This window comes from Elaeis guineensis, chromosome 12 (assembly GCF_000442705.2).
Source record: "Elaeis guineensis isolate ETL-2024a chromosome 12, EG11, whole genome shotgun sequence".
NCBI lineage: Eukaryota > Viridiplantae > Streptophyta > Magnoliopsida > Arecales > Arecaceae > Elaeis > Elaeis guineensis.
The window spans coordinates 8,865,276-8,936,090 of NC_026004.2; the positions used below are offsets into that span (position 1 = coordinate 8,865,276).

Below are 70,815 nucleotides of genomic sequence, written 5' to 3' on the forward strand. Positions count from 1 at the left end.
ACTCCTACGGGAGTCGGACTTCGCACTTGACTTTAATTGCAGGAAGACTCCGCCCGGACTCCTACGGGAGTCGGGCTCCGTCCACAACTCCAACTGCTGGTAAGCTCCGCCCGGACTCCTACGGGAGCCGGGCTCCGTCCCCAACTTCAACTGCTGGTAAGCTCCGTCCGGACTCCTATGGGAGCCGGGCTCCGTCACCAACTTCAACTGCTGGTAAGCTCCGTCCGGACTCCTACGGGAGCCGGACTTCGCATTTGACTTTAATTGCAGGAAGACTCCGCCCGGACTCCTACGGAAGCTGGGCTCCGTCCACAACTCCAACTGCTGGTAAGCTCCGCCCGGACTCCTACGGGAGCCGGGCTCCGTCCCCAACTTCAACTACTGGTAAGCTCCGTCCGGACTCCTACGGGAGCCGGACTTCGCCCCTGACTTTAATTGCAGGAAGACTCCGCCCAGATTCCAACGGGAGCCGGGCTCCGTCCTCAACTCCAACGGCTGCAGGCAGACTTCTCCCGGACTCCTACGGGAGCCGGGCTCCGTCACCAACTTCAACTGCTGGTAAGCTCCGTCCGGACTCCTGCAGGAGCCGGACTTCGCCCTTGACTTTAATTGCAGGAAGACTCCGTCCGGATTACTACGGGAGCCGGGCTCCATCCTCAACTCCAACGGCTGCAGGCAGACTTCGTCCGGACTCCTACGGGAGCCGGACTCCGTCCACGACTTCAACTGCAAGTAGACTTCGCCCGGACTCCTACGGGAGCCGGGCTCCATCCTCGACTTCAACTGCAAGTGGACTCCGCCCGGACTCCTACGGGAGCCGGGCTCTGTCCCCAACTTAAACCGCGAGGGAGACTCCGCCCGGACTCCTACGGGAGCCGGGCTCCGTCCCTAACTTCAACCGCAAGGAAGACTCCGCCCGGACTCCTACGGGGGTCGGGCTCCGTCACCAACTTCAACTGCTGGTAAGCTCCGTCCGGACTACTACGGGAGCCGGACTTCGCACTTGACTTTAATTGCAGGAAGACTCCGCCTGGACTCCTATGGGAGTCGGGCTCCATCCACAACTCCAACTGCTGGTAAGCTCCGCCCGGACTCCTACAGGTGTCGGGCTCCGTCACCAACTTCAACTGTTGGTAAGCTCCGTCCGGACTCCTACGGGAGCCGGACTTCGCACTTGATTTTAATTGCAGGAAGACTCCGTCCGGACTCCTACGGGAGCCGGGCTCCGTCCACAACTCCAACTGCTGGTAAGCTCCGCCCGGACTCCTACGGGAGTCGGACTCCGTTCCCAACTTCAACTGCTGGTAAGCTCCGTCCGAACTCCTACGGGAGCCGGACTTCGCCCCTTACTTTAATTGCAGGAAGACTCCGCCCGGATTCCTACGGGAGCCGGGCTCCGTCCTCAACTCCAACGGCTGCAGGCAGACTTTGCCCGGACTCCTACGGGAGCCGGGCTCCGTCACCAACTTCAACTGCTGGTAAGCTCCGTCCGGACTCCTACGGGAGCCGGACTTCGCCCCTGACTTTAATTGCAGGAAGACTCCGTCCGGATTCCTACGGGAGCCGGGCTTCGTCCTCAAGTCCAACAGTTGCAGGCAGACTTCGTCTGGACTCCTACGGGAGCCAGACTCCGCCCACGACATCAAATGCAAGTAGACTCCGCCCGGACTCCTACGGGAGCCGGGCTCCGTCCACGACTTCAACTGCAAGTAGACTCCGCCGCCCGGACTCCTACGAGAGTCGGACTCCGTCCACGACTTCAACTGCAAGTAGACTCCGCCCGGACTCCTACGGGAGCCGGGCTCCGTCCCCGACTTCAACTGCAAGTGGACTCCGTCCAGACTCCTACGGGAGCCGGGCTCTGTCCCCAACTTCAACCGCGAGGAAGACTCCGCCCGGACTCCTACGGGAGCCGGGCTCCGTCCCCAACTTCAACCGCAGGGAAGACTCCGCCTGGACTCCTGCGGGGGTCGGGCTCCGTCACCAACTTCAACTGCTGGTAAGTTTCGTCCGGACTCCTACGGGAGCCGGACTTCGCACTTGACTTTAATTGCAGGAAGACTCCGTCCGGACTTCTACGGAAGCCGGGCTCCGTCCACAACTCCAACTGCTGGTAAGCTCCGTCCGGACTCCTACGGGAGCCGGGCTCCGTCACCAACTTCAACTGCTGGTAAGCTCCGTCCGGACTCCTACGGGAGCCGGACTTCGCACTTGACTTTAATTGCAGGAAGACTCCGCCCGGACTCTTACGGGAGCCGGGCTCCGTCCACAACTCCAACTGCTGGTAGGCTCCGCCCGGACTCCTACGGGAGCCGAGCTCCGTCCCCAACTTCAACTGCTGGTAAGCTCCGTCCGGACTCCTACGGGAGCCGGACTTCGCCCCTGACTTTAATTGCAGGAAGACTCCGCCTGGATTCCTACGAAAGTCGGGCTCCGTCCTCAACTCCAACGGCTGCAGGCAGACTTCGCCCGGACTCCTACGGGAGCCGGGCTCCGTCACCAACTTCAACTGCTGGTAAGCTCCGTCCGGACTCCTACGGGAGCCGGACTTCGCCCCTGACTTTAATTGCAGGAAGACTCCGTCCGGATTCCTATGGGAGCCGGGCTCCGTCCTCAACTCCAACGGCTGCAGGCAGACTTCGCCCGGACTCCTACGGGAGCCGGACTCCGCCCACGACTCCAACAGCAAGGGAACTCCACCCAGACCCCTATGGGAGCCGGACTCCACCCCCGGCTGTGACTGAAGGAAGACTCCATCCGAACTCCTGCGAAAGCCGGATTCCGAGCTTCTCTCGGACAGATGGCTAACTACCTCTCTCTGCCAGACACTTCAGCCGGACTTCAACCGGCAGACCTTCACCCCCCGGCGCGCCGCAGTAACAGCCGCGATTCTGCTCCATTCCCTGCGGCAGATTCCACGCGGCTCCATAACTCCACGACCCCGCTCCACCTCCTGCGACGGATTCCACGTGGCTCCATCACTCCCTGGTAGGCCGTAATAATGGCCACGGTCCTGCTCCACTTCCTGCGACGGATACCGCGCGATTCTTCTATCCTCTGGCAAGTCGCGACAACGGACGCCGCTCCGCTCCTCGTGGCAGACTCCACATGGCACGCCCCGGTAATAGCCACGGGTCCACCCCACTACTCTCCGCAACAAACTTTTTCTGACTATGGGCGGCCCACTGCCAGACGGTTACAGGCATCACCATCAGTTTGTTGCCCCCTCCGCCTATAAAAGGGGGAACCCCAGATACGTTATTCTATAAGCTCTCGTTTTTACTTAGAAACTCTGCTAAAATTTTCGTTCGAGCACTCCATTCTTGTTGAGGCAGAGAACTGACTTGAGCGTCGGAGGGTCTTGCCGGAGCAACCCCACCTCCGGTTTAGACTTCTTTTGCAGGTCCTGGCGGCGACCGCGACTCCGGCTTCTCTGGCGTAAGCGGATTCTTGCACCAACACATGCTATTTCAGTATAGCTTTCTACTTCGTCTGATGGTGGAAATTTGTAATGGTTATAAAGAAACTGCATTCCAAATCTCTTATCAGAATGATGTAGCAAGTTTGCTTCATCATTAAATTTTTCAGCATAAGAAAAATTCTACCAAGCATAAAATAACCATATAGATACTTATTTTCCATGTTGCTGGATCTGTCGCTAGGAAAGCTCCACTTGTAGTCAAGTCAGCATAGCGGAAGGGATTCCTTATTTATGGTCGTAGACTATCCAATCCCCTGTAAGTTGCATCTAATGTGTGTTGAAATATGGGCAGTGTGAGAGACTCCGCAGGTTATGATCAGCTTGACATTAGAGCAGAACTTAACAAGTATGGTTACCACCAAAAACAAAAAAACAAGTACGATTTGGTCAAGAGTTGGATGAGCAGTACGTGATATGTATAGTTTTGTACAGATCAAACTACTATACATCTGAGGCCTTGTGTAAGTAATTAGCGTTGCAATTTGGGCGGTTTACCTGCGGCAAAAGTATGCCATATGAGCCTTTAAACTGTCCTGTTCAGAATGGTTCATTCAATAACCCTCGGCTGAGATGAGAAAATCTACCATCACTACCTACTGACATTTTAGAAGAACGAAAAGAAATGCTGGACCAATTTCAGCATCAGGTTTTACTAGGGCTCCAGAGAACTCATAACACAAGAGGGCCCAAGGGAAATATTCCTACAAACATGACCATAAATTAGGCTCCTATTCAAAACAAATGATAAGATGATAATGATGATTTGAATAATGGATTTGTGCTGGCTGACTTGCAAGGCAGCTGGTACAAGCAACAGAAGTTTGGTGCTACTGGCACAAGGAAGCAACTTCAAACGTAGGAGAGAAGGTATAGCAGTCGGATCGGATTGGATACGATACAGGTCTAAAATTGCCAACCCGAGTCAAACCAGTCCATTAAACAATTAAAAAATCAGATCTGAAGCTGATTGTTTTGTTTAATAGATAACTCAGCCTAGGTTAAATCAAGTTAAATGGGTTAAACATTACCACCCCTATCGACGGGAATGTGGAGGGCATTTCATTCCAGAGGTTTAGCAGATATTCTGTATAGTTAAGCTCGAGTTTGTGTTCGTATCCAAAGATAAGGATCCCAACTCAACACCATAGAATGCCGAGTTTATTATGGCCTGCGGAATCTGGTCACCACACAACATAAAGGTCCATCACCCGGATTGGTTTGACCGCCCTACGTGTAGGCCATCATTCATTATTGGAAGTCATTCAACACGCTCACAGAATCCTATTTCTTGAAGAAGTTGACAAGAAGTCACATTGGATGCTCGGATTTTACAGTATCTGTTAACAATAGCGGTGATCAGGCTGATGAGCGAAAGCAACGAACAGTTTCCATAACTGTATGGCACAAAGATGTTTAGAATAGACATAATAGTGCTAATTCTCTGCAGCCATAATGCACTTCGTTACAACATTTGACAGCATTTAAACACATCTTAAGTGAAAACAGAGGGATTTGTAGTTGCCGTACTCACTTGGACTTCAAGCACCTCAAGCCGACGCTCTAAGATGTCCAGTTTCTCATTTAGAGCTGCTAATTTGCTCTTTGTTGTAGCCTCTGAGAAACGAAACCATTAGAGTTAATGAGAAACATCAGATAAAAATATATAAACCTTAATATAAGATGAACGAAACAGAAAAAGAAGCATTTGATTCATTAAATTTAAAGGGTTAAACCCTTCCAACAGGACTTCAGTTCCATTCAAGCTGTAAATGTTAAAACCTCTGCTTCTACTCCAAACCCAATTCTCTATCATTAACCTCGGCTGCATGAAATCTACCAATTACAGCCACAAAAGCCATAAACTATTGAATCATTGCTGATATTGATAATAAGCTGGCATATCCCACTTATGTCTTCTCTAAATGGCTACGGAACCATGTTACATTAAGAATATGGGATGTTGTAGGGAGAGGAGGCAGATGTAGACTCTCTTAATAAGTTCGAGATACAAGCATGAAAATAAACTAACCCCCTTAAATTGGATTTGATACAGGAGTCGAGAGAGAGGAGAGATATCAACTATGCTATTAGAAATATATGTTATTTAAAAGAATGACAGCATTCCTTTAATTCCCTTGCAAACAAGACATGACATAACATAATACATGCCTAACCATACAAGAAGAAAACAATGGGTCCAATCACTATCTTTCCACAATTAAAATTGATATCGTTGTTGTTCTAGTCGTGTGAAGAAAAACAAAGTCAATGCAAGGAATTCAGCTTGTACTCCAAACAGGCCTAGCTTCAAAGGGAAATGAGACAGGGACTTCTTTTGGATAATACATGTTCTTTTATTCAAGTTTCCATGAAACACTGCTTTCAGAAATAAAAAAAGTTTCCATGAAACACATGGTATCCTAAAATCAGCTAATTTTTCAATAAAACAGAGTGATTTCTGAGCTCAGCCTGAGCTGGTCAGTAACAGAACTGCTGCAGCCACTAACTGATCTTAAACCATCTACTTGGTACATATGGACATTTCTTTGCCCCCCAGCCATCAGCACTGCTTTCTCTTAGTAGGAGGGATCGTATCCATAATTTGGATAATGATCCTTTTCTTTTAACGTTGTATCCTTGCATTTCGCCTGTCCATGGAATTTATCATATGGTCATGGATGAATCAGGTAAGTATCATTATGAAGGATGGAATTAAAAAGTTATATAGAGTACATTATTAGACAATAAAGGTTGAGTCATGGGACACTTTCTCATACATTAAGAAGCATCAATTATATGCATCTGATGGTCTCTATTTACCCTTTACACACCTCTCGAAGTAAAATACCAACATGAATGTCAAATATAGTGATACCCGCTAAGAAACCACAAGCAGATTGTTATTAGACCCTATGACCAAAGGTCATCAAGTCTACCTTAACTCTTGACCTTAATTGATCAAAAGACAAAATAAAATTATAACAAGGTACCAATTAGTACGCTGTGATTCAGCCCAGACCAGGAATGGCTTCACATCGGTAAATGTAAAGTCCATAACATATTGCACAAAAAACCCCTAACGTATTTCTTTCTACTTATACTTTGATTTGAAAAATATAACTTTAACTATATCTCTAATTTATGCTATAGGAAGCTCAAAGTATCTCATCAAGTTTTCCGTTGAATGTGCAAAAACCCAAACTTACGAGTCTATTTCAACACTCCATATCAAACTTCTCGATTGTCATTAGAGGGATTTTTAAAAAAAAAAAAAACAAAAAACAAAAATAACAGTCCCTAATAAAGCTTTAAACACTGCTGAAGGGTATATTTAGCAGTCTTTAAGTTCTTTTTTCTTTGAAGAGCTACCCGGAATCAATTCCAGTCATTTTGGGCCACTGGACCAAAAACTTTCCACCTATCGTCCCAATTCATCACGTATATCATCTTTCCTATCTTGCTCTCGCAAATCCCTGGCTTCTGTCTAGTCTCAGCAAAGGGCTTCACCGGGCCATCTAATTAAAGCATTCTTTTTCACGAATTTATTTCTTAGATTCATCCCTACAGGAAACCCGGCAATCAAGGGTTCGTGTCTAGAGCTGTCTCTAATTTTACAAGAAAGTCGATAAACCCGCGAATACAAGCTCGATTACGAAGCAGTTCGTCAAGATCTTTTCAGATCTCAAAATTTTACCTCTTGAATTGAATGCAACAGCGAGTTTAACGGATGCGATAAAAGCAAATATCAGAAGATACTGGATATTAAGAGGCCATAGAGCTAAAATTACTTGATCCGAGCGTGGGAAGGGAGAGAGAGAGAGGAATACCGAATTGGAGGAGGAATTCGAAGAGGCGGCGGACGTTGAGGGAGATATTGGAGATGAACTCGCGGTTCTCCCAGTCAGCTTGGACGGCGATCCCCACGTTGACCGCATTTGTGATTCCCCCGGCCCTCGACATTTCCCCTTCTTCCGCTCCCTCACCTACTCTTCGCCTTTCTCTTCTCCTCCTCGGAGAAAATAAGATGACAATGCTCCAGCGATTGATTAGGAATTATGACAGTTGACTGCTAAAGAAATATGGATTCTTTTTCCCCCCGGTAACAAAGAAATAGGGATTCTTTTTTTCTTTTTTCTTTTCTAAAGGAAGAAAAAGGGATTCTTTGATGGACTGTCTTGGAACTAGATTGCTTTAAGCGAAAGATTTTTGGTTTTTTATCTTATAGTATTTTAGAGAGAACCTACGAAAGCAAAAAGTTTGTTACAAAAAAAAAAAAAAAAAAAAAAAACGGTAACGAAAATATATTTTTATATTTTTTTTGAGAAAACAAAATAGCACTGGAAGGTTGGATCCACCTTACTTATCAGCTACATGGCAGGACGAATACCATCGCTTGCCTCAAGATTTGAACGGATGGATTTTTTTTTTTTTTTAACAACGGTTTTCAAAAAGATACCACAGCTCATGCAATAGACTCAAAATGAATATAGTTCCATGCTTTCTCCAGCAAAACCATTCTAGAATAACTTGAAAACATAGAAATAAAATTTAAAAATAAATCACCTAGCATTCATTAATTATTTAAAAATTCCAATTTGTGTTTCGGTATGCTGATAATGCGCATAGTGACCGTGAAATCATTATAAGGTTGTTATACGGAAATTAGAAAGAAAAGCTTAGTAGCAAACCCTCCATGATTAATGGATTATATTAAGATTTAAATTTTTTGTTTCTAGGGAAATGGAATTTTTTAGCACAATATTTTTTACTTCATTGATTATATTAGGTTTGAATATCATCTTTCCGCACGGTAATCATCAAACCATTTGGGATCATAACATAAAACACTAAGGATTTATTTAGTTTGCTGGAAGAAAAAAAAGGGAAAAATGTGATCAATAGAAATTGTAGAAGCTCCTCTTGTTTGATTAAAATTTAAAAAAAAAAAATTAAAAAATAATATTTTTATGAGAATAAGATTTTTATGTTTCATGAAAAAAATTCATACATAAAATAAATTTTTTGCTTTCTTGGGGTTTTTTTTTTTTTTTTTTTTTTACAAATATGCCTTAAAGCCGGGAGTAGTATGGGATAAGATTTTTTTAATAAAAAATATAATAAATATTTTATATAATTTTTATAAAAAATTATATGTTCAACCAAATATAAGTTATTCTAAAATATATCACTTTTTCAGATATCGTATTTTCTAAAAATCAACTTTTCAAAAAAAAAATTTCAATGAGAGAATTCTTCTCAAGAATCAAATAAGTCTTAAAAACAAAATTTATAAATAGCTCCAAACTCCATCCAAGTCGTTAATTATTTTAAAATCTAATTTTTATATCTTCATATATGGGTCATATATTTACTGACCAGAAAACCATTTTGAGGTTGTTACATGAAAGCCTAAAATGAAATTGGATCATGGATCACCCTGTGCTACATGAATTAGGACTGATATTTCATGTTTTCCATATGGTTGGCAAAGAATTATTTTCTTGTCTCTATATAAAATATGCTTTTCATATATCATGTTGCTCTTTAGCTCATTAATTATAATATAACCGAAATTTCATCTTCCCATGTATTGACCATAGAACTATTTTCAGATCACTATGTACTATATGAAAATTAAAAAATTTAAAAATTGATCCATTTGTGGTTTATTAACTATTCTAAAAGCTAAAAAATCATGTATTTTTGTGTACCATGATACATACAATGACCATAAAACCATTTCAAGGTGACCACATGAAAATGCAAAATTAAATTTTGATTGTTGCTCGCTCTTTGCATCATGGATTATATCAACATTTAAATCAAGTTGCTCTTTAGTTCCAAACGTAATATAGATTTCAAATTTTATTTCCCATATGCAATGCCAAAGGTGCTTCAAAAAAGTTCCGAGCACAAAATTAAGCACATCAAGCAGCAGCCAAGTGATGTTGACAGCAACGAATGTCCACTAGAACTTTGCTTGTTTTTGTTTCTACTTTTTCTTTTTATTTTAAAATCCAAGAAAAAATTGAATCAGACTAAACAAATATATGTGATGATACGATGTTTTTTAAATTATTTGTAGCTCTAACAGCTTTTGGCAACAAATATTTATTGCTTGGCCCCCCCGAAAAAAAAAGTGAAGAGAAAAAGGAACGGCGGAAGTTCCCAGCAAGCTACCTCAAACATCGTGTCCATGTGGTCTTTCACTTATTTGTTACGAAACAAATTTAACCAATCTTAAACCACAGAGAGCAACCCAGGAAGACTTGGAAGATGAAGAAATGGGAAAATGGGATAACAACGTGAAGTTGCCTCCATTTGGGTTTAACAGCTGATTTATGCTCTTGAAATTGCAATAGGCTAATTTAAGGCGTGTAATCTTCAAACCTCGCGCTACAATTTCCACACACTAATGTAACAGACATGCTCCTTAAATTTACGTAACTGACAAATGGTAGTTGAAAGGCAAGTTTCTCCATCCCTGAATTGTACAAAAGCAGGAGAGGTGAAACCGTTTTATTAAATGAAAAAATGAACAAAAGAAGACATTAAAAAGACGATGAAGGTAACGATGAAAAAAATGAAAGAATGAACAGGCAAATACCAAGACAACACAACGTAGAGCAATAGCTATTTTAGTTGCAATGAATATTATATTTTGATCCCAACTTTTTTCGACAGGCAAAAGTTTGTACCAAAAACAGCACCCCTTTTCCAAGAATGGCTGTTTTTAGCTTTGACAGGACATGCATCATCTTCATTGTTAACGTAGTTTGAAATATGCATGTTTTATCTAAGAATTCATTAAGCAGAGGCAGTGATCGGTAGTAAGCCATTGTGTCTAAGCAACGGTTCTGGTGAAGGTTCGCGCCCTCGGAATTCAACAAAAACCTGCACCAATACAACAAAAAGAAAAGACTCAGAATTCAAAATTTATTTATGCAAACAACATCAGCATTGAACCCGAAACACAGTGCACTCTTGTAGGTCTCCACAGAAACTAAGAACGCTTGTATAAAATAATTGTGAGAACAAGAGACCAAGACCAATCAATGCTTGGCCCAGCCACAGGTCTTTGATGGCAAGCAGCAGCAGTAAAAGTTTGAGGGATGCATGACAGGCACAAAAAAGCATCACGGCACCAGTATTAAATGCAGCATTTTCTAGACATCACCACTACAAAGATCGATTGAAAAGGAAATTGAGGCATCGGAGCCTGAGATTTGAACCAAGAAAAGATGGTTATGAAGCCAGTCTGGAAATCGATGTACCAGATTATTAGCTGGGTGAATGGTTGAATTCACTCACATATGCCACTACAAAGGCCAACCTACAGCAAGGCAGGGCTCTGTACTTTTGGCCCCTCACATGGAGAATTACGGGCCCAAATTTACTAGTATTCTCAGCAAAGAGTAAACAATACTAGGATAAGTCTGCTACTCAATTTGTCTCACCTCTAGTGGCGATTTTCCACCTCCAAGTGCAAGAATGGTTTGGCGAAATCTGTGACCAGTTTCCCTGATAGCCTGCCACAAGAAAGGTCCCACATCAGCTGAAATCAAACTTCATGAACAATATATTCAACTGCAGATGCTGGTCCGATCTACCAAACGATTGCTTGCAACTAATTTTAAGAACGAGCACAGATAATATGGAGAAGAAACATGCAGGCAAATGCCTATGTGCGCATGTCCATTACTCCGCGCACACGTGCACACAGAGAGAGAGAGAGAGGGGGGGGGGGGGTGGGTGCAGGAGATTACCAATATCTATTAGCTAAGCATTACACTAAGGAAAAAGAAAAGAGAAAGAAAGGAACATCTTGTTTATACACAATCCACATTATCTTCTATGCTCTCTGTGGCATGGGAACTTTGTGAATTAGGGTAGTTTAAGTAATTTTTATTTAAATTTCAATGTAATTTTAGGATTTTTTTTTTTTTGCTACACTTCTATATATTTTGAAGTCCTATTTTAATTAGGATTCATGTCTAGGAATCCTATTTTAATTAGAAGTCATGTAGGTCGGATAGGGAATTTTCTAAAAATCAGTAGGATTGCATTTCAGGGTCGTTTTGGTACCTTTCAATGTGGCGTTCAAGATGAATCAGAATTTTGCAATTTTTTGAAAGCACATATTTTCTTTTATTATAGAGAGGTCTAAATTTGCATAAGACAGAAATAAGAAAACAAAATAAAAGGGGAAGGTGGAGACTGCTTTACTCAATCAGATTTACATGAAAATATTATAAATTTGCTGTTCCTTTTGTTCCTCATGTTGTGTAATTATGTTGAACAGGAACGAGCCTTACCAACCCTTCTCGCCTCCATATTAGGTTTTGAGTTACATGACTCTTCCATGACTAAAATTGCAAAGTGTTGGTACTTTGGTGTTGCATTTCCATCAAATCAAAAGGACATAGATATCACTGATGGGAAAATGGAGAGAAGAAGCTTTTACTTGAATAGCTATCATTCTGTTTCCATCAAATCTTCTTAAAACCTTCCATTATCTCTTGAATGTTTACGCTTGAAGTCAAGGTGCTTGGATTAGTTTTGATCTATCTTTGCAACATTATCTTATTTGATGATTTGCATAAAGCCGTATATCCATACACAGTAAATTTGCATGCATATGAGTAGCAGATCCTCGGATGCCACCCAGTTATGTTCCCAGGCTCCTAGCAGGGGCAAATTGTGGACAGACCCTAACCTTTGTTTCTTTCTTTTTTTTTTTTTTTTTTAACACATAATGGCTTCCCCCAGGCTCAAACCTGTGCCATTGCACTTGTCAGCACAAGCCTTTACCATTACACTAGGCAATGACCCCTCATGTGCACCTAGTACAAATTGTTAATGTGTCCTTCTAGTTTGTTGTCCTCTATCCTCAAAGACATTTGATTTTCAGACTTTTTGAATCATCAGCAGCACTTGTTAATAGAAGCGTACTAGAGCGACAATCCACAACATTCACCAGCAACAAACAGAATAACAGCGATTTGTTCATAAACTTAGAATATGCATACCTTTGGATAGGCAATTTGACCTTTCATCAATCACTATTAAAGAAATTTTGATCCATCAAGTGAATTTGCTTGAGACCTAATAGTGTACTATTGAATTCCTTTGTAGTTCTCTTAAAAGGCAACATTTTTCGCCACATCTGTGAGTAGACCCACTTAAAGGTTTCTATAGAATAGATAATCAGATATAACTTGGTTTAAATGGGTCTATATTCCTTCCATCCCAGTTGTAAGGAGTAGCATGAACCTTATCATTTCGGATAGATGATGTATGTCTTAGACAAGATAAACTGTAGTCATACCATATCACTGTCCAACCCAGCATCCTCAAATGCAGAGAAAGCATCTGCTGACAACACCTCTGCCCACTGCATGGTAAATATATATAAAATTGAGCACCCAAAAAGTATGATGAGACAAGAGAGAATATACATGTATGTCAGAAAAGGAGATGAAGAGCTGATGTGATTTACCTTGTAACTATAGTATCCAGCTGCATATCCACCTATAAGCAGACAAAGTAGCAGCAGCATAAAGAGCTGAAACAAGAAATATATAACATAAATGCATAACAGAGACAGGACTCTGAACCTGCAAATATATGGTTGAAACTGCAAAGAAATCTGTCTTCTGGCAGAGAAGGGATAACTTGTGTTCTTTGTGCAACTCTTTTATCAATATCATATACAGATTCAGGCCCATCTGGATTATACTTTGTATGCAGTTCCAAATCTATGCTAGCAAATCTTATCTGCAGAAGTTAACAGAGATTAATTAGAGAAAAAATAAAAATAATCATCTATGCATATCTGAGGGAATAGAAGAGATTATGTATCAGTTTTCATTATCAAAATCCATCTAAAACAAACTATCCAACCAGGTCAAGGTAGTGGTGCAACTGATTTATAACATGGATGGCCCACATACTACTAAAAGGGAGTGAGGCTGCATGATTGTGCTAAACAAGCAAACTTCATTGAAACAGGTCTTAATATCTGTCCCAGTAAACAAGGCCTTGTTCAGTCTTCAAAAGAAATTAAAGATCTTCCTTAAAGCTGTGAAAGTCTGCTTTGGATGAAGTACCAGTTTACAAGATGGCTGGAGAATTTTATAGAAATGTAGCAGTCATGCATAGATAGTTTTGGTAACTTAAGAGTATGACTAGAGGACCTATGCTTCAGAAGGCTACCACGTACTCACTCAAGAGTTGGTCAAAGACACGCAACCAAAGGAAACTAAGAAAACAGCACCAACCAACACAGATGGTGGCCCTCCCATCATTATGAGGAAACCAGGGGTCGTAATCACAGGACATGATTGCACTCAAACTGCTGTTTACTAGGGCCAGGTGATCCCCTTTTATGCTAGTGTTTAGTTGTCTGGAAAATGTTGACAAAGCAAGTGTTATATACTGTGCTCCAGAAACTTGAAATGTTACAAACTACATTCGCCCATGTGGGCAACCCCATGCTCCTGCTCACCCTCTCAATTACCAAGACCACTTTGAAATGTTGAGAACATGATCACTTGCCCAAAAAAAATAATAAGTTGGTCTATCATTAGTCAAAGAATGACAAGATGCAAAACACTAACAGGAAGGACATGCATACAGCAATAATGTTTATCTTAAAATCACACAAGTGATGCAGCAAATGAAAAATAAAACACATCCACGAATTAACAAACATATGCAAGAATGAAGTAAAATGCATAACCTGACAACACTAACCTGACGAAGACTCAGAGAGCCAGCACGGAATGTTTTTGCAGCAAGAAGCTTCAAATAAACTTCTTCTGGAAGGGTTTCACCAGTTTCATAATGTTTTGCAATGCTCATTAGAGTATCCCTGCCACAACCATAAGACCATCACAAGGTGCAGCTAGAAATGCTTTTTCTTGGGGGTGGATGTTGTTGATTTTCTCATGAACCAATCCATGCAACCTTTTCTTCATTCAAATGCATGAATATATGATGATGTCACACATTTATATGTGTTTATTAAGAGTCATAAGGATCAAGTGCACCAACTTAAAGAAAAAGTTCAACCTGACTGCTAGAAGTTATGACAGTATAAGATAAATAATGGGATGTCTTAGATATTTTCTGCTTCCCTTCAATTCAAACAATTCATACAGCACAATGTGTCCGTGTGTGTATTGAAAAATACATAAAACAAGAAAAATGTCTATATACCAAGCCGAATGAATAACTACGTGTGCACGTCTATTTTTAAAATTTGCTGCTAAAAGAAACATTTTTAATGACGATGTGTAGGTTCTCAAAGGAACCAGGACAAAATAGATAACTAAAATATATGGATCGCTCTATTAATCTCATTTCCAGTTTTCCATTCCAAAATGGATCAGCCTGCATCGACTCCATTCCATCATGTTCCATACAGACACTTGAGGTTCCATTTTAAATGAACAAATATAACCATAAAGCTTCATCTAAGACCAAAATGTGCATAATCAAAGAGTTAAGTAGTGTTTGTACTACCCTGTGTTGATTATACCAAACTGTAGAAGATACAAGTGCTGATATGCCCCTTCATCTCTCTCCATACCAATAAATGTGCATCAACTCATTAGCGTTACACTGACATCAAGAGGTGTACCATGTGTTGCTATAGCATTGCACCGTACTAGTTTGCATTGCACCGATAAGCTACTAGTAAGGGCACCGGTACTGATACTGTCTTTTTTTTTTTTTGATAATAATCATGCTGATACCTTAACCTTGCACATATTAGTTCCGGCTTTGCTACACACAAACACCCAGGGTTGGGGGAAGGAAGAGCATATTTTATAACATGCACATGCATTTGTACACATAATAGAATCAACTTTTGACAACTCACCAAGATGGGGCGTGCTCAAGTGTGGTGGAGGAAGAGAGTTTTTATAATCAGTGAAAAACTTGAAACTTTGCCACTAGCAAACTACGTGTATAGCTTGCCACTACCAAATTTGCCAAATCTAAGACAATTGTTACTGACAAACTTAACACCTAGCTACCTTGCCACTACTAAACTATGCATATACAACAATCCATTCAATGTCATGTGCACGACAATGCAAATTACCTATACCACTAAACCTTGGTTCCGAGTTCAGATGGCATAACCCCTTGCCACTTTAGGCAAGTGGTGAGGGTTCAATTCAAAAGGGCATCAACCCTCACTTTGACCCCTGATTATACTAAGCCCAATTCCATGAGCAGTGGTCTACTTGTGGGCGTGGGCTCCAGCCTGGGTGGGGCACAAGTTGGTGCAAGGTAATGGGTGGGGAGTAGCCTCTACCAGTCTCTAGAGGGAAAAAGAAAAGAAAAAAAAAAACAGTTGAACAACCTACCAAACCAACTATCTGTATTAGGCCATTATCTAGAATGATGCAAATGACTATTTTGTTCAGAATTTATGGAAATACTTGTTTAGCATTGTTACCTCTGGTAGCACCAGTTTTCCATGAACTGAGAAGGTAACTCAACAGCATCCCATTCTATACCCCGAATCCCAGCAACTAGGCCTTCATCTTGTTTGGTAAGCATATGCTGAAGTGCATGACCAAATTCATGGAACACAGTCTCAACCTACATCAAAGAACCAATTGGCATAGTATTTAGCACTTCAGACCAGCATGATCCAATAAGAGCATACATCTGCTTAAAAGCCCAACTGATAAGCTAAATGGATGCATATATTCACTCTATCCCAGCAAAAAATGAGAAACAGGAGTGGCTTGAAATTTCTCCTATGCATGATAGATCACTTACAAATTGACCAATTATCATTGAGTGGGACAATTACCTCACGGAATGTCATTAAGCTGGGTTTGTCACCTACTGGCGGTGTTTGATTGCACACCATGTGGGCAACAGGCAACCTAACAGGAGCCCCATCATGTGCAAGTACATGACTACGAGCCACTACCTCATCCATCCAAGCTCCACCACGCTTTTCAGAAGGCCTAGAATAAGGATCCAAATAGAAGTAGGCAATTGGATTGTTTGAAGAATCTTTTACACAGTAAAATCTGACATCATTATTCCACACCTGGAGGGGGAAAAAAAAACATGTACCATGAAGTGGCAAGTACTATGTTTTGCATAACTGCAGTAGAACGAGAAGTAGACCTTACCGGAGCCAATCCATCAGCTGGTTCTATGCTGATGTCAAAAAGTTTATTGGCAAGATTAAAAAGGCCATCCATAACCTTCGGCAGTGAGAAATATGGGCGCAACTCCTCCTGCAGAAGAAAGGCATCGGTCAACCTTGGCACATTAAGGTTCTCAAGATGGATCTTTATATTGCAACTAATCTCATACACAGTGCACATACAACATTAAACAAAAATTCCAGTTTTCAAAATACCAGATCTTAAGGAAGTGCTTTTTTGCTATTTTCTTACAAGAACACAAATTCAATACAATTGTCACCACCTGGTTTCTTATGTCATAGAACAAGAGATTTTAAATAATATAGAGTAATATTACAACCAAGTAAAAGGTTGTGGTCCTATATCAAACCTTTTGGAAAATGAAACAATAAGATTCATAACCAGAAATCAGAGTTCCAAAAGGAAGATAATGCAAAAAAGAAGGCAATAGTGAAACAAACTTCAGCATATCAGGGGGCTGCACAAATAAGAGAAGAGACAAACCTCATTGATATCATACTTAGACTCTCGAAGCCTTTCACTCCAGAAGTTAATATCCCAATGATTCAGTTCATCAGCTTCTGCAGCATCCTTGCCTCTAGCAAGTGTCTTAATATCTTCCATATCTGTATGAATCAAAGGAACAATTAAGGTCTACATGGCTGCACATAAACTGTCAGTCACAGAAGTGCAGTTTCGAGAACTGTCATACAGGGCATTCAAGTTCAAACTTCAAGTGTTAACATCTGTTTCAACTTTAAATCACTAGCAGCACATGATTGTAGCTCTAGTGACTTTTCTAATTGGAATGTATCTTGCAACATTGAGGTGGCCTCAACTGAGGTCAAGTCAGATCTGCATGTGCCTGGTTTCGTTGTCAAAGGGTCTATCATGACAAGGGCCGGTCCGATCCAATCAGGTTCTGTCAAGTCATGACTATTTTATGCCTGGTCTGCTTGGCTTTGATAGGGAATTTTGGTCAGGTTGGATCCTTTCAGGTCTGGTTCAGTCAAGTTGCTTAAGGTCAGGCTGGGTCAAGTTCAGCTGAGTTATATTTGTTGTGTCACATCAAGTTGAGTTTGGTCCATGTCAAGTTGGGCTCGATCAGGATGGATTAGATCGGGTTTAGTCATTTCATGTCATCTAGGTCATGTCAAGTTGGCTGGATTTAGGTCGATGGCTCTAGTTAGCAGAGTAAGAAGCAAATTGGTTCAGCCAAGTGGGTTTGGGCAGATCTAATACACTAGACCAAGTCAGGTCAAGTTGTTGCCTTACTTTTGTTCACTCACTCCCAGGAACTTGATTTTCAACCTACATATGGCACAATCAAAATAGTGAATTGGAGGGGTTTCAAAAATGCAATTCACCACTTCTGTCCCTATTTAAAGTGAAACAAGCACCAACTTCTGGATTTGTAACCAAAAAAGCCAACAAACATTTAAACACCACATCAAAGAACGCCGTACCGGGCCGAACTGCCCGGTACGAGGCGTACCGAACCGGACCGGCGGCCAGCCGATCCAGTTCAGCCTTTTTTTTCGAGAAATCACCCGAACCACACCGAACCGGACGGTTCGGCACAGTTCGGAGCCATACCGCCCAAAATCGGATAGTATGGCTCGGTTCGGTATGGTTCGGCATTGAACCGAACCGTACCGACATATCACATGGGGTGGAGGGTGTGGTGGGATCTAGACTGTCATTTGGTGGCAGCCAGGATTCCTTCTCTGATAAACCAGAGAGCTCTCTTAGAACTCCCAAGAGCTTTCAGGCTTTCGACGACACGAAGCCTTTCGAAAACATTAGAAAAAGGAGAAAAAATTCCGTCAAAATGCAGCACTGGTTCGAGGAGACGCTGATTTTCGACCGGGAGTAAGGTAATGTATTATTTTTTTAGTAAATATTTTATTTTTATATTTTTATGGCTAAAAAAAAGAGATAAAAATGAAGAATTAAGAAAATAAAAGAAAATCATGCCAAAATTTTATGATTTTGGTATGATTTGATCATATGTGATAGATCTTTGGAAGATCTACATGACACTAAAATCATTAATTTTCATTAATCATATATTTTTTAAATATATATATTTATTCATAAAAAAATATTAAAAAAATAAATTCAAAAAAAAATATGAAATCAAAGATTCAGAATCATGTTTAGAATGATTCAAGTTACTTGAATCTAACCTTGAATTTTTTTTGAAATTTCTAAAATTAAAAAATATTTTTATAATTATTTAAATAATAAAAAAATAATCAAATAAAAAAATATGTAACATTAGTACTATATTTTAGCTAATTTAGAAATATTATTTGAAGCATATAATTTTTTTTTGAACTTATGAGTTTTAAAATTATTATTGAAATTTTTTTGAATTTATATATAATATTTTTTTAATAATTATTAAGCTGTCATATTTTGTTATACTTGCAGAAATAAGTAAGAAGAAAGATTTAGAACGTGACATTGATTGAGATCATTAATTATATATTTTTAAATATATATATTTATTTTTAAAATATTATTAAAATAATAAATTTAAAAAAATATAAAATTAGAGATTCAGAATCATGTTTAGAATGATTCAACCTACTTAAATCTAACCTCAATTTTTTTTTGAAATTTTTAAAATAAAAAAATATTTTTATAATTATTTAAATAATTACAAAAATATTATCAAATAAAAATATGTAAAATTAGTACTATATTTTAGTTAATTCAGAATTATTATTTGAAGCATATAACATATTTTTTTGCATTTATGAGTTTTAAAATTATTATTAAAATTTTTTAAATTTATATATAATATTTTTTTAATAATTATTAAACTGTCGTGTTTTGTTATACTTATAGAAATAAGTAAGAAGAAAGATTCAGAACGTATCATTGGTTGGGATCATGACGAGATGCTCTCGGCTCGACATCATTGAAAATGTAAATGGTGCAACACAGAGTTCAAGGGAAGAGGGGTGATTGGATTGAAGCAGCATCTGACTGGTGGTTATCCTGATGTGTCCATGTGTCGGAAATGCCTATAGGAAGTCCAACAGTTGATGAAGAAGCACTTCGCTGATTCAAAAGCAGCGAAAAAAAAAGACAAAGCAGAAGAGGACGGAAGTAGACCGTCGAGCTGCAGAACCACCTTCCTATCACTCTAGAAAGTCAGAAGAGGCTTCCGTTCCAGATGATGAGGATGCACAGTTTGAGGCTGTCATTCAGGCGAACTTGGATGATCAGTACCGGCAGGAGGAGATGGTCAGGTATAAAGAGCGATTTGGACCATCATACTACGAATCAAGGTCTGAATCAGTGACTAGTGGAGGAGAATCCAAGTTCAGGAGGACTACCTCAATCAGAGAGTCCGGTGCTAGAAGGAGCAGACAGTATTTCATCTTTGTTGGGAGCTTTTGGCAGTAGGAAGTCCTTCAGAAATATTCCAGCAGGAGCCACCATCCATGATTTGGATCCACATACTTTTTTCAGCAAGAATTCAAAGCAGCAGAGGATTAACACTATGGTGAAAAAGGATAAGAAGAAGAATATGTAGCGAGCTATTGGATCATGGTTTCATTTCAGCCATATTCCAACAAATGCAGCAGGCAATCCTTACTATCGATCTGTCATTTCAACCATAGAGACTGCCGACCAAGGTGTAGATCCGTCAGGACTTAAGGACATCTATGGTCAGCTTCTTGACAATAATAAGGAGGATCTCCAGAAATAGATTGCTTCTTATAAAAATAAATAGTCCATATACGGACTGACAATGATGTGTGATGGTTGGATTGGTCCTACTAGACGGAGCATCATTAATTTTTTGACATATTGTGATGGAAAAATATTTTTTCACAAATCAATTGATACTTCAGATATGATGCACGATGCCGCATATATCCTTAGTTTGATGGAAGAGGTAATTGATTCAGTAGGTGAACAGTATGTCGTGCAAGTCATCACAGATAATAGGCCATAATATAAGGCTATCGGAGAGTTGCTGATGGAGCTACGACTGCAGATATACTGGACTCCATATGCTGCACATTGCATTGATCTTATATTATGGATATTGGGAAGATTCGTAGGGTGCAGCAGACAGTAGAGATTGTCCAGACTATTACTAGATTCATCTACAATTACACATGGGTTTCTTTCATTGATACGAACGAATACTGGAGGGGAGATCTTGAGACCGAGTGTCACACGATTTGCTACCAATTATATAGCACTTGATAGTCTTCTTCAAAGAAAAGCAGCCTTACGTCAGATGTTTGTCAATGCCGAGTGACAGGAGAGCAGACATGCAAGGACCGGCACTGATGAAAGTCATGTAGAAAACTTGATAACGAATCAGTTATTCTGGCAGCGGACTGAGAAGATAGTGAAGGCTATTAAGCCATTATACAAGGTGCTTCGCGCCATGGATAGTGAAAGATATCTCCAGATGGGCTTTTTATATTACATGATGGAGAGGACAAAGAAACAGATCAGTGAGAATAATCCAAAGCATGCTCAGGAATTTATTAACATCATTGAGCGTCGTTGAAACTATCAGATGAGGAGAGATTTGCATCTAGCCAGTGAGCACGGATTCAAGAATACTTTAAAATATTTTTTTCTTATACTTATAAAAGTGTACTTAATCAATTATGAAATTTATCTGCAGCTTACTATTTGAATCCGAAATCCAGTATACCATTCTTGAGATAGATATGGATAACGAGCTTTTTACTGCTCTTCGTAATGTGATATATAAGATGGTACCCAATTCAGAAATTACATCCTTATATCTGCAAGAGGTATGCTAGTTTAAAACATATGTGATTATTTAATTGAATTCGATCTATACTCAACAATATATTTATAAATTTAATAAATATATTTTTTACAGACGAAACAGTTTAGAGAGAGATCAAACAGCTTTGGAGTTCCATCAGCTGTCGTAAATAAAAAGAAGATGAATCCAGGTAAATTACATATCAATAATGAACAGCATAGATTGACATCATATGCCTAATAATATCATAAAATTTGATATGTAATTTTACTTTTACAGCTAAATGGTGTATTCATTTTGAAATGTCCGCAGAACATTTGAGAGGTGTGGCTGTCCGCATTCTTTTTCAGACGATCTCTACTAGTGGCTGTGAGCACAATTAGTCGATTTTTGTCCTTATCCACAGAAAATAGAAAAATTGTCTGATACAAAAGTGCTTCAATGATCTTGTATATGTTCACTATAATCTAAGGTTGAAGCTAAAATACGTTCAAGAGAAAGTACAACTGAAGTACACTGATCCGACACTAGATGATTATGCTGACGAGAACGATGATTCGATCATCGGATGGCTTGTAGGTCAGCAGCAGGAGCCAGAGCTTGATGAACCGAGATCCCCTCCACAACTAGCCAATGTGGTAGCTAGAGAGATCAGAATGGATCCATGACAATGGACAGAAAGAAATATTTCACATAAAATTTCAACTGATTAGCTACAACCTGAGGAGACACAGAGGTTCATTCATCACATGACTCGATGTCCGGTACATCCTCGCAGAGATTTGAGCAAGAAATGTTGAGACAAGATCGGCGGTCAGCAACAAGACATCCATCCTTCCAATCACAAAAAACTCAATCATAGAGGGACACAAGGGGGAGAAAGAAAAGATATTGTACGTGCATCACTCTCGAGAGTACAGGAGCTATCTGGCTCAGATTCGAAGATCAGGAAGAGTGATGATGGTACTAGTAATAGTAATCATTAATCTGATGATCAAGAAAAAACTAGAAGACAGGAGACCACTACTTATGAGACAGCCACAAGATGATATTCAATTTACCGGTGAGTCCTAGTTTACACGTGTCACATAAGATAGAGACCATGGTGGACGAGTCGGTAGAGACCGTGGAGAGCCGATTTCATATAGACGACGGGCTCCTAGAGGTCGTTCAGCATACGATGCAGCTGCGGATGATCTTGCACGTGGAGTAGAATCCATGAATGTATCTGGATCATCCTCGTATTATGGATCCTATTATCCATAACCACCTCATGATCCATATGGATATAGCACATCCGAGGCATCGTCTTCTAGTGGTTATTATCCTATGCAGTCTGGAGCATCTTACGAATCAAATTTTGCTATCGACATATTTGAATGGGCTTCTCCACAGCCATACCATCATCCCGAAGATACTTTTCAGAGTCAGAGTTTGAGTGAGAGATCTGAAATATCTTACAATCCAGAAAGGATGCCTTATGGGATGAATATTCAGGAGTACAATGCGTCTTGATTAGAGGGATGGACTGATATTCCTCCAGACTATGCCAATAATCCAGATATCTTCGAGCATCACAGACACTCAACGAGATATTAAATGCAGAGTAGATCTCGAGGTTACTATATCATTCTTTGTGCTTTGTACTTTAAAAGTTTAGATACATTTTAATGCACATTTATACATTTTCTTTTTAATTTTAGGATGATAGAGTTGTAATATAATATAAATAAATATATATTTAAAATTTTGGATCTAAATTTTCTGTACCGCTATCGAACTCAAAATTTGAACCCAAATATGTTAATAATATGCAATATAATGTAATTTTGAGATTATAATTATGAATTAATAACTTAGAGACCAAAAAAAATAAAACAAAACAAAAAAAATTTATACCGATATCGAACCGATACGTTGGAATGTACCGTATGTCCGTACAGTACGGTACCGATACCATACCAGTCCGATGCCAGTATGGGTACCGGTACAGCGAACCTTGCACCACATCTTCCAAGAATGTATTTGTTAAGAAATTTTTTATTTTCTTCCTAAATAATATGATTAAGCACTTCTATCAAGAATTCAGATTCTGACGGGACATCCCGTGGAACACCAAAATGGAGTACCATCCCATATATTGGGAAAGGACCGTCCCGCCATCATCTGACCGTCCCGATCGAGACATCCCTTGTCCCAGGTGTCGGGATGGGGCGGGATGGTGACATGTCCCGTTCCATTGAAAAACTGGGACCGCTCCATTCCATGTGATTTAAAACCTCAGCTTCTATCATATGAAAGATGAATTCTCAATAGAATCAATATTCAGAAAGCATCAACCAAATAGGGTTGACCAATCTGAGAAGATGAGGTTCATCCCATCCATACAGATAGAACAAGATCTTTTCCAACAGTTACCATGCATTAAACAAACTCTTGGTGCTTGTGCATGGTCAAATTATACAAGTACAAATATCAGGCTAGTCAAAATAAGGTGCACAAACACACGCATGCACATAGAGAGAGAGTGCGCTGCCAAATACCACTCTTTTTGATGAACCAGCGATCTAATTGGAAACCAATTACATATTCATGACAAGTACAGATCAATATTTTCAGAACAGCCAGAGACATTAAACTAAATTATGAAACAATAAAGTGCCCACTCACCTCACACATACTACCCCCTTATATATATATACACACACACACACACACATACATATATACAGAGACAGAACGAGAGCAGACTAGAATAAAGGCGATCGGATTTGGATTCAAATCCGGTCAAGTCAAAACTGGATAATAGGGATCCTATATCAATGATCCAAGCCGTTTAATGTGATCTGTTACTTCAAAACTACTTGCACACCAAAAATTATATGATTTAAAGACCCCTAACCCATGCACCAAGTAGTCAAAAATTGAAAAACTTAAATAAAATTAAATTAGATGTATTTTTTTTTATCACTTGATGTATAGACTAGAGATCTTCAAATCATATGATTTTTGGTATGCAAGCAATTTTGAAGTAGTAGATCACATCCAACGGCTTAGATCATCAATATAAGACAACCATTATCCAATTTTGATCTAACTGGATTTGAGTCCAAATCCAATCGACCTTATCCAAGTCTGCGTATGTGTGTGTGTAGAGAGAGACAAAGAGAGAGAAATTAGAATGGAAGCAGTGTATGTAAAGATGAGCACACTACATTCCTAAACATGTGCTGCAACCCCCTGTGTTCTTTGTAAATCTGTTACGTAGGTCTGTAGCAAAACAAGTATGAGAAAGTAAGATGAAATATAGGACCTTGAATGGCATGATTCCAGGAAGCACTACGTAGCTTTTCAAGAAGCTCTTCTGCCCGATCAATGGTAGCCATTTTCATTGCCATGCTTACCTTCAGAAAGAAGCTACTCTTCAGCCAAAGGGAAATGGGCACTATAAACATTAGACACATCATACCTCAGCATAGTTACTATAGCCAAGAAGCTTTGCCTTCTCCAACCTCAACTTCAGAATTTGACCAATAATTGGAGTGTTATCAAGATCCCCGCTAGAGGCTCGAGTAACAAAAGCACGATAAACTTCTTCCCGCAAAGATCGGTTCTTTGCATGTAGCATAACAGGTTGAAAGCTTGGGACGTCTAATGTTATCATCCAAGGCCCATTTTCAGCAGAAGCATTTTCATGGCCCTGATCATATTATTATTAAAAAATATAAAAAACACATGTAAACATATTTATAAACTACAAAAATAGCACAGAAGGACTAAATTCTGAGGCAACAAAGACAATTTTATATATTTAGCATTCTAAAGAAAAGACACCTTTGATGCTGCAGTTTGTGCTGCCAGAGCAAGCGCTGTAGCAGGCAACCCTTCAATTTCCTTCTTATCCGTAATCAATTTTTCAAATTTTTTGGTGGCATCCAAGACATTTTCGCTAAATTTTTGCGATAATTTCTCAAGTTCCTGCACATCATTTCAAGAAAACAGCTCAAAAAAGATGGATCCATCAAGGAAAAAAAAAATAAACGAACCATCAGCAAGTCAGGTTGCTCTTTAGCAATTTACTATATTGCAGATTATATGATTACCAATAGACAAGCTAATTAACAATTACTCAATTATTCACATATTTCATAGCCTATTCACAACCTATCAAAAAATTAATTCAAGAACATTTATGAATTACAAATTAATGTTGAAAATTTGAAATGTAGTTTACAATGGTGTTTTTGCAATTGTTTGTTGTTCTTGCTTCTCCATTGATTGCTTTGCATAAATGTGTATAACAATATTGCATTGTTTCCTAATTTTCATTTATCCAAAATCTTTCCTGAGTTCTGAAAAAATTTCCACATTTATTTGGACTTTTATATCGCTGTCTCCAACTGAATTGTTTGTAAAAACACTAATTGCTTGCTCAGGTGGTCTCAACACTTACCACTTGGGCAAGGAGACAGGGATTTGATTCCAATTTGATTCAGCACCTTTAGCGTGGGTGGGGGTATAGCGTAAAAAAGGTGGAGATTAGCCCCTCCTAATTGCAAAGAGAAGAAGGGGGAGGAGGGGGGGAGAGATGAAGAGAATTGTTTCCAAGAGCCCAAATTGTCATGGTAATTAGCATGTCTAAGTGATTGAGCTAATGCTAAAACTGAGTTTGGCTGATCTGAGTTTAAATTTTTAGTCCTGAAATTGTCATCTTAGTTTCACAAGCAAGTTCCAATTTTTCTTTTGCCTTCTAATCATTTTTCAATGTATTGAAAGATAGGGGACCATGTTGGGAATTGTTACTTTTCTCATAAACATTCATTTCAATCCAGATTCTTTAAGCTGTTTCTAAAAGAAGTAGATTAGCTTCAGATCATTCATTTAAGATACTGGATTTTAAACTGTCATTCAGTGGTACTGAACTGGCAAAGCTAACTAAAAACAAAAAGAGCAGAATGATGGAATAATAATTGAACTGGCAAAGCTAAGCAGAATGATGGAATAATAAGAGCAAACACAGGCCGTATATCTAAATCTTGTAGAATTAAAATTTCCTTGAAGAATTTAAATTAACTGGCACAACAGAGAAAGGTAGGCTGGCACAAGGGCATCAAGACAATTATTCCATAATTCAAAAAATAAAAACAATAAAAGCCACTTATTGGAATGTTAAACTGTACTTGTTCGACTTCATTAAACTTCTCTCTTTGTTCATCCTTGAGAGCAACACCATTAAGAACAGCTTCCTTAATTTGTACTGCAAAATGAAGAGAATCACTTGAGACAATGAGGAGACATCCAACATGGACAAATATATAAATTAATTTATATAAAAATGCTTAGGCATTCATCTAAATAAAAACAACAAAATCAATAAGTAATGTAGAAATACTACTGCACTATTAAAAAATAGAAAGATAAAGTAACTCCTTTAAGCAAACACTTCATCCACCATTCAGAACCAAGTTGGATTTATTATACTCTACCTTTCCCATTATCATTCAGAAAAGGCCATGATTTAATATGATTCACACTCCCTTCTCTGTGCATGCCAGCGTCGTATGTTGTAGTGACAAAGGGCCACTTTTTGCTTATGAAAATACTAACTTGAGAAATCAGGGTTAGCTCCTGTTTAGGGGTGAATGGCTTAGGTGGCAGGCCCCTGCAAAGAAAAGTTTTGAGGACACTGACTCTGATTGGCAGGATTGTTTCTGAGGCTTGATGTTTATTTAGCATTTCTCTTTTACTAAATAAATATTTAAGAAGGCATCTTGTCCAGCAAAATAATTAAATGATCAGGAAATTCGAAAAACAAACAACAAAAGGTCGATGGCAGTTTATTTCCATCCGCATCATTATCACAGGAAGGAGGTTTTTACATTGGATAGATAAAAGTTACTCATTAAAAAAAATAAATATTCATGTAAGAGATTATCAATCTAACCATTGGTTTAACTGTTAAAAGAAATATTATATTGGTTTCAATTGTTCTTCTTGACAGCGAATGGTATTTCTTTAGTTTCTGTTTTCTCACTGTCTAGAAATGTTACAGAAAGCCATATGTCAATCTTTTGCTGGCTAAAAAACTTGAAAGAAAGAGAAATCCTTAAAAATAAAGGTAATCATTATCTGGGCTTGATGTTATGTAGGCCATGAGACAATGAATAATGCTGAGGGAACATGTTTTCTGATGCTACATGGAATCACTACTAAAAAAAGACAATACCTCACTTATTCCATGAAAAAAGACTGAAAGGACAGGTTCTACATTTCTCAATCTATTTTATATCTAAGAACTACAGAGTTGCCAAAGAATACAATACTTACATTCTACTATGCGCTTACGGGCATCGGCAAGGGTTTCCCATGATGAAGAATTCTGAATAGCCTTGAACGCCTCATAAATGGGTTTACTCTGTCCCAACCTTAGATGGAATTTGACCTTTTCAGGCTGTTAGAAAGAAACAAGCAATGTGAAGATATGCAGCAGAATGCGAAAAAAAATTAAATAAATAAAACAATAAATAGATAGCTGAAAGTAAATCTAAAAGGCTGCATTTACATTCAACTACATCATTTTTACAACCAAGTTCCTGGCAAATCAGTCAGAACATTATAAATAAACATTTCTAAGTGATAAATTATGATGATAGTTTTGAATGGAGAAGAATTAGCACGTCTGCTTTTGAGTCTTTGAAAACCACAAAGGGAATTACAAGTAGAAGAATTTCAGATAGACGATCAATTCAAGCCTCGATATCATTAACTGATCGCACAAGATTAAACACTTAGACATTTAAAAGAAAGACAACGCACTCCGAAACGGGAGTTCCATCCAAATCTATATAAATGAGCAACCACAAGATGATTACATCATGAGAAAAATAAAGACCGGACTCAAACCTGGACTTCTTCGACGGCGGAACGTAGCTCAGACGAATCCTTAACAGCCTTGAGATGGTTCACGATCCCCCAGACCACCTGCAACCGATCAACGATCCTCTCCAGCGGCTCCACCAGCTTCGGCCACGTCGGCTCCACCGTCCTCTCCAGCTCCACCAAATCGCTCTCCTACACCCAAAAAAAAGAAACATCATCATCGAGAACATCCCAAAAACCCTAAATCCCGATCAAGAACACAGGAAAGCGAAATCTACGAGTCTCCTCAACAGCTCGCGGATCCCCGGCCGGACGTGCTTCGCCTCGACGGCATCGAAGGGGGGGAAGACGAAGTCTTGCAGGAGGGGGTTGGAATCGAGACCGTCGTCGGCCGCCATGGGGGAGAGGGGGGCGGAGCAGAAGAAGGCGGCGGCGGAAGTGGTGGATTTAGGGAGGCGATGGAGGCAAAGGGAGAAGGAGGAGGACCAGAGAGGACAGGGGAAAGATTTGGGGCGATGGGATTTGGGGGCAAGAGAGAAGCGGATGGAGGAGGAGCGAAGGGGGAGAGAGCGGGTGACGGAGACACAACTCGCCATGAACATGTTGAGCGATATAAGTATAGCGAAGAGCCGGGCGGGTCGGAGACGAGCTCGGGTTGGAGACTGCCGGCCCATTCTTCTCCCGTCTTTTGTTGACCCGATGGGCTTCGGGTGTGGATAAGCGCTTGATAAGTCGACATGCATTGGTGGGAGCCAGGTATCCTTGACGTGCATGGGGCTGTGATTCTTAAGCAAGACGGTTTAGTGATGTGTTGGGGGTGTCCGGGACCGTCTGATCTGAAGCAGCTTGGGTTGACCTCGGTTGACTAGCTCAAGCTCCTTCCCTTCCCCCCCGCCCCGCCCCGCCCCGCCCCCTCTTTTTTTTTTTTTTTCCTTCTTTTTTTCCTGTTTTCGCAAGGAACTCGTGAAATGGTTACGCATGTTTGGTACCAACAAAAGCTCCATAGCATGTCAAAAAAACATTAAGACATGGGTGTTTACAAATTAATAGACTCCCGACTACATTGTATAATTTATAATACATATATGGGATCTTGATGGAATGAAAGCTCATCTATGCAGATTGGTTTTTGACAACTTTAGCCGTTTAGTGAATTTTATAGATTTGCTGGACCTTGTTTTTTTATGCTTGATACAAATTAGAACCAGGCTCAAGCTCTGAACTAGGTGTAGACTCGTACTCATTTCAATATATTTTAATCTAATCACTTGGATATATCTCCTTCTTTCATATGATTGTACGCTGTCACCGGTGGTATCACCAAGTCATCATCAACTCATTTCAAATTTGATTTTAATGATAAATTAAATTATCTAACGTGGAGCTAGTTTTTTTTTTTTTTTTTTTTTGATAAGTAATGTGGAGCTAGTGGGGAAGAGGGAGACAGGAGGGAGGAAGATTACATTACAGAGGATAACATGTCTTGTTATTGGAGAGGTAGAATAAGGCTAACTTATCAGACTAGACGCTATTTTAGCTTTTGAACTACCAAATTCAATGATTGTGAGAAAAATAAAAAATACTCTAAAATAACGAGTATGCTCAATCTGTCCAATACACCTGGGTGGTATTTTGTATTTGGTCTCTATCCGTTAAAATTATCTATCTATACCATTATTGTGAAGGAAAATCCACGGGAGGAGTCAGATCCGTCCGTTAGCTTTCTCTCCCGCCAAAAGACCGACGTCCATTCCCGCCTATAAAATCCCACGTCCCATACCGTCGCCAGCAAACCTATCCGTCCCTCAAAAAGGACTAAAATGGCATCTTCCTCCAAAACCCTAGTCGAGATCTCCCAGCCTGTGAAGCGCCTCAAATCCCTACCCACGTCCCCGGAAAACCTAACCCCCAAATCTTCCATCTCCGCCCTCTGCAAGCCCTCTCCCACCGACGGCGCCTCCAGCGGTGGCGACCTCCTCCCACGGATATCCCCCTCGACCCTCACCCCAGACCAGAAGAGAAGGATCGAGATCAACAAAGCCCTAGAAAGGTCGAAGCGAAATCTCCGGCTCTGCACCGAAAAAATCGAGCGAGCCAAAGGTATTTAGTTGATTCCTTGGGTTGCCGAACAGTTCTTATTGGTTCTTTGAGGGAATAGTGGCGAGTGATGGGCGATGGGTGATGCAGCTGAGGGGATGGACTATGTGAAGCTGGAGGAGATTTTGGTGGAGGAGACGTGGTTGGAGGCGCTTCCGGGAGAGCTTCAGAAGCCATATGCCAAGAATCTGTGCAGGTTTGTGGAGAGGGAGGTTCGTGGGAACGTGCCGATATATCCTCCTCCGTATCTTATATTCAATGCCCTCCACTCGACGCCCTTTGATCGAGTGAAGGCGGTGATCATTGGACAGGTATACTTTTTCCCTCCTCCCAAGTCTTTGCCTTGCACCATCTCTCTTGGTTTATTTCAAGAAAGGAAGTTTTTTGCACCGTATATTAAGAAGAGAACCAAATGCATGCATATTTCTTCGGTCGGGTAGAGACTGGAGGTTAACATTGCTTTGCTTCGATAAATCTTGTTGCTTTCTATAATTCCGTACAAGCTGTAGACTTGCTTGCAAAAGAGTACACGTGATAGCAATCTTTTCTCATTTGTTTTCACTTTTTGTTTTTCTGTCTATCTAGAGTCGCGTTTGTTAGACTTGGGATTCCATCCCGATGGATGTGCTTTGCTTTACTGATCTTTAATTATGTAGAACATCGACAACATAAAAAGGTCTTGTTTTGTGTATGCAGGCAAACTTATAGCACAGATATCCTTCTTGTTTCAGGACCCGTACCATGGACCTGGTCAAGCTATGGGTCTTGCCTTCTCAGTGCCAGAGGGTATTAAGATGCCTTCCAGCTTAGTCAATATATTCAAGGAACTTCAAGACGATGTTGGTTGTTCTGTTCCATCCAATGGGAATCTGGAAAGATGGGCTGTGCAGGTAAATGATGGTTTGATGTGACATGTTTGTGCATGTCATCTTTTTTTCTTTAGGACAGTATCATTTGGAGCTTATAGCTCTTTCGTGTACACGGTCTGCGTTTATGCAATTCTTTGTCATCTTCCATTATTCATGGTTCTAATACATAATTATTATGCATGCATAATTCTATACTGACTCGAACTTTCTCTTGTTATAATTTTGTTGTGCATTAGTGGGAATTTGTAATAATCTAGGAAGAATCAGAACTCAAGGTTCATCTTTTTTTCTTTCTTTCTTTTTTCCCCTTCTAAATTCTGCATTCAGAATATGGCCACTTCTAGTTGACCAAGCTAAAAGTTTGACATTGGCCATTCAAGGGCGATATGTCGCAAATTTTTTATAACTAGGAATAATTCAGTCTCAAGCATTTTAGCTGTTGGTTTAATTTTACATCTGTAGGACTAACATCAAATTTTCATGCAGGGTGTTCTTCTGCTAAACACTGTCCTCACTGGTATGCTTCTTTATCTAAAAGCTTCTTGATAATTCATAATATTATTTATTGTGTATTGATTAATTTAATTTATTGCATTACTGAGAAATTATTGGTTGAGCATTTAAAATGAAGCTTTGAATGGTAATGCAGGAATTTTTTGTTCTTTTTATCTAGACTGCAGTTACTACATTTGCTAATATAGAGTGCCAAAAGAAGTGAGCTTTGATTTACAACAGAATAGAGTAATAAAAAAAAAAGAGAGAAGGGGAATTAATTTGAAAGAACAAAGGAGCTAAGAATCAAAGATGGAAGTAGGTTTGAATTATCTATGAGGAAGTGTTTCTTGGCATCACCAGACTAGTATGGTGCTCCACATAAGATGTGGTGCCAAGGTGCATGGACATGATTAGCACATTGTTCTCTAACAAGATGAGAACATGGATAGAGTGGATGATAAATAATAAAATCAGTCATAAAGCAAAGAATAATAGAGGAGGTGGAATTGTTGATAAGAATTGAAAAGCAAAAATGACATTGACCTTGTTTCCTCAACAGAAAAAAAATAAATAAATAAAAAATAAAAAAAGACTTTAGCCTAGAAAGGCATGCAATTCTAAGAATCAGCATTAGTTTCTCTCACCCAGACTGAAATATGCTGTCCAAGTATATAACCATTGAAAACTGATTATGTAGTAGACTATAATGCCATTAATATCTATAATACAAGCATCATAGAACAATAGGATCACTGGACAGAAAAAGGGGAGGGTGGTTGGGGGTGGCAGCATTTTATGGGGATGAATATGAAAACCAATGCTTGATGAAGTGTGTAGGTGTTGTCAACTTGCAACCGTATTTGAAGTTACTATTCACCAGTTTGTGGGCTGAGCTGCTGAAGAGGCTTCAATCTTTTAGCACACACACAGACATAACTCTTAGATTCTCATATGAAACATGTATTCACAATGTAGTGCCTGCAACCTATGCCTTCTTTACTTATGGTAACAAGAATAGCATTACACTCTACATGTAATGATTACTCTGGGAATAGATCAACTTTGTACCGTATATTTGCTTGAGTAGCTCCACAACTGATTCTTTCTCTGGATTGCATTTGCTTGTGATAAATTTACACCATTTTGATGGAACCATCATTCTAGTTGCTAATTGGCATTTTCTCTTTTTTTGTCTTTTTCCCTCTCTCTTATCAGTAAGAAACCATCAAGCTAATTCACATGCTAAGAAAGGGTGGGAGCCATTTACTGATGCTGTGATTCGAACAATTTCACAGAAGAAATCTGGAGTTGTTTTTCTTCTTTGGGGGAATTCTGCTCAAAAAAAGTCAAGGTAATTTCTGCTTGTTTAACTTGATTTTCATTTGTGGATCACAGAGATCAGAAGAACTAGATATGACCATGAAACAATGATCAGAGGAGATAATGTTGCAAGAAAGCAGAAAAGATGATCATTAATTGCAATTTTTCGTGGAAGATGTGTAGGATCACTACAACAAGGATCGCCTTTCCTTCTTCTCCAAATTGTTTATTTTAGTCATCCTGAACTTAAGCATTCTTCGTTTGAAGCTAAATGTTGTTAATTTTATGAACCATCTTGACTAAATCTGGTTGATTAGAGTCTTCAGTAACTCGAATTTATTTGGATTCCACTTACATTTGTGCTCTTGCTATGTACAGATTGATTGATGAGTCAAAACATCACATTCTAAGAGCTGCTCATCCATCAGGCTTATCTGCTAATAGAGGTTTCTTCGGATGCAGGTTTGTCTTTCCATGTTCACAATAGATGAGATTTCCAGCCATTCATCAATTCATGGTTGCAATTAGGGCTGTAAACTGGTTGGATCCATGCTGTTTCCACATCTGAACTTGATAAAAAAATTGAGTTTGGGTTTGCATTTGGATCCATCCAAATGAGTAAGCTCGGAACTTGCATCCTAACTCGATTGATAATTGGATTTGAGTTTTTTAGGTTTCATTTTGGGTATTATTTTATGCGCTAACCAGTGAAAGGTTAATGATTTCCAAAACTAAAAAATTTTTTATTGCAATAATCTATAATCTATTGCAGATTGCAATGTGAAAGGAGCACAATATGGGAAGTGAAAGATTGGTTTTGAAAAAAATTTAATCACTTTTGAAACAGATTTAGATTTCTATTTATGTTTAGTTTGATTGAAACAAATCAAAATCTAAATGTTGGTTAGGATTTTGGAACTAAAATGGCAATGGATGAGAATTAAGAAGAACATGCATGAGAAAAAGGTATAAATCCAAATCTGAGTTGGATTCAATAAGAAATTTGATCCCATATATAGAGTCAGAATTTGATCCAATAAGGTTGTTGAAAACTTAATCTGGATCCTTACCCAAAAAAAAAAAAAACCTTAATCTGGATCCATACCCAGCTATTATAAAATGGTCGAGTTGACTTGTCGAGTTTTAGTATACCATTTACACCTCCTGTTGCAGCTTCTAAGATACAACATCACGACAATGAATCGTTATACTTTACAAGAAGTAGTAGGTAAACTTGAATATGTTCAGTCCTTTTAAGATAATTTCACACTATATACATCCTGTCATGGTTGCTGCTTGGAACAATGCTACACCTTCCATCCATCTGCCCATCAAGAATTCAAGAGACTTCAGGGTGATTTGGAATGAAGACCTCTGAAAGGAAGGTACCAACCATCAGGCCAAGCATTGGCCATTGGCCATTGTCTTGGCAATGGCAAGCAATAAAATAGAAATAGGGACCTCACATAAGGAAGAATGGAAATGTAAGGGATGGGACTGCAGCCCATCTTAATGGTGTCGCCTTGAGCCGAGATAACTAGCCAGAGAATGTGGAAGTAGTTTTATAAACATAGCCTTGTTTTTTCTTATTTCATCAGGGATTGCTGTCCAATATTGCGTGCCCTGCTTATCACTTGCTCTTGCTCATTGTGGTTTCAGAAGCACCACCCACCTCAGTGCCTGCATTAGGGAACATGTATCAATTTTCTCTCAAGCCTGTAGTTTGTTAGGTTTCCTGGTTCTCTGCCTGTAGTTGGGAAGAGTGGGACCAATTGTTTCTTATTTATTTAGCAAAAAATTGTGAGCCGAATCTTCTGACTTATCTACCTCTTGTGCAACAGGCATTTTTATCAGACAAATCAGATATTGGAGAGATTGGGCCTTTCTTCCATAGACTGGCAACTTTAGTCCAGAAAAGCTCCTCCATGTGCTTGTTGACTGATTATTACCGTCTTATCAGCCATGGACCTCCAAATCTCCAAGGGTGAGGTCAACTTGTTTGGCCAAATTCTGGACTAACTTGACAGTTTTGATAGATATATCGTTGCTATATGATATTATAGCCTAATTATTATGGCGGGTCATCGCTACCTGCAATTTTCTGATCTCAAGGGACCTTCGTTTTGATGAATCTACAGTGCCTATGTGTATCTTGCTGGTTGGTTGAAATTTTAATTTATGATACTTGACAGTTTGCATCCAAGATTTTGGTATCTGTAATAGCTATAAATGTTCTGGAAGAATGACAGACCCTATGGGACTATTGTTGTGGGGATCATGCTTTCATCAACTGTACTAGTTTTTATATCAAACATATTATGACATAAGATGGGATGTATATCCAGCTTGTTTTAACGGTCAATTGTCATGTTGACTCATATATTCAACCGCCGAAGCTGCAAATTGTGTTCTTCTGACTTGGAACTACATGACTTATGATATCAGATATGGGTGGAGAAAGTCATATTGCTAGAAACCTGTTTTCTATTTTATTTCCTCTCTTAAAGCCGATTTCGTTCTTGTGGTATCCATTCCAACCACAACAACCTCCTGTTGCTCCCTTTTCTTTCTGAGAGGTGGTGGGAGTGCCACCTTCAGGCTTTGACCTGGAATCTCATCCCAGTGGATGCAGTCTGGCAGATCCAGGTTCCATGGGGATCTCTTGTGCTTTCTTTTCTTTTCTCTATCTTTTACTTAAACCTGTCAATAAAATGAATTTGGCATTTTAAGCAACAATTATTATATCAGTAATGTTAAATCTTAGAAATTTGTATTTCCATGATGAAACAAGAGAAAAATGTGAGGTTATGACGAGTTTCAAAAATCGTTATTAAAAACCAACCAGATCAATATTTCTGATAAACCTTACCAGATGACTGTTCCTCCTCCTTTTGTGGTCTGCTTTTCTTTTTTTTTTCCATTTTTGGTAACCTGCTTTTCGTTTTGTTTTTCTAGCCCATTTTAAAAGCGTATGGTAAAATATGTGAAAAGGAAAGTCTAGAAGTCTTTAGGATGTCATATTGAGTCATTCTCAGAGAGGCCAGCCAGATATCATGAGGTGTGGCAAAGTAATTCCCGGGAAGGAAATGAATTTGTACCACCGCCATCACACCAGCATAAGCAACAATGATTATTACGACCAATATCATGACAAAATGTCCACCACCCTCGTCACCGGTCCAGCTTGTAGTTTGTAGCGTGACTCTCAACAAACCATAATCACCATGTCTCCGCAACGAGTATGGTATTTATAGCATCAGCAACCACAATAGGTATCTTGCACTATACAAGCATATGATCGAAGCCATCCTTTACCAAACTCATAAACCAAATTGAAAGATGACCATCTAGAAGATAGCATCACGACTCATGCTGAGTCATACATTATAGTTATATGTTAGAATATGAAATCACACACTTGGCGAACTCAATCCTCTCCCTGTAAGATTTATATATTATCAGCCTAATATTTCTTGTCAATTCTGACGGTGTGTCGAAAATTTGACTCTGGTAAGTTGCAAGAAGGCGATTCCAAGCTGTGAGCTTCCTCATTCTGCGATATTCGAGTCTGGTTCTATAGCTGAGCGCAATCCCCATCTTACCATCATCTGTGCATAGAACTCAGCATGCTCCTGTTCCATGATAGAGCTTAGCTGGTTGCTCGGAAGAAGACATGTCCTGGGTGTCAAGCAAAACAATTTTTAATGGAGTTTTGGTTCATTACCTTCACAGTAACAATAACGACTGCAACACCCTTCTGCCGAGATTCGTGAAAGAGTTTTCTTGCATCAGCAGCCGTTATGGACGGCACAACCTGTGGTAAGGCTTTTTCAACTGCAGAAGAACAAAACGGAAGCTTCAGAATTATAGAGGCAATGGATAGAACTCAGAGAAACAAACAAATAATAATAGCAAACGATATGAAAAATAATCATTGCTAAGATCATGTTTTCCTACGTCCTATGGTATGTCCTGTCTAAGCAATAAACAAAGTCATTTTCAACACTGTAAGATACTCAAATCTTGAGGCTACAGAGTACTTGCTCAGATGGTATCATCCCTGGTGGAGGTTAGCCTTTGTTTACAGTCATACTCCAGAGAATGGGACCGGAATAAGAAGGCAGAAAAGGTGGTAATTGGCCCCCTCTGAATTCCAAAAAATATATTTAAATCTTGATAAAGAGTTCATTCTCACTACCTAATGTTTCCGTGTGACGTATATCATCAATCATAAGAACTTTGTAGCTGTCTCCACTGCCAAGACCTTTCCTGTCACTCAATCGCCCAATATCTCCTCCTGTAAAAATAAAAATAAAAAAAAGGAAACAACTTTTACTAGATTGTAAAGGATGCATTATTGCATATGCACATTACAAGTCTTATCTAAGCTCTTTTTAGCCTGGGTATATATCTTATTGCATGGAAAATTTTCATTCCATTTGAAGGAAGCTAAAACTGGATGTTAAGCTTTTTTAATTTATAATCTTGATGTTGTAACTTGGGAATCAAGGTGCACTTTTTTTTTTTTTGAAAAAAAATATGCCTCGGCTGTGGGTGACGGTGGTGATAACTTGGAGACACCGATCGAATCAAAAGATACAAATTTCTGATAGAGACGAAAGGGCAGGAATCTGACCAGTGCAAGTTCAAAATCCACATCACAAAGGAAATCCATCCTTCCACATCCCCATATTAAGGAAAGAAACGCTCGAACTTTAAAAAAAAAAAAAAAAACTTTCAGAAAAAAATAACAGCTAGCTATGAGTGGCCCCAAACAAGTAGATTCGGTGGAGCCAAATATCGCATCAGCTAATGTGATAACACAGAAAGTTACAAAGTGATGAAGACCTAATTATTGCAACATTAAATGAATTAATGAGCATATCAAGGAAACAAGATTGGAGAAGCAAGTGCAAATAGAATGGACAAAATTGGTACCTTCTTGTGCTTGGGGAAGGGGATCGAACTGGGACTGATCAAAGGTGGGGCGCTCCAAGAGTCCTGTTCCTCCTTTCAGGGATCCCAAGCTCCCCTTCGTTGAGAACACCATCTCTCGCTGCTGAATTTTCTCCAGCTTAACATTTGTTGGTTTGAATGGCATGGAAACATTGGAGAAGGGCAGGAGAAGAGGAATCGAGTTGGAGAGTTTGAGAGCAGGATATGCGGCTCCTCTGCTGTTAATTGCCATCAGAAGTAGATGTCGCTGCACTTCCTTTCTGCTGCAAAACCGCGGATAAGAAGAGAACGAGTGTTTCGGGACTTCTGGAGAAGGCTCGGTAGAGAAGTGTTGCGGCCAATCGCCTCGTCGCCCGATCGTCGGGAAGCGTGCACCTGCAAAAGGAAGTCCGCACTGACCGGAGGTGGCTCCGGCGGGGATCCTCCGACGGTCAAGTCAGAGAGGTGACTGGGCAACAGTGAAATGCAGACAGAGAGCTCTGAGAAAGAGAGAGGGAGAGAGAGAGAGGAGCGAGCCTGCGTATGTGGGAGAGACGGACGGATCGACCCTTTGCACTGTTGCCTTCCCCGGTATATATAGTGGAGCTAGGTATGGCGCCGTCATTAATGGCGCGGACAAGTGAGGAACTGTCAACTCACTGTGGACTGTCAGAGCCGCCGTGAAAACGTCATGTCGCCGTGTAGCCGTCTAATCACCAGGGTTGACCCGGCTCTCGGCGGGACAATGCCCCTAGGTAATTGTGCCGCATGTCCGTGTCAGGGCTGACAACGTCTGGCGACCGTACGGTGGTTGGTGGAGTCGGCCGACCCCAGATCGGTGGCCAGCAGAGTGGCGTCGGACTCCTCCGTCGGTCGGCGAGCTTCATGTGGGTCGGCTACCAGACCTCTGGGTTTAGTCGGTCGGGAACGGACCGTGGAATGGCCGTAGTTAGCCGCTGATGGCGTCCGTCGGCCTGTCGCCCGACCGTAGTTAGCCGCTGATGGCGTCCGTCGGCCTGTCGCCCGACCGTAGTTAGCCGCTGATGGCGTCCGTCGGCCTGTCGCCCGACCTACGATCGGCCAGTCAGAGTCGTCCGTCGGGCCGTTGGTTAGTCGGTCGGGCCGCCAGCCGGTCGGGCCCTCCGATAGTCGGTCGGTCGGTCGGGCCGCCAGCCGGTCGGGCCCTCCGATAGTCGGTCGGTCGGTCGGTGGGTATCCCCCAACAAGAAGGTTCCTCGCGGAAAATGAAATGGGGAATTGATGAGATTTATTTAGGAGTAACAAAGGGAAAGAGCCAAAAGAGAAGAAAAAAAGTGGGCCGTTGAGATGAGAAAATTGCAAGTTGTTCAATTTTTCCCCCTATATTTCTGGCTATCAAAGGCTGTAACGTGTGGTTTTTTTACCTGCTAGTCCACCGCAGCAAGAACTGTTATGGTGCACCCACAAATCCTGTTCAAATCATGACAGAAAGGAAATATAAATGATGATTGCCAATATCAAGTGTGGCAATCCGATTGAATATCTGGCATATTGTCATCCATTATGAAGTGGATAGCCATGATTGAAGCAGCACATAAATTTTTTTTTTTTTTTTATTGTGGTGGACTCGCAACTAATTCTTCCAATTGAATGCAGTGTATGGTGGTAATGGATTGCTTTACTAGCCACCACAAACTCCGTCTGAAGAGAGCATGTCTGTGAAGCAATGTACAGTTTTCTGGACCAAAAATTATGGATTAATTCACTGAAATGGTCGTCTCGAACACGCCACGTTTCTTTGCTGTCCTCCAGGTTCCTCAGGATCCCACATAGCAGAGATCTTCCATAATTCTTGGAGAGATTTCTTTGCCGTCAAGTTCATGGGACCATCAGATATCAAGTGAAGGTTCCAGAACTCAAAGCATCGCATGTAGCGGCAGGAGACACAAACCTGCATTCCAGAAACATCTCTGAGCAAATAGATAAGAGATTATAATAACTTTTGAAAAGAACTGATCAAACTAGGAAAGAGCTACAACATCAATAATTACAATCGAATGCAAATCCTACTGTAAATAATTTTTTAACTGTACGTCTCTAGCTTTACTTTACACTTCAGATGGATGGAGTATTTAACTGTATGCTAGGAAGTAGAGATCTCAAATACCTTTCAAGCTCCACCAATAGATTAGTGAGTGCAGCATGTATAGTTAAATCCCACCTCACCAACATTTTTCGTGTCTGGTTTGTTTGGTTGGAGATTATCTGGCATGAAAAAATAAATCGCATGTCAAATTATCATGTTTGGTATAAAAAATAGACAAGAGAGATGGTAAAATAATTGATAACCACATGTTTATTTTTCGGAGAAAAAAAGTAAAATAAATATCATGAAAGAATTGATATTTGATAAATTCGCAAGTGATGGTAATCTATACGACAAAAATATCCCCAATAAAGCTGCATATGTAATTATTGATTTGTTTTGATGTCTTTGCAAATTCATTCAATAAAGAGTTTTTACAAAAACATAAAAATGAAAATGACATTATGTAAAGGGCTACGTGATTATAGTCATTATATAAAAACTTATTGAAAACGATAATGCTATCTTTGTATTAAAAAAATATTTTATACTAAAAGATATATTTATAAATTTAGTCATATTCCTATATAAATTTACCTCTAATCCAGTGTCATCTTTCGGAATAAATTTTGCACTGACCAAACATGATATAAGTTATTTTTCTTTGCAATCATTTTTTCAGATAAATGATTCTCAAAAATTATCAAATTATTTAACAATCTGATATATCCCAATCAAATGAACTGTAAAAAATATAGGTGGTCCATGTGCATCAATGCACCTGAAATGGGGCATGCACAGCTCCATCAGTCAACAGGCATAGAATCACAACAGTGCAATCTGCATGGGTTGTACATTCCTCCAATCTAAACTATCTTCAGATGACTTTAGTTGCTTGTCCATCTCCTTCACCGTAGACACGATCTCATCCATTTGGGAGTGAGACCGATCTCCAGAGACAAACTCACAAGCCACACCATCCACCTCAATCATGCTACAACCAGGCACCTTCTTCACCTTCTTCTCCTCCATCCCCTTCCTCACTTTCAAGACATCCTCCCACCTATAAGCCGAGGCATACATGTTTGAAAGCAAAACATGCACTCCGCTATGATCGAGCCCCAACTCTATTAAACTCTCCACAGCTTCCTTGCCCAATTCCACCTCCCCATGCTCTCTATAAGCATTTAACAAGGCTCCTAAAACATAAGAGTCGGGCTCCATTGGCATCTCCCTCACTACCCTCTTGGCCTCCTCAAGCAACCCTGCCCGCCCCAAAAGGTCCACCAAGCAGCCATAATGCTCGACTCCCGGTTTGATCCCATAGACCACATCCATGCTTGCAAAGATCTCCCTTCCTTGATCCACCAGACCCATTCGACTACAGGCGCTGAGGACGCAAATAAAAGTGACCTCATTTGGCTTCACCCCTTCCTCTCTCATCTTCAAGAACAAATCAATCGCCTTCTCGCTGTGCCCGTGATTCGACAGTCCCGAGATCATGGAAGTATAAGCGAACACATCTCTCTCGGACATCGCATCGAACACTTGCAAAGCGGTCTCTATGCTCCCGCACTTGGCATACATATCTGTCAATGCGGTTCCCAGAACCCTATCTAGTTCCATCGCATTCCTCTCCACGAAGGCATGAATCCACCTCCCCTGGTCCAATGCCCCAAGAGAGCCACATGCGGACAGAGCACCGACAATCCCCGCATGATTAGGCCGAACCCCCGCCAGCTGCATCTCGTTAAAAAAATCCAATGCCTCTTGAAACCTTCCAATTTGCGCATAACTAGTGATCATGGCACTCCAGGAAACCACATTTCTTTCCGGCATCCGATCAAACAGTTCACGAGCAACATCGATCTGTCCAGATTTCGCATAACCATTGACCATCGCCGTCCACGAGATCACATCTCGATTCAAGCTCCCATCGAACAACCTGCAAGCGGAATCGATACAGCCGCAGGAAGAGTACATGTGGATCAAGCCATTCTGCACGAAGTCATACGGCTCCCACCCGAGTTTTACGATCTGGGCGTGAAACTTCTGCCCGTCGGAGAGCGAGGAGAGGTCAAGACAGGCGCGGAGGAGGAAGGAGAAGGTGTAGTTGTTGGGCGCGAAGTCAGAGGAGAGCATCTGCCCATAGAGGGAGAGAGCTTCGAGTGGTTGGTTCCGATCGACGTGGGCTCGGATCATGGTGTTCCAGAGGAAGGCGGAGCGGTAGGGGAGGCGGTGGAAGAGGAGGGCGGCGTTGGCGAGGTCGCCGCGGGTGGAGAGCGCTAAGAAGGCGACGAGCTTGCCGGCGGCATAGGGGTCGGCGATTGCGCCGGAGACGAGGAGGTGGGCGTGGATTTGCTCGGCCCCGCGCATGGAGAGGTGGGGGTGGTGGAGGAGGGAGAGGGTTCGCTTGTCGGATTTCAAGTACTTGCTGATGCGCGCGGCGGGGAACATCAGTCGTTGGAGAGGTTTGCTCGGGCCATTCAGGGGATCACATAAGCCTTGACCCACGGAAATATCAATGGATCCGAACCAACAGCAAACAGCAACAACATCACCGACGGTGTATGACAACAGAATAATTTTGCTTCTTGTGTTTTTTATAATCATCCAAATCCAAGGATTTTTTTTTTTTTTATAAGAATCCTGTTTGGACTATTCAATTGATCCTCGATTTCGACTCTACATCGATCGTAAGAATATATTATTTTGACTAATAACCAGTTTATCAACCAACAATCAGCTATGGTCAACCAATAACGAATAACTCGATTAACTTCCGACTAAAGACTATTGACATATCAGAATTACCAATCGATACTCATTCGGATCTTCAAGACTACCGATTTATCACTATTATCAATATATAGTTCGCTTATCTCCTCAACATATTTAATCGTTATAAATGGTTATCGGCTACGTGTCATGGTTATTAGTAGGTATAAACAACCCATTAACTCCATAATTATGATCCGATAATTTAGTACCGTAAAAAGCAGAATCACGTACTCGATGGTTACACTATAATCATTTATAAAAATGAGATAAATGAACAGCACAGATAAGATAATTATGGATGAACATCCTATCATTTCAATTACTCATTATCTGCTGTTCACCAACTTCCTGCTGACTTAAGTATCGGAGGATCTCCATCGGATATAATTTCAGTCTGAGAGAATTTTGTTTTACAGGTGCTCTTTATCGACGACAGATGATAGAGGATTGACCGCAACAAATCCAAATCTAAGTTTTTGCTTGTTCATTGCTTATCGTATTTAACCACCATCCTTGGACTTTAGAAACAAATTTTAGAATTTTATACAAACCATGAGGACCTGTGAGCTCCAAGGGTCAAAAGCCAAACCTAACCAATTTATATTTGATTAAATCTTTGAGTGATACTAGATCCAACTTAACTATATGCAAACCTATTTATTTCAAATTGGACGTACCCAAGATAGAAGTTGCTTGCTTGCACTTTGCAAAAGGTGAAAGGGATTGGTCCATCATTTGCTCGGTCAATTGATGACTCCTCCATGCTTGGGCATGGTAATCAAACTGAGCCTGCAGGAAATATAAACCTTTGCTCAAAACGTTGGACTGAGCATGCTAATGGTACTTCGAGATCCATTTTAGATAACCCCAATTTTCCACTTCTTTTCAAATCAATCTTGCAATGATGCTTGTCCAATTAAAGATTTCAACTTCTTATGTTAATTGATCCCCAATATTATATATTAAACCAACCTCTTCTACGAAAGAAAATCAATCAAATTAGTGTACTTTACTGGGTGAGTGGTCAAAGTATCTTATTTGTATATGTTATGCACTTGTCTAACCGACTTGTTGTACATACTTTTGATATATTGTCATCAATCATTGGTCGTGTGTAAGCAAAGAGCTATCTTTTTAAGTTAGATTATCACGTCAAAAGCTTAAAAACAACCATGAAATAGCTTTATTCTTGTAAGTCCAAAAAGTGATTTTTTTTTTTTCAAAATCTTTTTTTAACAAAATAATGAAAAAGAGTTATTTTGAAATATAGGAGAAACTTATCCCTCCAACCATGATTTTATCCTTACCCGCCCTTTACACATACTAAAAAAAAAGAGAAGATAATTTAGTCTTTATTTTAAAATCCAAACTATCGTAGAACTAATGCATTCCCTTAGGTCTTTCCACCTATGCCTTCGACCAAATATCAGAAAGGGACTACTAATTGCTCAAATTTTGCAATAGCTTGGGAGCTAAATGGTGCACCAAAAGTTTTAGAGGGATAACATATATCATCTATATTAAGTATATTATCTTGCTGCTTGATTCATAAAATTATTTTTAAAAAAAATTAGTCAACTTTTTATCCTACTAAATTTTCAAAAAAAAATATTAATATCTCAAATAGTATGTCTAAGGGAACAGTGCATCCTTTTATAAGATATATCCCTCCAAAACTTACGCTCTCCGCATGACTTAGTCTAAGAAATCTAGTAATCTCGGGTTTCTATCCGCAAAAGAAAATCTGAAGGATTTTTTTTTTTTAATCTGATCAGTCTCTTACGTTGGACTTTTGAAATGTTAAATGCGGTAAGATTGTTGAACACAGATATCTCATGGAATCTACAAAATTTTTGAAAAGAGTGCGAGAAATCAAGTATAAAAATACAAAATATTGTTTATCTGCTTCCATTATACAACGTTCAAACACGACCACGCGTCATTATCCGTGACACTTGTGGGTGTACGTGCGGCCCGCAGGCAAAACTGAAGTACTATGCCGAATTTATTCCACCAAGAGGACAAAAAATGCTCCATAACAACGGATAGGTGGTGCGAATTATTTAACACTTCGGTGCCAATTATTTAACACGTAGAAGGATGCGACGTGCCATGGACCAAAAGTTCGAAAGCAGGCAACCATTATCACCAGATAATACGAAGAAGACCTGGATGTCTATCGGTTTGTTGCTATAACTGGCTGTTCCGCATCTTCTTTGGCCACGTTTGCTTGGCACAAATTGGAAATGATAATGGATATTATCATGACATTGATGGGAGGATATTATTAGTTATATATTATTTATGAATTTAAAAAAATTGATTTATATAGAATGAAATATTTTCAAGTGTGTGAGATATTTTTTTAAAAAATAAAATCATATTATCCTATATCATAATATCATAGATCGAAACGGATAATACTTTATATACGTAGGAATGGAGACGGATCCACCAGAGCTATGAAGTTTTGACTGAAACATTGGCACCCACCACGAAACCGACATACCTCCGGACAATAATTTACATATGCAAAAGTAAAAATCAATCTATCTAAATCATAAGCTTTTGACCGCAACAGATATTATATTTGTATTGAACCTATTCTTTATTTGATAAATCATTTGAACATGGGAATGGACATCAGGTTCCCACAAACATAGGCAAATACAATACCCAAAAAAGGGCTTGAATATCATTTTTTCTGATCTTGAGTATGTGACCAAGTAACAATAAAAAAAAATTCTTGTATTACATATTTTATAATAATTTATTTTTCATTATATGCACAAACATAGGCAAATACAATATCCAAAAAAGGGCTTGAATATCATTTTCCCTAATCTTGAGTATGTAGCCGAGTAATAATAAAAAAAATTCTTGTTTTACATATTTTATAATAATTTATTTTTCATTATATGCACAACATTGTTATTAATATAGTATTTTATATAATACTTAAATTATATATTAACATTATAATGTATATTATATTATATTCATAATATATATTATATTGATATTATGTTATTGTAGAGAATGAGGTTCGATGAGTCAACAACAAAATAGTTTGGAAAAATAATAGATATGATCATGACTCATATTATGTTATTAACACATTTAATATTAATATTGTATATTATATATTATATTAATGGCATAGCAGATTATATACTATATTATCAATGATATTATTATTATATCATGTCATATTATATATATATATATATATATATATATATATATATATATGTGTGTGTGTGTATGTGTGTGTGTGTGTGATATTCAATTAGATTCTTATAAATTATAATTATAAATTTTTATAACTATTTAATTATTAAATATATTTATTATTATAATATCATATTTATCCTATTAAATTATTTATAAACTACTTATATTTGTATTACTTTTAATCATATTAATATTAATTTTTGCATTTATACCAATCTTCGTTATTTTTATAAAATATTATATTAGATTCATAATTAAATTAGTTATGTAATGTTGTGATTGCAGCTTACTTGATGATTATAAGACTAATATTAATATTACTTAGTTTGAGTAGCAAATATTTTTTTAGATTTTACTATGTTAATTTATTAATAATACTATTATCAACATAACAAAAATTGATATTATTTAATTATTAATTCTATAATTTTAATAACATCAGTGTTGATGCCAATTATAATATTGTTATTAAGTAAGAATACACAATATATTAATAGATAAATATTTTATCCTCCTGTTTTATTTATATGTATATTATTTAGATAATCATTCTCATCATATCGCATAATATAATCTAATATTATTATTAGTATTATAACATATAACAACATTATAATAAAGTATTATCGCTAATATTAATATTTATTATTGATATAGTAATAGTTATATGTTATATCAAATACTTGCTGTTTTATTTTCCATGCACTGCCTGAATCGACATAATCATCCACGACAATCCCAAATGGATTTTTTGGAAACTCGTTCTCCACAAAATAGTTTTCCATTCCTGATTCTTATTCCTAACAACCAAATGTGGCCTTTTTTTCTTTTTTTTTTTTTTTGATTCTTTCAAATCAGTTGTATACTATCTCTCCCAGTAATCATCCAACAAGTTAAAACAATCAAAGCAGATTAAATACAAATATTCTTTAATAAAGCAGTTGAAAAAAAAATTAAGCGCACAAAATTGAAACCCCACAAGAATGGGGTTCATTAAACTAATTAAATCCAAAATCTTGTTTCACTGCAAAGATTCATGTATAAAAGAAATAAAACGAAGGCCCTCCACATTCAGGTCCAATTAACAGACCAATTCAATGCCACATATCATCCTTCTATCATAACTCAAACTACTTGGTAAGTGTCTGTAATCATCTGAATCCTCTGTGAAAACTTTGGTGGTGCATTGCTTCTGAGTGGCATGACACCAACAACCTAAAACAAATTTGCAACTCTCATGTTAAAAACTACGTATGGCTTGACAATTAAGTACCTATCAGCATTAATCAAACATAATAGACAAACAAGTAAAAAAGAATAGCATATCAGATGAACCCCCAAAGTTTCATGAGTACTTGCATCTAGGCCTGCCACATCAATCGAATACATAATCATTAACCTAAGAGCAGTAGATGCTTTCCCTTATTCTTTCACCAGCAAAAAAGGATTTATACAGTCTCGTAGCAGGTGGGGCATGTTCTTATCCATACAGATATATAAATAGATGCCGGAGGATACCAAAAGACCAAGTAAACAAAGATTTCTGATGATACATGTTTTCTTGGAGGATGTGATGCAGGTATATCAGACTTGACAACAGGCGACACATTGCAATTGTGGGACAACATTTGAGGGGACCAACCATGAAGACTAAATAGCAGACAGTAATTGTATAGCAGAATCAAGGATGCGGTCTAAATTAAGGGACAAGATTCCTGAAGTTTTGGTCTTGAAACCGAATACCATAAACAAGGATGAGGACGTTTTATAGTGAAGGCAGGAAACAAATGTGGTAGTTCCGTGCATATGAAGTACTGTCATACCATGCACTATATAAATTACATAAAGAATTGAGATGAAAGCTTTAGAAGATACATGAAAAAAAGTATAGATGAGAATGTTTAAGCAGAAGTAAAAATCATTACTATAGGATAAGCTTCACCGAAATGCAGGTCCGTCAAAAGAAGAATCACATTAGAAATGAGTACATAGAAAAAGTTTAGAAGTAACAGAATAGATGATAAAATAGGAGCAAGCAATGGAAAGTGGTTCAGATTTACCCTTAGTTCGCCAAAAACAAGTGAAAAAGGCAGATATCTCAGATTCAAATTGCAGCTTGGCTTTAAAAGATGTGGATTTGGCACTGAGAGACTGGTTTGACCATATTTCATTTGAACTTAGTGGTATGTACATGTGAAGAATATTGGAAGTTTACAAAACAGTCAAGTATCTAGCAAACCATCTTAGCTTAACTCGCATGGAGAGAAGAAGCCAAGAGTTACTTTACTCATTTAGCTGGTAAAATAATTGCAGTCAGAAAAGCGGACAGGCCAGCCGCTTCTGCACTGTTGACATGCCAAAATGTACGGTGGGATTTCCTTTTCCACAGGCCATTTCTCCACTTTGCAAACAATTTCAATATGTAACACATACAACAAACCTCCTAATGTGCGCATGTGAAAATGAAAGCACTTGATTTACTTGGAACGAAGAAGATTTAAAATTCAAATTATATAGTTTTGGGATCCACTCTCTGCGATGTCTACCAGTTAGTAACACAACAAAATCCTGCGAGATCTTTAATATCAACTGAAGAGCTTCATTGCATCTATATCCGTTTTAGTTTGTGATCCCACGAAAGGTTTTAAAAAACTCAACTGGCCAGCTCTCTACAAATGATTCAACAAAGTCTAAGCACACTTTACAAGTAGCTCTCCACATATGGCCAGCTCACAACAATAACATCATTCTGAATAAATTGGCAGGAAATTCATGGCCATGGCAACTTTGGACAAGTGAGGGGCTTGCCATTAAATCTGAAACACAAACAGATGAGCAGGGAGGTTCACCTAATTGATATAGTTAAAACTTGTGTGGCAACAGAGCACCCTTCCAAAGTTTCTTTAGACTTGGAAAAAGTATTGAGGGAATAAGGCAAAAATTGATTGTGGAATTTTACCCATGTCTACACACGAATTATATGTCTAAGGACAAAACAGAATACATTTTCCATGAATCTATAGTACAAGCAATGTAAACAACAGAAACTTCCAAAAATGTCAAAGTTTCTGACCTTCACATCACTAAATGTGCTTGCAGCAGTAAATCTGATGTTGATGGGGAAGAATACCGATGGATCAGCTGGAGGCACGACAAACTCCATTGATCCACTGTTAAGAAGAAGAAATAAAATAATCCATCAATTTCTAGCATTAATTGGATGAATTAATTGAATCAAAGTGTTTTAACACATTAACTACAAACCACATGTTTGCTGTACCTGCGATTGGAATGATCAATAAGAAGAATAAACCACTCCAGTGTGGCACTCCTGGGTTCATACCTGAAATTGAAATTTAAAAAAAAAATCAACTATTTGAAGCACTAAGAATAAATAAATCCATAAGAATTTTTAATTACAGCCACACAGCCAATATGGTGACATCTGCCACACTGCACTGTGGCCATGAGAAGATGTCACCATGCTGAAATGTTGTTCATCTGACAATTTAGCATCTCCTATTTCAACCCTAGCTTCAGTCTCTCAGTAGCACTTCATGGTCAATCTTGTATCTCCTATCACTTGTCTCAACAAATACATTTTCGCATAAAATCCACTCCCCTTAGGCATCTATTTCATCCTGAAAATGCCTTTCGATTCCTTAACAAAGTTTTATTTGACAAATTTTATGCACTAATTGCACCATTGATCTCTTCTCCTAGTTCTAATTTAATTGACATGACTTGATGTATGCCGTGGGTAGAATTTGACCTTTTGAAAGATGTTCAAGTATCAAAGTAGCTGTATTTCAAATCCCTTTATTTTGTCCGCATTTTTTACTAAGAAATGCCAATATGATATCCACGGTCTAGTTTTTCTATACAAAGTGCTACTATTTGCTATTTCGTGATAGTTGGAGGGTCTCTTTCGAACCTCCACTAGAGATCAGCCTCACAGCAAGAAGGGCCCATCTGCATTACACATGGTAATCACAAGGTAGAAAAGAAAGTGCTCAACATGTTTGTGCCTGTGTGAGAGTAGCTAGAAATGCACAAATAATTTCTTCATGCTCACTCAACTGAGGCCACCAAATGAAACAAGGGTGTTGTCAGACTATCCTTAGAAATGTGAGTATCTAATCAAAAAGAAAGGAAAAAAAATTCCAAAATGTAAGCAGAAGATTTTGCAGTAACCGGAAGTTTATCCGACAAGACAGTCGCAACTCAAAACCTAAAGGAGGATAATTTTTGAATATAAGTATTGAATAGCACCCAATGAATGAAATTGTAAATTAGAAAAAAATATTACTCAAAGAACTGATGATCAGTTATTAAAAAAATTATACAGAAATTGATGCTGATTTAAATAATAGATAAAAAGAATTCCTGATAGTTCACTGAAACACTCACTGTTTAGAGAGAAGAAAAAAAAAAACTATGTTAGAAACATGTGGATACGAAGATACCCAAGCGTATAAACTGCTATAACTATCTATTTTAATGACAAGTTTATGTCTTTTATTTCCATTCAGATACAAGATCTCAACCTAATGCTGTCAATCTTCATCATTAGGGGTACCTAAATTTCAAAATGCTTACCTCCATTCTCCATCAATCTGCCTTACATTTGGTTGCTCCCGAAGTGCCGGGAGAGGTATGGATATCACAACATTTTGCAAGTCAAACATTTCTGAACCTTCATACTCGATGTTAACAAAAGTTTCATTTCCAGAAACTGAGGGCCAGCAGTTGACTGCAGGTAAATAAGTAAATAAATAGAAGTCCTGAGTTTAACATCAGCATTTTTGATAGCTCAATATATTGCTCACCAGTTAGTGGCAGAGAGGCCTCATCCATGCCCTGAATTCTCCATTTCAGCAGACCAACATCATTTTGACCACTTGGGAAGGGTCTGTTTGGATCTTTCAAGCCTATAATATGCTTGCTGTTAAATAACTCTTTGTTGATGTTCGGATGAGTTTTGAAGCTAAGGCCTGGTATGTCTTGGTTCTCAATCTGCAAATAGGATGAGCACTTACCAGAACAATTCTACACTTGTGGAGCTATATATTTACAAAAGAGGTTTTTGAACAACAGAGGACAAATTAAGATTACTTCAATAAGTAGCATTTTCAGTAGACGAGATTAAAGGAGCAGAATTATGCAAACAAATAATCATTTGTGAGAACATTATTATGAATTCATAAAAACACATGCCGCTTTGATTTTTTTTTTTTCAAAACTCTACCATTCCTAATCTCATGTTTTAAATGTTAAAGAGAATATATCCATCAGAGAGAGAGAGAGAGGGAAAAGTTTCTTCCCATCTTACATAATATTTAAATTATGTTTCTTGTCAAACTTCCTTTGAACTTAAAATTGAGAACCAAGATTCACGCATTAAAAATCTACATTCTGCATGTATATCATTTTCCTACATCTCTTAATTTTCCATCATATGTCAGCCTGCAATTGATATTCCCATAGACTGGGTCTGGGTCCCAAATAGACTTCCACCATGCAATGCCAAAAAATGTGCATACAAAAGATGCTACATTGAGTTAACACTAACGGCACTGGAACCTGTAAAGCCCATAGCAGCTATACACGATCAGGCATGCACTTTTTATCATAAAATGATCCCAAAAAGATACTACATTTTGTCAATCTAATAGCAAAGTCAGATCTCTGAAGTCAATATACAAGAAGTTTAGGCTTGTAGTTCATGCCTATCAGTGGCAGAAGGCTTGTTTTTATTTGTCTATGGAGAATATGCCCTACCATGTATCCCCAGATTCATAATATTAGCTCTTGCTTCTACATGGCCCTTGATATGTAATCACTTCTTAAGATCATTTATCCCCAACACAACCAAAACCAAGAAAACGCTAATATTCAACAATTTGAAACTTTTGTTGAGTAGATTATGGGAAAAAAAATAGATTTTGCAAGAAAAAAGTGAGAAGGATAAGGCAGTGATACATGACGGTGATAGGCATAATCAATAAATACAAGAAAGACCTTTAAAAAAGAGAAATTGTAGAAGAAAATACAAGCATTTGAATATAACATAAAACACAACATCAACAAAAAAGAAATAGTTCATGAATCACCATTTTTATCATTAATCAAATTTCTGATAAATTTGATTAACATTAGTTTTATTATCTCATAATAAATTTGATAAGCATTTATGAATTGTATGATAGTCTAATGAAATCCTATACATAATCAAAATCCCCATAATACAAATTTTCAGAAAATACTGAATTTCGGTTGCTGATAGGTAATGATATAAACAGGTTGATGTTATTTATTGCACTAGGGACAACATGCACTAGAATCTCATGAGAGACATTTTTTCCCTTAAATCAGGTCTGAGGAAAGAGAAGAAGAATTAGAGGACATAAGGAAACATTAAGAAGAATAAGAATAAGGGAGGAATTCATTTCACATGTTGCAATGAGCATTTGAAACTTATTTAAGTGTCCAATCATAAAATGACTGGTTGGACATGCATCCACACAGACATACAAAAAGAAAGAGATGCCTAACTACTTATATACATACATACATACATATACATATATTATATATGTGTATATATATATATATATATATATATATAGAGAGAGAGAGAGAGAGAGAGAGAGGACCTGAAATTGGATAAACCCATCTTCTAGGTTAAGAATTTGGAGAGAGAGAGTGCCTTGAACATCGAAGTTACCAACACCTCCATCCTTCTTAATCATAACATTAAGCCTCTCTTCAATGGTCAATGTAATGGGATCGGTCGGTGGAAGAGGTGACTTTGACTGCATAGCACTTGGTTGCACATCCTCAAGAATGACTTCCCCTTCAGCTTTTAATGATTCTAAAAATTGATTTGTCCGTTGTGCTTTGCCTAGCTGCATACCAAGGCCTTTTGGAGGAGCAGTAGCTGATGCAGAAGGACGACCTGGAGATCCACATTGAGTCTTCAGGAAAAGAATTGACCACAAACAATCAAACATTTAACAAACAGGAACATCATCAGTTAACAAATTAGATGCATTTTCCATTGAGGATACATTTTTCCTTTGGCTAACAACAGAGTATCATTACTGTGTCTAGCAAGGAAAAGGAAATTAGGTTCTCCTGCTATGGACTTGCCAAAAACTAGTAAGGACAAGAATGACAGCTGTATGTTATCTCACATTAAATATTGTGGCAGTGATTCTATAATAACAATAGAAGGAATTTTGTTTCAATGTATGCTGTGTGAAGTTCCATGGCAGAGTTTTTAAGAATTATTTGCAGTGTTATACAGGTTTCCATAAGTTTGCCAAGCCTATAGCTTGTTAAATTTAATCTACAGAACAGAATAGCACATAGTATGATTTGAATATTTCATATGATGGTGAGTCTTAGTACAACAATAAGGTTTAGGGGTGCAATCAAGCTGAGCTCGACTTGATTCAAAAAACTTAGGCTTAAAATTCAACTCAAGATCGATCGAGCCTTGATATCCAAGCTCGAACTCAACTCAATAAAAAAAAAGTAATACTTGAGACCAATTCGACTCAACTCAAACATCAACCAAGCTATACACGATCTCGAATTCAAGCCTTGGTCATGATTTTAAAAAAAAATTGTTAAAAGGTAGAAGTTAGGTCTAAATAAAAAATATAAATATTATATTACAAAATATTAAATTAATAATATATATGTACTGTAAATAAATATAATATTATTAAAAAATATATTTATACTTAACTAGGCTTGCAAGCCTTCAAGCCAAGTATTTTACTACTAGAGCTCGATTAGAAAAACTATTTGAACTACTCAAGCTCGATAATGGTCGAGCTAAGTCAAGCTTGGACTCGAGTCAAGCTTGAGCAACTTGCAAGCTACTCATCTCATTTGCACCCCTAGTAAGGTTGCTTCAATCCAACCTAACGATCACAAACTCGAAGCATGAAATAGCTTCTCCACATGTGGTGAAAGTTTTGGTACATCTTAGCCTTCCCAAACCCTAAATGGTAGGAGCCTTATGCACCAAGCTGCCCTTTTTCATAATTTCAACATTTCATATAATAAGTCACGTGTGAATAAGATGGTATTCAACTTATGGAAACTTGAACCATACAATGAGGTGATATTGCATTAACTCAAGCAAAGAACACATGGATATTAAAAAGCTTGTGATACAGCACCATATAGCTCATTATCTTTTTCTCAGATTCTGGAAGTAGACCATTTGCAGGCACACAATTTTAATAGGGTTTAACATTTCTAACACAGACTTGGGTTACTTGTTGATGTTGAATTTACCCATTCGGGATAAAAGAATTATCCATTTGAAATACTCATTACCAGTAATAACGTTATCAAAAACCAAAAGAATAGTCCACAAAGACAACCAAGAAACATACAAAAAAGAAACAACACATACTTCAGCCACAAAAAGTAGAAATACTTCTTTTCAAAAAAAAAATGATCTAAGCAATATTTTAGAACAAAAAATATTGTAAATCGGAATCAAAATAGCTTTGTTTGAGAACTATTACAAGACAAATCCCAGCTAAAACCCAGGTGACATCAATACTTGAACCAGGTCCCTGGTACCAACCCCCAAAGTCTTCACTAATGGTACTAGATGGCACCCACAAATCAGAATCAAAAAAGTTATAACCAGCCACCTTTACATTAAAAGATTGAATGTTATAAATTATTCTAATGCATGCTAAGGATGTTCATATGAGACTCAGTAGCATTATTGCATACCTTTGGGCTTGCTAGAGAGGGAATCCATTTCAGAGCTCAATCCAAATCCAGAACCACTTCCAAAACCAGTTCCACTACTGGAGATATTCATATCACTAAAACTGCTATCAAGTCTTAGAGGACCAGAAATAGATGACATAAACCCTCCTTTGTCGCCTTTGTTTTTCTCATTCTGCAAATTAATGTGCACAACCAAATATTAAAAAAATATATATATAATGTACTATGTAAATCAATGTTGCTGAACACCATCATACATGAAAACTCTCTTTTAGTTACTATTGCAAATGTACAAATGGCAATGAAAATAATGAAATGAATGCATATCAAAGTATGGTTTTGTGTTCTTTCCCCCCGAATCACTTTTAAGTCAAGAGAAAAATGACCATCTAAGAAAACTTGCAGCATAGTGGCTTACTAGAAACAACCTGCACCCTAAGCTAGATTTGGAAACCATCCTAAGATAGTGGATGTACAACCTTCCACTTAGATTTGGAAGGTGTTCTCTATGAGATAGTAGCTGGTTGAACCTTCAGTAATCAGTAGGTTACCAGCATGTATAATGCCATTTATGATTATGTACTAAATTAAATGGAAGATAAACTGATCTTTTCTCAGCCAATAGCTACATAGATGAATCTGACACTATCCTTTTTGGACCTCAATCAGAGTTACATCATAAAAGTCTACAGTCATTCGATTTGATCTAATGTCAAGAGCAAGGTCAGCTGAAGCGGCCTACTCAAGGTGTACTGAACCAACCAGTTGGCTACTAGCATGGTTTGATACATCAATTTGCCCCCCTCCCCCCGCCGACATCACCGGTATGCATCCCTCCCCCTTCTCCCTGTCTCTTGTGCATGTGCATGGGTTAGGGTTAGGGTTTCAAACCCTTTCTCTCTTTTGAGTCCCCCACCCCCAATCTCTCTCCCTCCCTCTCTCCCTTCCTCTCCAGCTCTCCCTATATTGCTATGCCTCAGAACGGCACCGTACAATCCCATACCATGCCGAAGCGGTCACCAAGTCGTATGCCCTCTAGTACTAGTTTGATGAAAGCACCAGAACATATCTTAGAGGTCATCCTAGACAACCATACACATAATCATTCTGGTCAACAAACTAACCCAAACCATAGTTTTGACTTATGAACAACTATGAAGATAATCAAAATGGTAACACATAGATTAATTGAATGGAACTTCTTTGCTGGCTAATATGTACATGGATGTATGTGGCAGTATCCTGATCGGAGCCGTCACTTAGAACAACATAACAGGCTAAAGTCATTTGACATTTATCTATGTCAAGAGTGTCTGAACATATCTCAGAGCTTGGATGCTAGATTATAGATTTCCAACTAAAAGAATAACTGAAAATCATGGTTGACTTATGAAACTATGAGGATAATCAAAGGAGTGATACAAGGATTAGATTTTATACATATAGAACAGCCAATTATGCAAACAGTCGTCCTTGCAATCCAATAAAAGGATTTTGGAGATGGTGATAGAAACAAAGAATTTCAATCCAAGTACCCCCACTAGTAAAATCCTATAGCTGAATAAGCAAGGTAGGTAAATACAAGAATCAAGAACAACCTTGAGCATTTGTGGTCATTTCATTTAACTGACACTCCTCAGAAAAAACTGTACCATAAAATGCAGGTTCAACAATTAAAGCAGTCTCTTATATATGACTCAAAAGCAGAATTTCATCATTATGACTCTTGAGCTAGCATGATTTGTGCATAATTTTATTTCACATGCTGAATTGACTTTGCTAATGGAGAGGAGAGAGAGAGAGAGAACAACAAATCTTACCTTCTTTCTCTCAATCTCCTTAGCTTTTTCAGCCATACGTTCCTTAGTTTCTCTGACCTTATCCTCCTTGGCCAAATTATGCAATCTTTCTTCATGACTCTCCATCTCACAGTATTGTTTAACCTGTGCTACTGTCACATTTTCTTTATGGCCCAGAGAGATGGCTTCATCAAAAGCAAACACCAACTCAAAAGCCATGTTGCATATACCCTCCTCATCTAAAGAAGGTGAATATTCAGGTACCTTAAAACTACTTAAGGAAACCAAAATTATGAGTTTACAAATAATAAATATGTATGAGATATGCAGAAAATTTCATCAGCAATGATGAAATAAGTATACATGGGTGGGAAGAAAAGGTAGAATCGTCACCATATTCAACAATCATTAGCCTGACAGACATTTAAAGCAACAAAAGATACTAAATTAAGCTCCAATTATTAGGATAATTCAATTTTAAGTAGTTCCAGAAAATAATACCCCACTCTAATCAAATTGGACTTCAGCATGTGAGTAGTGAAGAATCTACAAAACTAAGGCATGTTCCACTACCAACAGGCACTAGATCTTAAATTTGCCCAGAAAGAATTTCACACAAACTTCAAATATCAAGTTTACAGTTAAGTATTATGGCAAATATTGATAAAGAACACACTTCAACATCGAAAAATCAGTTTACATGCATATGAAATGATCAAAGGAAAAGAAATTATGAAAGGTGATCTACATATAAAAGAAACTGGTGCAGTTCCACACTTCCACTGTACCCACAATGGCAGCAGCTATGGGATAGCACAATGTGAACTATTACCAATCTATAATTGTGCTACAATCAGAAGATCAGATATCTTAAAAGGATACAAGTTTGGATAGTAGTCTCAGAGTCTCCAGGTCTTCAAGAATGTTACTTTGTTTGTTTGTAACAAGTAGCAGATAGAGAGCATCGATAGGTTGGTAAACATAGCGCACATTCTCAGTTTCGACATAAGTATGTTGTTTTCCTGTTCCCACCAACTTTGGAAATGCCGCAAGTAATCCTTCTATTCTTATTCGAGACATATCCACAAATTGCCTCGAAACAAGTACTGTAATTAAGTCAAAAGGAAATGAAAGTCATATGACAATAATCTCAGTTTATGATGGGATGGTACCAAGCAATGGTGATTTAAAATAAACGATGATGATGATAAGAGAAGCTAATCATGTATAATGTCATAAGTGAGAACAGATCCTAACTCAGGGAAGGGGGGAAGCCCAGTTCAATGATAATGTTCTTCAGAACAACCGTAACAGTATAATATCAATACTAAGAAATGGTAAGTAAATCAACCTACCATAAGCAATTATAAAAAAATCCTCCAAAGTTTATCATTATTAACAAATACTGGACACTATTTAAGGTAAACATTTTTGCTTCTAGTTTTTTAGCATTTAACCAGTAGAGCAATGCTAAACAAAACCAAGGATGTCCAGTTAAAATGAAATAACCATTAAAGTAATACCATCAGAAATTACATGAACTGTCTTTTTTTTTATTTTTTGTTAAAAAAGGAGCATTTATCACATGTTTTTTCCTTGCTATATCTCTTTATCCCTTCAATTTGTGCATTGTGCAGACAAAGGCAACAACCTTATTGACTATTTTGGTTTTTTTCTTATTTTATCAAGTTCTAATGAGCCAGTTGAGATCTTCTATTATCTAGCACAGTGAAATATATACAAATAAAATAATGAGAAATATCAAAGTCAAAGCAGAATAACATGCAAACAGAAATTCAAGGCGATATCAAACTCACCTTTTCCAGACTTAGCTACGATGGAAGCTGCAAGAACCACCTGTTCATCATAGTAAAGATTCTCAGAACAGAAATTTGTGGTCGATTACTTTCACATATAAATTTTAGGGAGAGAGCAAATTTTCAAAGATTGAGAAGGCGCGATTCTGAAAACGCAAACTTAATGTGCCAACTTTAATTATCGCTGCATTTATAATCAAAACTTCGCAATTATAGATTTACCCTATTCAATACTCAGAAAATTGAAGAAAGTGAGAGAATGGAAGGTTACTCCGTACCATTTCGAAAGAATGAGTGCCCCTCACAATAAGCAATTGTACGTCCCCTCAACAAATCTAGCACCTAGAAAAAAGCGAATTAAGTCATGTCAGATACACAGAAATTCGTACTACCAAACAAAATTCAAGAAAAAAAAGCATACATAAAGCTTCCATAGATCTCCGTCCCAGGAAAGAAACACAAAATAAAAATTCAATTTTCAGAAAATTGTATAGAAAAGATAATTTGCACTAGGATCATTGCTGACAGGTGTAACAATGCAAGTGGATCTGAGAGAACACTAAGAACTTAGATCCATTTTTATGTTTTTTCCAGGATGGATCTCAAATTTGGGTCATCTAATGATGCGACGTGATTCAAGACCGACTGTAATAAGACCTAATACCAAAACCTTCCAAAAGAAAGAGCGATTTCAAGGAAACCCTACAGATCTAGTGCTCGAAACTGAAATCTACATGAAGATATAGAAAAGCGAATAGATCAAGAAAGGGAGGGAAAGAACAAATCTTGCCTGAGATTTGAGATCTAGAGATCTCTGAGAGAACTCTGAAGAGAAGGGGGCGAGAGAGAAACGGAGATGAGACCGGCGGAGGAGACGACGCCCGGATCTCGAATCCCGGTGGTGTGAGGCGTCGTCCGGGGGTGGTGGTCGGGGATCGCTGATTCTTGCGACTCGGGGTTTGAGTTAAAGCGAGAGGGGAGTGGGCCCTTCTCGGTGCTTTTTCTGTGTGCACGAATCACGGTGCGGCATATTTGATCTCTCCTTCGCTGGTAACCGTATGATCGAGTGCTGATTTAGATCCATGCACATCGTCTGATTTCGATCTGTATGGTTGTCTTTGGTGTTTGACGTGTCGCGCATGGAAAAGTTTGGTGATAAGATTAGGCTCGTTGGCTGTGTAACAAAATGGGCCTAACGATGCTTGCGTTATAGGCCCCGACCTTGCCCATAAAATCTTGAATCCAGCGGGGGCTTGGCTCATCTAATACATCAAATCTAATATATATATATATATATATATATATATATATATATATATATATATATAGAGAGAGAGAGAGAGAGAGAGGGGGGGGGGGGGGGTTAGAATTAGATCCGCCCAAATTTTGATTCAGATCCAATCAAATTAAAATTTTATAATAAAAATTCAAATTCTAACGGTTTGGATCGTCGATATAGGATCTTATTGTCTAATTTTGATCTGATCGGATTTAAATTCAAATTTGATCGATTTTATCTAAATTTATAATACAATATATATAGAGAGAGAGGGGGGGGGGCTCTATATTGGTAGAGATTTTGCCCATAAAATCTTGAACCAAGCTAAGGCTTGGATCATCTAATACATCTAACTTAATTAATTAATTAAACTATGCCGGCAAGGCTCATCTGTATATTAATATAATTTTACATAGAACCCATTTAGAGGCCTAATGAGGCAGGTAATTATTTGAAAAAGAATAATAGTAATAGCAGGTAAGCACATGGCTCAATGCATTGTTTACCATATAACTTTTCTTTTCCAATCCCCAACAGACTTTTGCCGGTATCTCGATTCATCCGTTGATGAATATAATTCTACGAACCCATTCGGAGGCCCAATGAGGCAGGTAATTATTCGAAAACGAAGAATGGTAATGACAGATAGGCACATGGCTCAATACATTGTTACCACATGACTTTTCTTTTCCAATCCCTCAACAGAATTTTCACGAAATCAATGCTATATATGGGGCCGAGCATGGTCCAATTTGGATCGATTTTATGTTCAAACCTCAATCGAACCAGTCCTAGATAGTTTGGTATTGCGAGAAATCAAAGCGGATCAATAAAAAATTAAAACTAAATCAAACCAACATGGTTTAAATGGTCTGACTTGGTTTGGTTTATCGATTTTTTTTTTTTTTTGATTCACAAAAACTTGTGCCTTTTCACATAAGAGTATCATCAAAAAAATTTATCAAATAAAATAATTTAAATTATATAAGATATTATCACTCAATAAAATAAAATTCTTAAATAAACATCATCATCAAGAATTAAGATAAAGATCTCCAATACATTACAACAAAAATAAACAATCCAGTAAGTAAGATATTTAAGATTTAAGACTAATCAACACAAAATCAAATTGATAAAAAACACCATAAATTTAAAATAATTTTTTAATATTTTAATATTTTAATATAAATAACATCTTAATCAAAATGATGTCGTTTTATTAAAGCTGGTCTCATTCGATTTGAGAACGATTTTATTTACTGATAAATCTGAATCAATCCAAACATATTTTTTATATATTAAAAATTAATCAAAACAAACCAAATAAAATTTTAAACCAAACTAAACCTACGATTTGATTTGGTTTCATTATTTTGATTGGTTCAGATTCGATTTTTGCTTACCACTAGCTATATATAAGCTCACATATAGAAGAAAATAAGATTTTTTTTTTTTTTTTTTTGATAAAGAAAGAAGCCATTGGCTATATATTAAACTGAAAGCAAATATATTTACATGATATTATACATATAAAAGTAAATTAAGGAAAAAACATACAACCTAAGTAGAAAGGGGAGAAGAATACAAAAAATATAGTTTGTTTATATCTTGAATGCAATAGACAAGGAACTGCATAGAATAACCTCATGGTTACTCTTTTCTCTGGAAAGAGATTTGTACTCGCGGATCTACTATTTTGACACAGATCAAATAGTTAATTAAGGAGGAACTTCAATAGTTGTGAGCTAGGATGCTTGGATCCTCAGCCTTCCATTATTTCGGTAGCCAATCTACATTAGCAATGAGGTGAATGATCATTTGTATATCCGTAACCTACTCAACGCCGATGATAGGGGCTGGAGAGTGCAGGAGATCATCAGATTATTTGACGGTCTACTTGCTGATTAAATCCTCGTCACTCCTGTTCCAGTTTACTATAGCCAGGATTTGAGGGGATAAGACCGATCTTACTGCTCTAAGATTTCCTTGAGGGATCTATCTGAGATGTGTAAGCTGACGATGATTAGGTCGAAGATCGAGGCTACTTGGATTTGGAGAGTACCCACCTATCCTAAAGTGAGACTCTTTCTCTAGAAACTTGTATGGGACCGACTTTTGATGTGCACCCTTCTCAAAGCTAGGGGTATAGAGTTGTCAAATTCATACCCGAAGATGAGTCGATTGAGCATGCTATCCTACGCTGTCCGAGGGCCAGACTAATTTGGAGGAGGGTGTGCAGCCAGTCTTAGAAGATGACTGGGGCTGATGTCTTTCTTGAGTGCAATCCGTTGGAGCACAACTAATAGGATGATCTCTACTTGGGGGCACGATGGTTTACACTGACTGTCAGATTTGACTTTTCAGAAACAATATGATCTTCGAGCATGAGGTGATTCCTACACATCAGGTGTTGGAGAGAGCAATATGCTCGACTGTGGAGTACAGTCATTTCGATGCGACTAGCCCATCCCTTGATGCCCTCATTCACTAGGATTCTTTTGCTGCTCCTGCAGTGATTCAGAGGGTCATTTTCATTTCCTGGGAGCTCCCTCCTTCGGGGTTTGTCAAAATAACTTTGATATTGGTATCATAGATGGGAGAGATGGTGCAACATTTATCATTTGGAGCCTAGATGCCAGGCTGCTGGTGGCTAGAGGCTGCTATCTTTTCGAGCCTTCAATTATGGGATCTGAGCTTCATGCCGTCTAAACGAACATTATCTTTGCCAAGTAGGAGTTGTAAACGGAGAGGATTTTCATCAAGAATGATTCTACTATTGTCGTTAGATGAATCCATGATAGCAGGAGACAGCTAGAAGTCTATCTACTCCTCTCTGACATTTAGATTGCTCTTTGCCTTCCAGCTGTAGTGGTAGTATGATATGTCTATTGGAAGACGAACAGCGTAGCAAATTGGGTTGTATCTTTTATTGTAAAGTACTTTGGAGACTGGGCTTGACGATAGGACAAGAGTATTCCGTCGATTTTGTAAAAATTTTTGCATTTTAATTTTTTGGACTCTCTCATATCAGAATGGTGTGACCGTTCATATATATCAAAAAAATAAAAATTAAAAATTAAAATATGGGATGATGAACAGCCTAGCAAATTGGGTTGTATCTTTTATTGTAAAGTACTTTGGAGACTGGGCTTGACGATAGAACGAGAGTATTTCGTCGATTTTGTAGAAATTTTTGCATTTTAATTTTTTGGACTCTCTACGATGTGGCCGTTCATATATATATATATATATATATATATATATATATATATATATCAAAAAAATAAAAATTAAAAATTAAAATATGGGATGACGACATAACTGTTGAGACATACGGCTTTTATGACAGCAGTAACAACTTTGCCGTATAAACCTTTTTATTCCGCTTCCTCCAGCCAAGTTTTCACAAATTGAATGCTATTTACATGCTTGCACGAAAAGGAAAGTGGAGCTCGTGCCTTTATGATAGTAATAACAGGCTATGCCATTACCAATTCAGAATTTAATGATGCTCGATTTTTGGGTTTTGATAGGATAAAAATATAATGTTTAATTTTTAATTATCTAATTACATGGATTATTATTCTGCATTGGTAAAGCTATCCCTGCATATTCACAATCACCTACCGCATGCATACATAATGTTTATTTGCACACAAAATTTTTTTAGGTAGAAAAAAGCTCCATATTTAAGGACTCATTTGGTTAACGAAAAGTAGAGAGAGAAAGAGATACTTTTTGGGAGATAAAAAAAGAGCTTCTTATTTGATTGGAATTTTAAGAGAAGAGAGTAAAAAAGTACTTTTCATGAGAAGTCACTTTCCACATTTCATAGAAAGTGGAAACCTATAGGAAAGATAGATTTTGGCATATGAAAAATGATAGTACTTTTTTCTTTCTTAAAATATCTTTTTAAAATCGATAGCTAAAATTTAGTAAAATATCAATGGATGATCAGAATAAAATATTGAATAGTAATATAATATTATATTAATATTATCTTGATATTTATATAAATATAATATTAATTTTTATTATATTTTAATATATATTAATATAATATTTTTATTAATATTAATATAAAATTAATATATTAATATTATATTAACATAATAAATTATTATGATCTAATATTATATTATAATATATTAATGTTATATTTATATTAATATAAATATAATATTTATATTTATATAAAATTTATGAGTAAAAATGTAAGGTTTTATATCTACTAAAAATATAATAGATATTTTACATAATTTTTTTAAAACAATAGGTACTCATCCAAACATACGATACTTTATAATAAATTATTTTTTTATAATTAATTAAATATATGAAAATTTTATTTTTAAAAAATAATTTTATGAAAATTTTTTTTTCAAAAATTTTTTTTTCGAGAAAAAAAAATCTTCTCGCAAACTGTTTGATCTCTTTCCGCCCTTCCTCTAACTTCTTCATCTCTTTGGCCAAATTGAAATAGTTGGAAACTGAACGGCGGTCGAGGGAGAGTAGGGGTATAACAGGACGGCGACCAGTCCGATCCAAGCGATGTCGGGGAAGCTGGTGCATAGCATGAAAGATTTGGAAACTAGTACTTGCTTAAGCAGTGCAACATGGACACCAACAAGGCTACCCACAGACTCCTCTCTAAGGTCCCAGCTAATCTATTCTCTCTCTCTCTCTCTCTTCTATGATAGGAAAGATATAATGAGCAAAATAATCCTCCATGTTTAGATTGCTTCCTCCTTCAATTCTTATTGAAAAAATAATTTTATTTTTATAGAAAGCCGTTACCAAGGTGGACTACAATAATTGCCTCCTTCATGCGTGGTGGTGATGATGGGTGAAATTTTCTCTCCTCTTTCAACTTTCGCTTCCTCTTATCCAAAAAAAAAAAAGGACAAATAGACCACTATGGTTTAACAAATCGTGTAGGGTTTCCATCTCCTATAGATTTTAGAGTGGTCACTTCGAGCTTCAATATGGTACAGATTTGATCCTTTTCTTTATTAATAGTTTTATATAGATATTTCTATCTCTTATTTATTTTTCATGAAAAAAAAAATTAATTATCAAAGCGCTTATTGATTTAAAACCCATCATTGAATCATTAAAATTGGAAATGGACGCACGCAAATGACACAAGTCCATCTTCTCGAGAATACATCAAGGATAGGTCCGTTGAGATTTTATATAAGATAAATATGTTTTCTATATATTTAATAATTATCTTCCAAACGCATTGGACTACCAAATCATGAAGACATTATTGACAAAAATTAATAATACTTTAAAAAATATATTATTAAAAATCAACAATATTTCAATACATTAATTGAAACTAATACTATTTAGTAAAAATAATAAAATTAGTGATATTAATAACACTAATAACACGATAATCATTCTAATAAAATAATATATTTCAGTAAAAGTAATCTTATTTGTTTACTAATGATTTTCTTAAAGGATTAATAACATTTAATAATATATTAATATATTAACATATTATATTTTATTAAAATAAGTAAAAGCATTTTGTAATAAAATAAATATTTTACACGAAAAGTATATTGATGTCTAAATAAAATAATATTTTAGCAATGGTTCTAAATTAAAAAAAAAAAAAAATACTCCGTGCATGGTATGGGTTATATGCTAGTCAGGCATAAAAGAAAAGTTAATTTGAATTCTTCCAAGATCTAGCCTGAAAATGATTTGGAGATTAGTTATATGTCCAACGAGAAAGCCAAACTCTTCTAATAGTTCAAGTTACAGCAGATAACATATTAGTACTATGTGGATATAATATTGATGCAACCAATATGGTATGGGTTCGATGATACTCAATACACCCCTATACCAAGTATCATTTTAGTAGTAATATATGATATAGTATAACCAATATGGGGCAACAAGTAGATGCGAACCTTGGTTAAAGATAATAGGTATGCTGGTAATATACCTTGATAAATGCTATTCCAATTTGTAAAGAGCCAACCAATGACCTAGCTTACTTTTTTGTGTATATGGGAGACATGGAGACAAGTTGGCTTTTTTATGGACATGGAAGACATGGATATCGGTAATTTGCTTACAACACGTTATTCATAGAGAAAGGAAGAGGGAATGGCTTGGAGTTGCAAGAGAATAAAGTAAGAGAAAATTATTCAGAATTTTCAGGTAGAGAGGCTAGGTAGACATATAGGGGTAGTGATGCATTGATCCAATAGTGCATGTCAACGTATAGTAGAAATGTATAAGATTGCAGTGGAAACCACTACCTTTATTTTAGAAAAAAAAATAAAATAAAGATATAATAAATAATTTATTATCTTGTTTTAGTTGTTACTGTTATTTTATGAAACATGCAGGTGCCGATTTGCTAATATAACAAAGTGAAGCCAACATTGGTGTTTCCTTGGCAATTGGGCATATTCAATTTTTTCATATGCCACGTCCGAAGTCAATACAAAATAAATGGTTTTGGAATAGATTTTCTCTTTTCAACTTGATTTAGAGCTTTCTCTGGTTAGCACAACATAGTGTTGTCTCTAATGTACAGTGTCAAAAGGATCGCAATACCACATTAAAGTACGATCATATTTAAAATGGTTAAAAAACAGCAGAAGATCCTTTATTATGTAAGGGCACTTTGAGCATTTTGCTCTCAAGCCCATTAAACCTAGCCTTGCATGGATTATATTTCATGTTGGTTATAAATTATTTGGTGCAGATATTGGGAATGTATTTATGTTAACAAGAAGACACCACAGCTACCATGCAACCTCTTTCTTGACTTTTTAACTCCACACACAACCTTTGGTTTTTAAAAGACACAAACCCACAGATTCAACCCCTATTTGAGCCTTATCCACCTTCACATAAAATACCTCATCCATCTTGTCACGGATAGAAGAAAAAGGGAAAATCAAGAGACAAATCCATCGGGAGATTATAGAGGAACTATTAACTACCAAGTTAGTTCAACTACATGGCGCATTTTCATTTCATTGTTTTTAAAGAAAAGTGAATCTTGTTCAAGTTAGTTCAATTACAATGTGACAACCCCTTGTCCAATCCATTCAGTTATTGTGACCCCAAGAACAAGACAGCTTTCTTGGTACGTAAGACTATGAAACCAGTGTACCCACAACATCTTGAAATGGTCCAATGACCACAAAATCCATCCAAAGAATTAAAACCATGCAAAGTTTATCACGACACTTCTCTACTTTAAAGTGACACTGCAAAGCTGCAGCCATGAGAAATGGTGGGGCAGATCCTTAAAGTCATGGGGTCCACGGAGCTCCAAGGTCTTCCTTCACAAAGGAGAAGACCAAGACATGAAGAACTCTGGCTGGGCAGACAAGACCACATTCGGAGGCTGATCCCGCTTTGTTAAGGTCCAGTCTACGCACAAACCACAAGACAGTTAAGCTGGGACCCAATAGTGGCTGCCCTTCTTCTACGGAAGATCTCCATAGATTTGGTCATCAAATCGACAACAAGAAACCATGACCACAAGGCCCTCTAGATGGAAAATCTTTTAGGTTCTCGTAGAAAGTTTGGATCACAGACTTGTTATCACGCAACATGCATGCGTCGGACGCCTTCTAATTGGTTTGGAATTTAAGCCATGATCTCAAGATTCTCAACTATCCATAGGCTAAGCGAGGCTTTCCTCAACAAAACGGTGGACTTCAGCCAAACTTACTCAATAGTAAAGTAATTTGCTTTACCACAAAGTTTCTAGAGTAGGAGTTAGACCCCTATAGCTTGCAAGTAGCATTATTGGTGCAAATGCATTGTAATAAAGAAAATTATAAGGCACAAAGCATTCAACAAGCAAAATGAGTGAAGGCATCACACATTAATTTAAAAATATCTCGAGATCAAAGGCAAAAAATGTTGCTATGTTATACAAGCATTTCACAAGATCAGTGCTAATGTTTCAAGGTATACCAATGAATCAGAGATCACTTGCTGTCATTAACCAATATAGAAGAGGAAAAAAGAAAAATTCATCTTCACATGAAGACAAATACCCCAAGGATATTTGATATGAAAATAGAACCAAATAGCTATAACAATTATATGTAGCAACTATTCCATTCCTTACACTACCAAAAAAAAAAAAAAAAAAGAGGAAAAAAAGAAAAAAAGTGAACATATAGCCTTTTCTGCCTTTAGCCGTCTTAACCCCTCTATTATCTGAAGAAAATGGGGAAGAAAGAGGCTGGTGTTCGAAGGAACAACATAAAAAAAGGGGAAAAAATTCCGGGATTTATCCATCCAATCATCCATCAACCACCCAGGCCATTGATCAGACCACCATCATCACATCACACGACTGCAAACCCGGGACACATCCGACGGCCGGACAGGCTTGAGCAAAAAATCCTCTGCTCCCTCCTCCAAACACCTGACCCCGAAATTAATTTTTTTTAAAAGAAATCTAAATTTCAAATGATGAAAAAAGACATAATTGCCCTTGTATTGTTTAACAAACGTGATAAAAGGCCATACCGGCTGATCCTATTTGGAACGTTCTCGGATGACATGATAACCACTGGAATTTCCTTCAGCGTAGACGATTCCTACAAACACACAGTTCCCATTGGCAAAAATGTAAATATCAAACATATGCAGTCTAAAATAGTATCCTCATCATTTCTTTCCTCCCCCCACCCCACCCCCCCCACAAAAAAAAAAAAAAAAAAAAACAAACAAACAAAAAGGGGACGAGGATTCCAACCTTAATCTTTTTGAGGAGATCATAACCTGTCATTTCCGGCATCCAGTAATCCGTAATTATCATATTAACATTTGGCTCCTGCCACCCAAAAAAGGAAAAAAAACTAAGTATAAGCTTAAAAATAATCTCTCCTTATTATTTTATCATGGGGTTGTCATAACATAAAACAATAATAATCAGTAATAATACAACATAATTATCAAATAATAAGCATACCAAGTCTAAGAGCTCCAATGCTCTTTTGCCACTGTCCACAGTTGTCACTGCCAAATCCAAATTTATACCATGAGTTCCTTAAACATCACCCGAAGATACATCCAAATTTCTTGGCGATAAATTTAGAAGCGTAACTTTTAAGAGATAAAACAGAGACGATAACAATAATACCTCTGTGTTTAGAGCTCCTTAGAAGCCTGGCGATCACCGCCAGGTCGACGGAGCTATCGTCGACCGCCAGAACATGGAGCTCTCGCCCCCCTTGACTACCCTCTCTCGCCAACGACATCATTATCCCACCCTCTATCCGGAATAGCAGACACGGAAGAAGGCAACGAGAAGGGCGGAAGAAAGATACGATCACTGGGAGAAGAAAAGAAAGACCCAGCAGTCTCCTTCCGCTCTCCTATCCGAGGACAATAGAATTCCCAAACCCAGCATGACGATAAGACAAGAATAAAAGGAAGAAAGACAGCGAATAAAAGAAGCAAATCTCCAGCGTCCCACCGAGCATCCGCGGGAGCGGGAGAACCGAGACCAGAGGGAATGACACCAAATCGACCGTTGATTCCATGCCCACAGATTTCCCCTCTATTCCGCACAGTGGCCCCACTTGAGATTCGCTATCCAAATTCTCACCCCAAAGGATATCCCTGACGGACCCGGACGGGGGCGGCCCGAGATATGGATTATAAATAGCAAGGGATGTATCTTTTCCACGAAAGAAGGATTCACCGTCCTTCGCTCGATGCTCCATTGGATCGACCAGTATCCGCTTCAAGATCCGTGCATGAAAGAGTTACGATTGATTTGGGGGCTGTGCAGGATCCATCGTTCCTTCGGGCGAAAGATGCAACCCGAGCCCGTTATAAATTGCCGCTTTAGAGAGAGAAGAGCGGAAAAGTCTACGGGTTGACTGACCTGCAATCATCGAAAAAGCCAAAGGGCCTCTCGGCATCATCATCATCGATACCAATCCCTATCCAGCTTATTGTTATTACGTCATCGTATCCATCTAGATACTGCTTCCCTTTCCTAATTAAATATATTGGATGGATGGGAATTGGGTGGGATCCGAGCTAATTTGAGTAACGAGGAGTAGGAAGGGAAGGTGGAGAAGATCTTCTTCCATTACGAAGGGAGATCCCCGTCCCTCTCACTTCCAGGTTCCAACCCTCCCAATGGGAAAATTAAATCATTTTCTATATTATTAATTAATTAATTAATTGACAGTACCATGTTAATCCCGTTAGGCTGCAGGATATGGGAGCTGTTTGCCAGCCAGCTTGAAGTTGACTCACCTGATTAGCAATTTAGCTCTCAAAATATAAATATAAAATTATTTATTATTGATTTGACTAGTGATTTTTTTTATAAAAATAATTTTATGTTTGACTATTACATATTAATATAATCTATCTACAACATAACATTCTGCTAATAAAATAAGAGATGATCAAACTTGGTGTGTTGAGCCAGGTGTTCAAGAATAATGTCGATCGGATTTGACTCCATCGCAACTTGATGATACGAACCAGGGGAGCTTAAGTACAACAAATTGGCTTCCTTGTGTGTTATTATTTTTTTAAGAAAAAATAAAAAACTTAAAAAAATGGTGGGACAAATGTCCTTGGTTCAGAAGCGTATCGTGTCAGGAGGCGCAGAAGGATTTTTGACCCCAAGTTCACAGAGCAAAAAGAGGAAAGATCTTCTGAAAAGCTGGACATTTTTTTTCCCCTTAAAGAAAAATAAATAGAATCATACAATAAAACGCGAGGGCTGCCGGCCGAGTGGGAAAACCGAAGCCGGTTTGGTGGATTTTTCTGTTCCCGATGAGGGATACGCCTTGCCGGACTGTACCGGATTTCCGAAAGATGGAGGGGGGAGATCTTCACCGGTGGCGGGGTCGGGATATCCGGTCCGTAGTACGGTCTGGCACGACTCTGTTCCGGTCCACGTGGAGAAGATTTGGCGGTCTGGTTGAACCATGTCAGACCCAGGCGGTCCGGTGCCGGGACCCAGGAGATCCAAACAAAATATATTGCTAGGATCGCAAG

The 70,815-nt window shown here is 38.1% G+C and overlaps 7 protein-coding genes across 9 annotated transcripts; 1 reads left to right on the top strand and 6 right to left on the bottom strand.

The window, feature by feature from the left end:
- Positions 1-4,819: 4,819 nt before the first annotated feature.
- On the bottom strand, positions 4,820-7,550 carry LOC105055390 (protein BRICK 1). The gene is made up of 2 exons (XM_010937178.2): positions 7,309-7,550; positions 4,820-5,095 (listed from the first exon to the last, which is right to left on the bottom strand). Exons 1-2 carry the CDS (start codon positions 7,439-7,441, stop codon positions 4,974-4,976), a joined length of 255 nt encoding a protein of 84 aa, XP_010935480.1. The 5' UTR covers positions 7,442-7,550; the 3' UTR covers positions 4,820-4,973.
- A 2,553-nt stretch (positions 7,551-10,103) lies between these two features.
- LOC105055389 (probable cytosolic oligopeptidase A) lies at positions 10,104-29,000 on the bottom strand. Its single transcript, XM_010937177.3, has 17 exons — positions 28,600-29,000; positions 28,346-28,513; positions 27,770-27,893; positions 26,623-26,699; positions 25,277-25,420; positions 24,912-25,142; positions 24,756-24,846; positions 17,170-17,291; positions 16,648-16,755; positions 16,317-16,562; positions 15,954-16,099; positions 14,237-14,354; positions 13,099-13,258; positions 12,981-13,012; positions 12,810-12,875; positions 10,939-11,010; positions 10,104-10,375 (listed from the first exon to the last, which is right to left on the bottom strand). The coding sequence occupies exons 1-17, from the start codon at positions 28,993-28,995 to the stop codon at positions 10,289-10,291; spliced, it is 2,388 nt and encodes a 795-aa protein (XP_010935479.1). The 5' UTR covers positions 28,996-29,000; the 3' UTR covers positions 10,104-10,288.
- A 997-nt stretch (positions 29,001-29,997) lies between these two features.
- On the top strand, positions 29,998-35,519 carry LOC105055388 (uracil-DNA glycosylase, mitochondrial). 3 transcript variants are annotated; one of them, XM_010937175.3, is made up of 8 exons: positions 29,998-30,421; positions 30,509-30,729; positions 31,150-31,308; positions 31,774-31,804; positions 32,998-33,133; positions 33,481-33,564; positions 34,701-34,798; positions 34,944-35,519. In XM_010937175.3, exons 1-7 carry the CDS (start codon positions 30,142-30,144, stop codon positions 34,789-34,791), a joined length of 1,002 nt encoding a protein of 333 aa, XP_010935477.1. In that variant the 5' UTR covers positions 29,998-30,141; the 3' UTR covers positions 34,792-34,798; positions 34,944-35,519. The 3 variants fall into 3 exon arrangements, with proteins under 3 accessions (XP_010935477.1, XP_073102868.1, XP_010935478.1); XM_073246767.1 differs by having other exon boundaries at positions 34,701-35,519; XM_010937176.4 differs by lacking the exon at positions 34,701-34,798 and having other exon boundaries at positions 29,999-30,421.
- Positions 35,520-36,397: 878 nt separating this feature from the next.
- Positions 36,398-38,402, bottom strand: LOC105055386 (ATP-dependent Clp protease adapter protein CLPS2, chloroplastic). Its single transcript, XM_019854020.2, has 4 exons — positions 38,041-38,402; positions 37,301-37,399; positions 36,827-36,936; positions 36,398-36,734 (listed from the first exon to the last, which is right to left on the bottom strand). The coding sequence occupies exons 1-4, from the start codon at positions 38,288-38,290 to the stop codon at positions 36,651-36,653; spliced, it is 543 nt and encodes a 180-aa protein (XP_019709579.1). The 5' UTR covers positions 38,291-38,402; the 3' UTR covers positions 36,398-36,650.
- Positions 38,403-39,010: 608 nt separating this feature from the next.
- On the bottom strand, positions 39,011-42,606 carry LOC105055387 (pentatricopeptide repeat-containing protein At5g66520). Its single transcript, XM_010937174.4, has 3 exons — positions 40,884-42,606; positions 40,184-40,281; positions 39,011-39,967 (listed from the first exon to the last, which is right to left on the bottom strand). Exon 1 carries the CDS (start codon positions 42,557-42,559, stop codon positions 40,928-40,930), a length of 1,632 nt encoding a protein of 543 aa, XP_010935476.1. The 5' UTR covers positions 42,560-42,606; the 3' UTR covers positions 39,011-39,967; positions 40,184-40,281; positions 40,884-40,927.
- Positions 42,607-47,070: 4,464 nt separating this feature from the next.
- LOC105055385 (coatomer subunit delta-1) lies at positions 47,071-59,457 on the bottom strand. Its single transcript, XM_010937172.4, has 12 exons — positions 59,290-59,457; positions 58,778-58,841; positions 58,500-58,539; positions 57,565-57,788; positions 56,704-56,946; positions 54,884-55,055; positions 52,774-53,075; positions 50,947-51,133; positions 50,717-50,870; positions 49,398-49,460; positions 49,191-49,287; positions 47,071-47,332 (listed from the first exon to the last, which is right to left on the bottom strand). The coding sequence occupies exons 2-12, from the start codon at positions 58,778-58,780 to the stop codon at positions 47,243-47,245; spliced, it is 1,575 nt and encodes a 524-aa protein (XP_010935474.1). The 5' UTR covers positions 58,781-58,841; positions 59,290-59,457; the 3' UTR covers positions 47,071-47,242.
- Positions 59,458-67,681: 8,224 nt separating this feature from the next.
- Positions 67,682-69,335, bottom strand: LOC105055384 (two-component response regulator ORR6). The gene is made up of 5 exons (XM_010937171.4): positions 68,930-69,335; positions 68,759-68,805; positions 68,543-68,620; positions 68,314-68,384; positions 67,682-68,209 (listed from the first exon to the last, which is right to left on the bottom strand). Exons 1-5 carry the CDS (start codon positions 69,048-69,050, stop codon positions 68,125-68,127), a joined length of 402 nt encoding a protein of 133 aa, XP_010935473.1. The 5' UTR covers positions 69,051-69,335; the 3' UTR covers positions 67,682-68,124.
- Between the last annotated feature and the right edge of the window lie 1,480 nt (positions 69,336-70,815).

Bases quoted from the DNA above. Each gene is read 5' to 3' on its own strand.
- LOC105055390 (XM_010937178.2), bottom strand. From the start codon at position 7,441: ATGTCGAGGGCCGGGGGAATCACAAATGCGGTCAACGTGGGGATCGCC. The intron at 5,096-7,308 runs GTATTCCTCTCT...TTCGTTTCTCAG, and splicing joins CGAATTCCTCCTCCAATTCG to AGGCTACAACAAAGAGCAAA.
- LOC105055389 (XM_010937177.3), bottom strand. From the start codon at position 28,995: ATGGGCCGGCAGTCTCCAACCCGAGCTCGTCTCCGACCCGCCCGGCTC. The intron at 14,355-15,953 runs GTAACAATGCTA...TGGTTGTGGCAG, and splicing joins GAAAACTGGTGCTACCAGAG to GGATACTCTAATGAGCATTG. The intron at 10,376-10,938 runs GTGAGACAAATT...GTATTGGTGCAG, and splicing joins GTGGAAAATCGCCACTAGAG to GTTTTTGTTGAATTCCGAGG.
- LOC105055388 (XM_073246767.1), top strand. From the start codon at position 30,142: ATGGCATCTTCCTCCAAAACCCTAGTCGAGATCTCCCAGCCTGTGAAG. The intron at 30,730-31,149 runs GTATACTTTTTC...TTCTTGTTTCAG, and splicing joins AGGCGGTGATCATTGGACAG to GACCCGTACCATGGACCTGG. The intron at 33,134-33,480 runs GTAATTTCTGCT...TGCTATGTACAG, and splicing joins TCTGCTCAAAAAAAGTCAAG to ATTGATTGATGAGTCAAAAC.
- LOC105055386 (XM_019854020.2), bottom strand. From the start codon at position 38,290: ATGGCAATTAACAGCAGAGGAGCCGCATATCCTGCTCTCAAACTCTCC. The intron at 37,400-38,040 runs GTACCAATTTTG...TTATTTTTACAG, and splicing joins CCTTCCCCAAGCACAAGAAG to GAGGAGATATTGGGCGATTG. The intron at 36,937-37,300 runs GTAGTGAGAATG...GTTCTTCTGCAG, and splicing joins ACGTCACACGGAAACATTAG to TTGAAAAAGCCTTACCACAG.
- LOC105055387 (XM_010937174.4), bottom strand. From the start codon at position 42,559: ATGTTCCCCGCCGCGCGCATCAGCAAGTACTTGAAATCCGACAAGCGA.
- LOC105055385 (XM_010937172.4), bottom strand. The intron at 55,056-56,703 runs GTAAGATTTGTT...ATTAATTTGCAG, and splicing joins AGGAGATTGAGAGAAAGAAG to AATGAGAAAAACAAAGGCGA. The intron at 47,333-49,190 runs GTCAGAAACTTT...AATTTGTTTTAG, and splicing joins GCACATTTAGTGATGTGAAG to GTTGTTGGTGTCATGCCACT.
- LOC105055384 (XM_010937171.4), bottom strand. From the start codon at position 69,050: ATGATGTCGTTGGCGAGAGAGGGTAGTCAAGGGGGGCGAGAGCTCCAT. The intron at 68,806-68,929 runs GTATTATTGTTA...TGGATTTGGCAG, and splicing joins AAGGAGCTCTAAACACAGAG to TGACAACTGTGGACAGTGGC. The intron at 68,210-68,313 runs GTATGGCCTTTT...TTTCGGGGTCAG, and splicing joins GTTCCAAATAGGATCAGCCG to GTGTTTGGAGGAGGGAGCAG.